Source organism: Oncorhynchus masou, chromosome 2 (assembly GCF_036934945.1).
Source record: "Oncorhynchus masou masou isolate Uvic2021 chromosome 2, UVic_Omas_1.1, whole genome shotgun sequence".
NCBI classification, from domain to species: Eukaryota; Metazoa; Chordata; class Actinopteri; order Salmoniformes; family Salmonidae; genus Oncorhynchus; species Oncorhynchus masou.
This window is the reverse complement of record NC_088213.1, coordinates 18,444,398-18,516,486: the sequence shown is the minus strand read 5'-3', so window position 1 is coordinate 18,516,486 and position 72,089 is coordinate 18,444,398. Positions and strand designations below refer to the sequence as shown.

Here is a 72,089-nt window from a genome sequence, read left to right as displayed (position 1 = left end):
CTGCTGTTGCTTCCGCTCACTGCTGCTGTTTCCCATCACTGCCGCTGTTTCCCCATCACTGCTGCTGTTTCTCCATAACCGCTGCTGTTTCCCATCGCTGCTGCTGTTTCCCATCGCTGCTGCTGTTTCCCATCTCTGCTACTGTTTCCCTGTCACTGCTACTGTTTCCCCGTCACTGCTACTGTTTCCCCATCACTGCTACTGTTTCCCTGTCACTGCTACGGTTTCCCATCACTGCTGCTGTTTCCCTGTCACTGCTACTGTTTCCCATTACTACTGCTGTTTCCCTGTTACTGCTCAAGACTACCCAGGTATTTAGTTAACCACACCAGTGGCTGTTTGGGAGCTAGGTCAAGTTGTTAACAGAGTGCAGTATTGATATTAATTATAGGCTATCTGTCTATCTCCCCCTATATTGAAAAGTATCTGATGGTTTAACCCTTTGTACAACAACACTAAATATATTGTTTCTGTGCAACAACACTCTAAATATATTGCTTCTGTACAACAACACTCTAAATATATTGTTTCTGTGCAACAACACTCTAAATATATTGTTTCTGTGCATCAACACTCTAAATATATTGTTTCTGTGCAACAACACTCTAAATATATTGCTTCTGTACAACAACACTCTAAATATATTGTTTCTGTAAAACAATAAGATATATATATATATATTGTTTCTGAACAAGAACACTCTAAATATATCATTTTTGTACATCAACACTAAATATACAGTTTCTGTACAACAATACTCCAAATATATTGTTTGGGGCACATGGATTGTTGCCTTTGATCATTTGATAGTATGACATTTAAGGGGGGGAAAGTATGCCGGTCCAGGGCCCAAGGGATAGTACTTGGTTTCCTAGGTGATCTAATGACCTGCCAAGCTGATAGAGAGATGGCTGTTCTGAGTTGTTTTTCATGTGGAACCAATATGAAGGTGTGGGGCAGTCAGACCAGGGTTCAAATACATGTATGTTAAATCAATACTTATTTTCTGTGTATTTTAGTATTTTCAAATAATGTGGCGGAATCAACTACTTCTATTTGAAGTATAAGCAATTGTTTTCTAACAATTTCCTATAAATACTATTTTCAAACTATTTTCAAATACTTGTTTCCAAATAAGTACATGTACGTGACTGTTGTCTCAGTTAACTAAGCGTAGAACTTGTAGGTTCAATCACTAAAGGGGTGCAGCGTAACTGAAAAGAACACTCTTTGACCAGACTTTGCATGCACTAAGCCCACTGTAACTAGCTTTTGATGAAAACCGATGTTGAATTGCTAAAGGCCTATTAGATGACACCTGAGAAGTTGATTCTCTGAGCAGAGTTAGATCTATCTATTTTTGCTATACACTAATATTGTGGAACAGTGTAGCCTGCATGTGAAAGTTGACACTTGTTTGTTTTGTGCATAATATCAAGTATTTTTTATTTCCTAAATAGGCAATGAGAATATCAGAGGATCATATTTATTTGCCTCTTTTCTCAAATATCATATCAGAAAACTATGATACAAATCATCACTGATCAAAAATTAGCAGTAGACTTCTGAGTATCAACAAATTACACCAAGTAGGCCGATGTTTGACAAATAGCATTGTATTTTGAACTGCCAACATTGATTTGATTTCAGTTGAATTGTTTCACCAAATAAAAAGAATGAGATGGGCGATTTGCTCGCATTTGAATGGTTGTTTCTTTAATTAAAATCAGACTGATAAATAATATGACTTTAAAATAATGAACATGGAAAAGTGATACCTCTTGTTGGTATTCGTTCTTGTGGTTCAGACATGACAGCTCTTTCCACGTTCATTCTCCAGGTCACCGTATAATCCATCAGTACTAATAGACCATCAGTATCACCACACCGGTCTGGGCAGACTAGATCTAGACCAATCAATAAGCAACCCTTTCTGGGCCAAATCAAGTACGGACCAGCCCCGAAAATATACCTATGATTGGCCCATATTTAGTCCATCCAGGCTGGCCTTGTTTGGGGGCGGGGCTCATTAGAATAATTCCCAGTGTTCAGTTTATGTAACCATTACTGAGAATATTGTTGTAGTTAATGTGTTCTGTTGGTTCATTTAACAGGATCACTACCTGTTCTAAAGCTTTTACCATAAGTGCAAGTGACGAATAGGAGCAATAATATATACTTCAACTTTGAACTTGACATGTAGTAATGCTTTCTTCATTGACATGTAGAAAGACATTCAATTATATGGGTTTGAAATCTGTCCATAGAAACATTGATCAAAAAGGTTTCACCAGTTACCTCAAATGGTGATATGGTAACTGGTGAAACCTTTTAGGTGGATGTTTCTACGGCCCTAGACTAATAAGGAGAACATCCCATGCTTATACTATATTATTCGATAGACATAGAAGTATGCTTTGTAAGCTTATTCTGTGTTCCTCCCAAACAGGACCCTATGCCCTATAGCAGAGATGCACAATTGGCGGACATTGGTCCGGGTCCAGACCGAGTGAAGGTCCTATCTGGACCTCGACACATTTCTCATAAATAATTGTTCAATTAAATAATGATGAAGCAACACTTTTTTTCAATGTACACATAATGCACTGGCTCAGCTCAGCTGGGAAGGTCCCAGAGAGCGCCCCATACTACTGTGTGTTGTCCAATCACGTGTGTTATTTAAATCACTTCACGAAACTCAGCCAATCAAAGCGAATGTTTACAATGCATGTTAGGAGACTGATGTTGTCAGAGAGAGAGACAGCGAGAGAAGCAAAAGCGGAACCGAGAGGAGAAATTATAGAATGATGTGCGCAAAAGTCAGGAAAGTCGATACAGAAAATCAAGCTTTCAAAGAGGAGTGGACAGACAAATTTGTGCATGTTTGGCTCCACGTACAGTCGTGAGTCTTCTTTCCCCACTATGAACATCATACAGAATAAGTATCATTCTCACCAATGAGCATCTACATACAGTGGGGCAAAAAATTATTTAGTCAGCCACCAATTGTGCAAGTTCTCCCACTTAAAATATGAGAGAGGCCTGTAATTTTCATCATCGGTACACTTCAACTATGACAGACAAAATGAGAAAAAAAAATCCTGAAAATCACATTGTAGGATTTTTAATTTATTTATTTGCAAATTATGGTGGAAAATAAGTATTTGGTCAATAACAAAAGTTTATCTCAATACTTTGTTATATACCCTTTGTTGGCAATGACAGAGGTCAAACGTTTTCTGTAAGTCTTCACAAGGTTTTCACACACTGTTGCTGGTATTTTGGCCCATTCCTCCATGCAGATCTCCTCCAGTGCAGTGATGTTTTGGGGCTGTTGCTGGGCAACACGGATTTTCAACTCCCTCCAAAGATTTTCCATGGGGTTGAGATCTGGAGACTGGCTAGGCCACTCCAGGACCTTGAAATGCTTCTTACGAAGTCACTCCTTCATTGCCCGGGTGGTGTGTTTGGGATCATTGTCATGCTGAAAGACCCAGCCACGTTTCATCTTCAATGCCCTTGCTGATGGAAGGAGGTTTTCACTCAAAATCTCACGATACATGGCCCCATTCATTCTTTCCTTTACACGTATCAGTCATCCTGGTCCCTTTGCAGAAAAACAGCCCCAAAGCCCCAACTCAGCATTCTTTGTCCTCCAAACACGATGAATTGAGTTTTTACCAAAAAGTTATATTTTGGTTTCATCTGACCATATGACATTCTCCCAATCTTCTTCTGGATCATCCAAATGCTCTCTAGCAAACTTCAGACGGGCCTGGACATGTACTGGCTTAAACAGGGGGACACGTCTGCCACAGGGTTCAATTCTCGGGCCGACTCTTTTCTCTGTATATATCAATGATGTTGCTCTTGCTGCAGGCGATTCCCTGATCCACCTCTATGCAGACGACACCATTCTATATACTTCCGGCCTGTCCTTGGACACTGTGCTATCTAACCTCCAAACAAGCTTCAATGCCATACAACACTCCTTCCGTGGCCTCCAACTGCTCTTAAACGCTAGTAAAACCAAATTCATGCTTTTCAACCGTTCGCTGCCTGCACCCGCACGCCTGACTAGTATCACCACCCTGGATGGTTCCGACCTTGAATATGTGGACATCTATAAGTACCTAGGTTTCTGGCTAGACTGTAAACTCTCCTTCCAGATTCATATCAAACATCTCCAATCGAAAATCAAATCTAGAGTCGGCTTTCTATTCCTCAACAAAGCCTCCTTCACTCACGCCGCCAAACTTACCCTAGTAAAACTGACTATCCTACCGATCCTCGACTTCGGCGACGTCATCTACAAAATAGCTTCCAATACTCTACTCAGAAAACTGGATGCAGTTTATCACAGTGCCATCCGTTTTGTCACTAAAGCACTTTATACCACCCACCACTGCGACTTGTATGCTCTAGTCGGCTGGCCCTCGCTACATATTCGTCACCAGACCCACTGGTTCCAGATCATCTTCAAGTCCATGCTAGGTAAAGCTCCGCCTTATCTCAGTTCACTGGTCACAATGGCAACACCCACCCATAGCACGCGCTCCAGCAGGTGTATCTCACTGATCATCCCTAAAGCCAACACCTCATTTGGCCGCCTTTCGTTCCAGTTCTCTGCTGCCTGTGACTGGAACGAATTGCAAAAATCGCTGAAGTTGGAGACTTTTATCTCCCTCACCAACTTCAAACATCTGCTATCTGAGCAGCTAACCAATCGCTGCAGCTGTAAATAGTCTTATCGGTAAATAGCCCACCCAATTTTACCTACCTCATCCCCATACTGTTTTTATTTATTTACTTTTCTGCTCTTTTGCACACCAATATCTCTACCTGGACATGACCATCTGATCATTTATCACTCCAGTGTTAATCTGCAAAATTGTAATTATTTGCCTACCTCCTCATGCCTTTTGCACACAATGTATATAGACTCTTTTTTTCTACTGTGTTATTGACCTGTTTATTGTTTACTCCATGTGTAACTCTGTGTTGTCTGTTCACACTGCTATGCTTTATCTTAGCCAGGTCGCAGTTGCAAATGAGAACTTGTTCTCAACTAGCCTACCTGGTTAAATAAAGGTGAAATAAAAAATAAAAAAATAAAACTGCAGGATTTGAGTCCCTGGCGGCGTAGTGTGTTACTGATGGTAGGCTTTGTTACTTTGGTCCCTGCTCTCTGCAGGTCATTCACTAGGTCCCCCCGTGTGGTTCTGGGATTTTTGCTCACTGTTCTTGTGATCATTTCGACCCCACGGGGTGAGATCTTGCGTGGAGCCCCAGATTGAGTGAGATTATCAGTGGTCTTGTATGTCTTCCATTTCCTAATAATTGCTCCCACAGTTGATTTCCTCAAACCAAGCTGCTTACCTATTGCAGATTCAGTCTTCCCAGCCTGGTGCAGATCTACAATTTTGTTTCTGGTGTCCTTTGACAACTCTTTGGTCTTGGCCATAGTGGAGTTTGGAGTGTGGCTGTTTTAGGTTGTGGACAGGTGTCTTTTATACTGATAACAAGTTCAAACAGGTGCCATTAATACAGGTAATGAGTGGAGGACAGAGGAGCCTCTTAAAGAAGAAGTTACAGGTCTGTGAGGGCCAGGAATCTTGCTTGTTTGTAGGTGACCAAATACTTATTCTCCACCATAATTTGCAAATAAATTAAGAAAAAATCCTACAATGTGATTTTCTGGATTTTTTTTCTCATTTTGTCTGTCATAGTCCTGGAGTGTCCTGGAGTGGCCTAGCCAGTCTCCAGATCTCAACCCCATAGAAAATATTTGGAGGGAGTTGAAAGTCCGTGTTGCCCAGCAACAGCCCCAAAACATCACTGCACTAGAGGAGATCTGCATGGAGGAATGGGCCAAAATACCAGCAACAGTGTGTGAAAACCTTGTGAAGACTTACAGAAAACGTTTGACCTCTGTCATTGCCAACAAAGGGTATATAACAAAGTATTGAGATAAACTTTTGTTATTGACCAAATACTTATTTTCCAACATAATTTGCAAATAAATTCATTAAAAATCCTACAATGTGATTTTCTGGATTTTTTTTCCCTCATTTTGTCTGTCATAGTTGAAGTGTACCTATGATGAAAATTACAGGCCTCTCGTCTTTTTAAGTGGGAGAACTTGCACAATTGGTGGCTAACTAAAAACTTTTTTGCCCCACTGTATGTGCATGAGAATGGCACTGACTCCATTCCAGCCAAGGTTCAAATGACTGGCAGGGCAAGCAATAGCCCATTTCTCTCACTAAAGAACAGAGATGGAGAAGTGAAGTGTGAGAGAGTAGGAAAGATACAAATTAAACCTGTGGTTTCTTATTTGTTCAAAAATCAAAGCATTTTTTTCAGAAACAGGCACTTGTTATTTTGTGTGAAGATGCAGTCTTGTTTTGATTGAAAGGAGAACATTTGTGATAGGCCTACTTTTATTTATGTTTAGGCTGCATATTTATTTTACCTCATGTTTAATGTGTCTGCATTGAAAATGTGCAATAAATATTGTTGAAATGTTATTGAAATGTAGTACTTTATTTATTAGCTATAAAGCTATAAGAACTACATATGCCCCCAAATCATAGCGCACGGTAGACATTTTAATGGTTTGGACCTTTGGGGGGAGAAAATGTTAGTCACAGGACCTCTTTGAATTCTAATGGTGTTCCCCTGCCCTATAGGGTTCTGGTCAATAGTTGGCTTAGTGCACTATATAGGGAATAGGTTGTCATTTCGTGATGGAAATAAAGGCCATGGGTTAAGCTATGTAGGGAACCCCTCAGTCCCCGTCTGGAGCTCCAAACATGAAAGGCTACTTTCATCTTTCAGAGCACAAATTCATTGTCTGACCCCTTTTGGCTTCTCTGACACTCCATCCTTACCCATCGTCCTTACAAGCCTATTTAGCCAGCGCTAACATCCAAGCATAGCACATGAATCATCACTCAGTGTGACTTTTATGTCTGTTTCCAGCTACCCGTGCTCCTCAGCTCATTGTTTTCTCTGCACAGGAGACAGGTTACTCATGACTTCAATTGCCCAGAACCTTGTTCTTGATGTGGCTGTGTCGCAGTGTGGAGGTGATTACTGCTTTACAGCAACGGCAGTATGGCTCCGCGGTGACCCATTTCTCAGGCCGATAAGCGTGTATGATTAGGAAACTTTCCGAGGTGCAGCATCATTCTGGGTGCGAGTCGCAAATCCACTTCTACTGAGACGTCTCAGCCCATATAGGGAGGGAAGAAGGGGAAAGACGTTTCCTTTTGATGGACCTCCCTGTCTTTCCGGAATAATAACAAAAGTGTAGAACAGTGTGATATCAGAGAAGATTGGTTTCTGTTGCAAAAGTGAAAACCACTATATAGTTCAGAATCTGACTGATCGCATCAGTTCTTTCTGTGTACTGACACCTTATGTACCAATCTGTTGCAGACTACCTGACAGCTAGTATGATGAATAGCTTAATTTGACCTCACACACTCTTAAAACAGTAAAACACTAAAAAACACTCTATTTGGATTTGATAAAGGTGTGATAGCCTTGTGCAGGGCTTTCTCCTATAGAGCTAAATAAAAAAATATGGAATGGTCTGCCGATCTATGTGACAGATTCAGATTCGGTCTCAACCTTTAAAGGGATACTTCAGGATTTTGGCAATTAATCCCTTTATGTATACTTAACAAAAATATAGATGCAACATGTAAAGTGTTGGCACCATGTTTCATGAGCTGAAATAAAAGACCCCAGATATTTTCCATACTCACCGAAAGCTTATTTCTCTCAAATGTTGTGCCACATTTGTTTACATATCTGTTAGTGAGCATTTCTCCTTTGCCAAGATAATCAATTCACCTGACAACTGTGGCATATCAAAGGCTGATTAAACAGCATGCTCATTACACAGGTGCACCTTGTGCTGGGGACAATAAAAGGCCACTCTAAAATGTATAATTGTGTCACACAACACATTGCCACAAATGTTCCAAGTTTTGAGGGAGTGTGCAATTGGTATGCTGACTGCAGAAATGTCCACCAGAGCTGTTGCCAGAGAATTGAATGTTAATTTCTCTACCATAAGCTGTTTCCAATGTCGTTTTAGAGAATTTGGCAGTACGTCCAACCGGCCTCACAACCACAGACACATGTAGCCACACCAGCCCAGGACATCCACATCCCTCTTCTTCACCTTCAAGATCGCCTGAGACGAGTCACCCAGACAACTAATGAAACGGTTTGTTTGTACAACTGAGGTATTTCGGCACAAATTGTCAGAAACCATCTCAGGGAAGGTCATCTGCATGCTCGCTGTCCTCACCAGGGTCTTGACCTGACTGCATAACTGACTTCAGTGGGCAAATGCTCACCTTCGGTGGCCACTGGCGCGCTGGAGAAGTGTGCTCTTCATGGATGAATCCCGGTTTCAGCTGTACCAGTCAGATGGCAGACAGTGTGTATGATGTCGTGTGTGTGAGCGGTTTGCTGATGTCAACGTTGTGAACAGAATGCCCCATGGTTGCAGTAGGGTTATGGTATGGTATGGGCAGGCATAAGCTACGACAAAGAAATCAATTGCATTTTATCAATGGCAATTTGAATGCACAGAGATGCCATGACGAGATCCTGAGGCACATTGTTGTGCCATTCATCCACAACCATAACCTTATGCTTCAGCATGATAATGCATGGCCCCATGTCAGGAAGATCTGTACACAATTCCTGGAAGCTGAAAATGTCTCAGTTCTTTCATGTCCTGCATACTCAGCAGACATGTCACCTATAGAGCATGTTTGGGATGCTCTGGATCGATGTGTAGGACAGCGCATTCCAGTTCCTGCCAAGATCCAGCAATTTTGCACAGCCATTGAAGAGAAGAGGGACAACATTCCACAGGCCACAATCAACAGCCTGATCAACTCTATGTGAAGGTGATGTGTTGGGCTGCACAAGGTAAATGGTGTCACACCAGATACTGACTGCTTTTCTGATCCACGTCCCTACCTTATTGTTAAGGTATCTGTGCCCAACAGATGCATATCTCTATTCCCAGTCATGTGAAATCCATAGATTAGGGCCTAATTTATTTATTTAAATTGACTGATTTTCTTATATGAACTCTTAGAAAATGTTTCATGTTGCGTTTATATTTTCTTTCAGTAGACTTCCCCAGAGTCAGATGAACTCATGGATACCATTTATGTCTCTGCATCCAGTATGAAGAAAGATAGAAATAGTTTTGTGACCCAATGCTAACCAGTGTTAGCGCAATGACTGGAAGTCTATGGGAAACACTAGTTAGTAACTTCCTTCAACCTGCTTGCAGAGATATAAAAATGAGTTCATATGACTATGAGGAAGTAGATGAAGGGCTTCATTGCCAAAATCCTGAAGTATCCCTTTAATTCTTTACTGAAGACTAATCTCTTCAGTAGGTCCTATGATTGAGTGTAGTCTGGCCCAGGGGTCTGAAGCATGAACCACCCTTGCTGTCTCTGCCTGGTAGGCTCACCTCTCTCCACTGGGATTCTCTGCCTCTGACCCTATTACGGGGGCTGAATCACTGGCTTGCTCACGTTCTCCCATGCCATCCTTAGGAGGGGTGCATCATGTCTAGCCAGGCTTTTTTCGCTATACTTGACCTAAGTGAGTCAGTGACTTGATCTCTCTTCCTGTCCTCAGGCTTGTGCAGTGGGGGAGATCTTTGTAGGCTATACTCGGCCTTGTCTCAGGGTAGTAAGTTAGTGGTCTGTTGATATCCGTTTGGTGGTGTGGGGGCTGTGCTTTGGCATCGTGGGTGGGGTTATATCCTGCCTGGTTGGCCCTGTCCATGGGTAACTTTGGATGGGGCCACAGCGTTCCCCGACCCACCCTGTCTCAGTCCCCAGTATCTTTGCTTCAGTAGTCTATGTGCCGAGGGGCTAGGGCCAGTCTGTTCTATCTGGTGTAATTCTGCTGTTTTATCTGGTGTCCTGTGTGATCTTAGGTATGCTAAATCTAATCCCCCTCCCTCCCTCTCTCTCTCTCTCCCTCTCTCTTTCTCTCTCTGTCCCTCCCTCCCTCTCGGAGGTCCTGAGCCCAAACACCATGCCTCAGGACTACCTGGCCTGATGACTCCTGGCTGTCTCCAGTCCAGCTGGTCATGCTGCTGATCCAGTTTGTGCTGTTCTGCCTGCAGCTATGGAATCCTAACCTGTTCACTGGTCGTGCTACCTTGTCCCGGACCTGCTGTTTCGACTTTCTCTCGTCTCTCTCTCTCTCTACCGCATATGCTGTCTCGGCCTTTGAATGCTTGGCTATGAAAAGCTAACTGACATTTACTACTGAGGTGTTGACCTGTTGAACCCTCTATAACCACTGTGATTATTATTTGACCCTGCTGGTCATCTATATGGACGTTTGAATATCTTAAAGAATGATCCAGCCTTAATGGCCAAGGACTCTTATAATCTTCACCCAGCACAGCCAAAACAGGACTGGCCACCCCACAGCCTGGTTCCGCTCTAGGTTTCTTCCTAGGTTCCAGCCTTTCTAGGGAGTTCTTCCTAGCCACCGTGCTTCAATATCTGCATTGCTTGCTCTCTGGGGTTTTAGGGTGGGTTTCTGTACAAGCACTGTGTGAAAACTGCTGATACATATAAATACATTTGATTGATTGATTGATTGATTGGTTGGTTCAGGTGTATCATTCAAGTCCCCCACATACGCAAGGTAAGTAGTTTTGTAAGTTATGAGACTCTGCTATCTCTCTCTGAGATGTCCTCCTTTTCTTCACAGTCTGACTTTCCATTCCAGCGTCCTCTTCTCTCGCTCACGTATGAATCAACTGGAGCTTTCAAATCCCCCTCAGTGAATCCTTGGAGGCAGATAAGCATTTGAAGGAAGAAAAAGGCCAGGGATGTGGAGAGCTGTGCTGAATTCTACAGAGCTATAGCGAATATGCTGGAGACACACACTCACTCACTCATGCATGCATGCACATGCTCACACAGACACACAGGTGGAATTAGATCCCCCCCCCCCCCCAAGCCAGACTGAGATCTGAGTCTGTGGGTACCTCAGGTTATCACCTACCAGCAGCACAGGGGTAGTTGGAGCTATCGCTCATGCTCCCAGAGAGGGGAAGTACTCAAGACAAGTCGAACAAGGCAAACTTGGGCTGAGCATGAAAACAATAACTAAGGCGGATAAGTTTTGAAGAATTAAACTTTGGAGAAAGTAACGTTATGTGACGTTATCTGGAGGGATGGATTACAAAGTTGCTAAACAAGATAGGAGTAGTGTAATATGGTAATTTAGCAGATGATGCTATTCAAAGTGATTTACAGTTGACACATGGTATTCAGTACAGTATTTGTATGGCAGCTGCCTGTTGGCATTGCTTGGAGATACGTAGGAATGGGGAAATCTAATCCTCAGGGTCTGAAGTACTGCTGTTTTTCTGACTTATTCATGTCACTGATTGGCCAGAGAGTTTTCTCACCTGGGACATGTTCAGAAGGAAAACATGGTTGAACGTTTCAGATAGAAATTTCATGAATAAGAGACAAAATGATTCATTATTCTACATGTCAGAGTCAGGCATGTTTGTTCTACAGTATATATTTCTACCCGAACGTTATGCCCCTGATGTCCCAGGTCTCTGATGCAATGGAAAGGGTGAACACCAGCAATGCTGGTGACTGCGACATCTAAATTAGTGTACCCCTGGCTTATGTGATAACCTACCATACCTTTAGGCTCAACTCTATTTCCCTCCTACCGGCAAGTTGTAAAGATCCCATCCTCTTTTGTTCTGTCCAGTCTCACAGTCCCAAAGGAGGCGCGAAGACACTGTGCCTTCTGAAGCAATTCACAGCAAAACCGCAGTGCAGAAAAACCATTTACCTTTGGAAAATAAGACGCCGCTGGTCCACAGAGCAGAAACTGCTTGAGCAATCCCCCCTGATCTCAGCCCCAGAAAAATAAGTCAAGACGATTCTGCTCGACAAGAAGATCCATAGCAGGTAAATAATAATGTGAGAAAAGGGCGAGGAGAATGCCAGCCAGGAAGTCCCCATGTGTCCATGTACAGAGAGGGGCTTTAGACCTTACACACTCCAACAGGTCGGGATTTAACTCATCCTGTCTGTGAGTGGCACAGTATTACAGGCTTTTGGGCCTGGAGAGAGAAACATGATTGAGCCTCACTCACAGCGAGAGACATCAAGTCTTTAAATATTTCAATAGCTGTTTAGTGAAAACGGACCTTGGCTTTGGATTCCATGTGTATCTCAGTCAGAATACACTGTCTCCCTGGGATCTAATAGTCTTACCGCAAGATGCCACCAAATATGAAAACCAATATCCACCTGGGTCTTTACTGGCCTCTGTAAGCAATGTCAGCTTATGGAAATATCAATGGGGGGGGGGGGGAGACGACATGCAGAGATCAATGCATTTAATTTACAAATGTCCTGGATATATTCTGTATCTGGATATGGCTCAGTTATGGATAGCCAATATTCTCTACTAATATTCTAATTTGGATGGCTGAGAATTTGGTAATAAAAGGAATACGAAGAATAATTACCTCATGCATAATCATCTTTCAAACCATAGGTGGTTTTTATGGTCTGTGCAAACAAAAGGTCAGAAATACCCATACATAACTTCTTACATTTGGTTATTGCTTTTAATAGTCTTTGAAGACTCATCCCAAACCCCTAATGTGCACACATCTGTTTCAAAACAGCTAATCAGGGAATCACTGTTCAACCAAAGTGCTAACTTATTCAGAGATAGCACACTGAATATTCATTAAGAAGAACACAAGTTGGTTGGCTTTTGATAGTTTCATCATTTTGATCAAAAAAGCAATAGTGTCTATGGATATTTGTCTTCAATAGGTATACTGCTACTTACCTCTCTGCTACTGTCCATGTAGTGTGACTATTTGTTTGTAAAATATTGATATTGATATTTCATAGGTCTGCTATTCAACAATAGCTGTCTGGAATAAGTCTACTATAACTGTTACTTATCTGCCTTATTCAAGAGCTATGTTGTATTTAGATGTTTGTAAGAGACAGTAAGATGTTCTGAGAATTCAGATTAATTATTCGCCTACCTCCTCATGCCTTTTGCACACAATGTATATAGACTCTTTTTTTTCTACTGTGTTATTGACCTGTTTATTGTTTACTCCATGTGTAACTCTGTGTTGTCTGTTCACACTGCTATGCTTTATCTTGGACAGGTCGCAGTTGTAAATGAGAACTTGTTCTCAACTAGCCTACCTGGTTAAATAAAGGTGAAATAAAAATTCAGCATGGTGGAATGGGAACATTTCATCACCAACCTTTCAAACCCAGCCCCAAGTATGATTCTGGAAAATATTGCCAATTTTTACACCATTTGGCAAATTGTTTTTCACAAAATGTATTTTGCACAAAATATATCTATTTCAACAAGATTATTTCCTGAGCTTGACAATTGAACACATATTTCTTCCCAGTAAAGTATGCCTAATGTGGGAGTGATGTAACTTTTCTTCTCACAGGCCAATGTCCTTGCCGGAGCGGCATTCCGCATTTAACAACAACCAAAAACAGCCACTGCATATCTTTGACAGTCTAGCAAGCAGCCAAAGCAATTCAGCATATGAAACTAAAAAACAAGCATATCCCTTTCTCTCTCCTCCATTACCTACAAGGCAGGCCAACTTGATGTATATTACCTTTGATATTGTAGAAAATCAAATAAGTGGACATTTGAAAAACCATATTTCCATAGCATGGACAAGAGAGACCAGGGGTGGTTGGTTTTAGATCTGGAACTCATGCAGATACAAAGCTATTTAAAAGTATGCCTAGAAGCACAACACTTGATTCAGCTAATCAACTATTAATCAAAGCCTTGGTTGGTTGAATCAAGTATTAATGCTGGGATGGAACAAAAGCCTGCAGCACAGCGAGTGTGTTCAGGGTCCCTATGAACTGGTTTGAAGATAGGTTGGAGCAGGTGTTGTTGGAGAGCCATTGATTTAACTTGGAGCTCCACCTACAGGAACTATTATAGTATTACAACTACTTGTTACGTTGCCATTCCCCCCCATCTTTCTGTATAGTCCTACATTATGTATGAGAGCATTTAATCTGTGATGTATTGTTGAACTGTTTCCCAGATTATGGGTGTGTTTGAGAGCATTAAATCTGTGATGTATTGTTGAACTGTTTCCCAGATTATGGGTGTGTTTGAGAGCATTAAATCTGTGATGTATTGTTGAACTGTTTCCCAGATTATGGGTGTGTTTGAGAGCATTAAATCTGTGATGTATTGTTGAACTGTTTCCCAGATTATGGGTGTGTTTGAGAGCATTGAAAATCATTAAATCTGTGATGTATTGTTGAACTGTTTCCCAGATTATGGGTGTGTTTGAGAGCATTAAATCTGTGATGTATTGTTGAACTGTTTCCCAGATTATGGGTGTGTTTGAGAGCATTAAATCTGTGATGCATTGTTGAACAACTTCACAGATCCCAGACAGTAGCTTTAATGACACACTACACTGAATCATTTCAGAAGGTATCAGACAAATACATCATTGGTGTCAACATACTTTATTGCAGAGAGATAAAAATATACATTTCCACTTGTTTCAGCAATTAACAGTCACAATTTTATCCTGTCTTACTCTTAGGTGACATGCTAAGGAAACAAATTAAAGCATGTAACATACATTGGCAAACTTTAACATACGCACAAATACTCAGACGTCACTAGTTAAGATTTTATTTGCCCATGAAAAACCCCACCTGGAAATATAATCAATGAAGGTTAAGCACGAAAACAGTGGAACTTTTACCATTCAAACTACGAAATGACATTGATCGAACAGTGAAGGGCACTCTGCGATTTTACACTACATGGGGTGTATTCATAAGTGCACACCATAGCTAAACGTTTTGCAATGAAAACGAGTTTCTTCAGGTAGTCCCTTCCCGTTTCAGTGTCTAGTGAATACACTCCAGACAACAGCACTGTAGTGGGTGATTCCCTGATGAAGGTACGGACCACAGAAAGCCAGTAGTAGAATATAGAACATTTCCAACTGTGTCATTGTCTACCATCACCCAGATTCCAGCCAGTCCACAGTCCTATTATACATCTCTACATGTAACAATCCTTTTTGAGTTACAGTTCTATTATGTCAAATGTCTCACACAGTGGAGGCTGGTGGGAGGAGCTATAGGAGGACAGGCTCATTGTAATGGCTGGAATGGAATAAATTTAACGGTATCAAAAATATGGAAACCACATTGACTCCTTACCATTTATTCCATTCCAGCCATTACAATGAGCCTGTCCTCCTATAGTTCCTCCCACCAGCATCCACTGGTCTCGCACACATCCAAGTTCACAAACCAGCAGACTAGACTGACACTACTCCACTCATTTTGGCTTCCAAAAGTCTTTGTATCCATTCCTGAACAGCAGAAGGCACAATCCCTCTCGCCTGGGTGTCGGTCTGTTTCTGCCCTTTTGCCAACTCCTTCTGGAATCGTCTTGGACAACGACAGAAATGGACTCAGCCAGAGCACAAACAGATCTGGGACCAGGCTACAATCCTTCCTGAAGTGCGCCATTCCATTCCACTCTCAGGCTTACCCAACCTCATAGGTAGTTCTCATTAGAGCACACCATAGCAAAACATTTTGTAACAGAAAACAAGTGCTTCTTATTGGACAAGCTCAGGTAGTACCTCCCAGTCGCACGCCGTTTCCTCCATTCTATGCCTACAGAACATGGCCCCCTGGTTTAGGTGTGGTAGATGGTGTCTACCTGATCCAGGGCATTGTTCAGCAGGGAACGACATTGCGGAACGTTCAGAAAGAAATACATTACCTAGAAAAAACATGCCGCAATGAGTCATCACGTCATCTCTATTCATGACGTTTCTAGCTGCAACAAGTTTGCCTACTGAACACAACCCAGTCGTGTTTACTAGGGATCCATGTTTAATAGTACAAGCAACAGAATTTTTTTTTTAGTGCTGCATTGGAAACCAAAATGCAAAAATGTTTCATGGACGAGTCCGGGTCCATGGTTCTACAGGACCCAGGTGTGGTGAGGAGTTGTCTAGGTGTAGTAGATGATCTCTGGGATCTGTCCGTCCTCCACTGACGTGCCGTTGTTGTTCCCAGGAGAGCTGAAAAAGAAAAAGGTGGTCTTGGTCCCCGTGGCGGACTCCTGGCTCACTTTCTTTAACCCTTTAGTGCCGTAGTGAGAGTCCGGGCCCTACAGGAGACCAGTGGATTGTTAGCATAGAGAAATGATGCACAAAACGCAGTTTTCGCTACGTACTGAAATGATCCACCTTGAAAGCTTGACATAAAACATTCCTAAAAAATTGTAACAGTGAACTAATGGACACAATACAAAAATAACTGTTTGTAGTTTTGTTTTGTGTGAACAATCCCTTTAAGATGCGCTGACGATTAAAATGTTGATACAAAGTCTCAACTGTGGTCACACAGGGTTGATGATCTAGTAGAATACAGACCAAAACTAGTTTGCATCAACATTTGATTCAAGTCTATAATAACCATGCTGCTGTTAGCAGCAGAGGCAAAGTTCAAACTCAGAAAAATAAAAGACAATAGCCTATTTGTTTGTAAACATGCACTTGAGTTCTGTCGTTACGGGGTGAGCGTACCTTTAAGGTTGCACAAGCGGTGAGTTCTGTCGTTACGGGGTGAGCGTACCTTTAAGGTTGCACAAGCGGTGAGTTCTGTCGTTACGGGGTGAGCGTACCTTTAAGGTTGCACAAGCGGTGAGTTCTGTCGTTACGGGGTGAGCGTACCTTTAAGGTTGCACAAGCGGTGAGTTCTGTCGTTCGTGAGCGTACCTTTAAGGTTGCACAAGCGGTGAGTTCTGTCGTTACGGCGTGAGCGTACCTTTAAGGTTGCACAAGCGGTGAGTTCTGTCGTTACGGCGTGAGCGTACCTTTAAGGTTGCACAAGCGGTGAGTTCTGTCGTTACGGGGTGAGCGTACCTTTAAGGTTGCACAAGCGGTGAGTTCTGTCGTTACAGGGTGAGCGTACCTTTAAGGTTGCACAAGCGGTGTAGCTAACGTTGGGTAAAATCTCCACCGGCTCCTTGAACATGACTCTGAACGTGTTGGCTGTTCCGTCACAGCTGAAGCCCGTGTCGTTTGTTGCTAGCGTTAGGCTTTTGTCACTCTCAATAATCTGAAAAAAATGGATACAATTATTGTCTATTACTGTTTGCACTATAGTTTTAAAAAATTAAAAAGGTTTTCTGAACAAATTCACTATAATGGCCTGGATCATGTTCAGTTGGCACCAAACAGGGGACAAAAACATTTTGAAACAGAAGGTACTACCTGGCCTTGTCTAATAACCCAGGTTTTTGGTTTTCCATTGCAAAACGTTTTGTTACTATGTGCCCTACTCGACACTACCCTGGTAACCAGATCTCTTCGTGCTTCATACGCAGTAAGAAACATTGGAGAAGTTATCGTGTGACTGAAGCACTAACAGGACACATTTGATCTGGCTACCAGGCTGATAACATTATTAGCTCATCATTATTAAATGCTTACCTGTATATTAACCTGATAGTCCGTAGGTCCGTGGATCGAGCCATACAGTCCGAAACCCACCACTGATATTCTTCTATTTACATTAAATCTACAGGAGATGGAAATTACAAGATACCTTTAGAAACCTCAAACGAATGAACACAGGCTTTATTAAAACACATGCAATAGAAACTCCACCAATGGGAGACGAACACTGCCTTTATTAATACACATGCAATCGTCTCTGCCGATGGGGGTGTGGTGAAGAGGTATGAGGCTGGAGAAAGACCATCGCTCAAATTCACCTGGCTGACTCCTTTAACAACACACATTGCAATAGAAGAACAACCATCTCAAACTTTTCTGGGGGTGTTGATTTGCATTGAAATGTTCCACCACTGTAAGACAGTGATGTGGCTGGTTTTTTATGGCTCTGCCAGAAGCAACCCCCCTCCAAAAATATGTTGAACCGGCTTATTATTTTGACATTTAATAGACACTCTTATCCAGAGTAATCAGGGTTAAGTGCCTTGCTCAAGGGCACATTGACAGAACCTTGTCGGCTTTGGGTTTCAAAACAGCAACCTTTCTTACTGGCCCAACGCTCTAACCACTAGGGCACCTGCTGGTTACTGGCCCAACACTAACCACTAGGCTACCTGCTGGTTACTGGCCCAACGCTCTAACCACTAGGCTACCTGCTGGTTACTGGTCCAATGCTCTAACCACTAGGCTACCTGCTGGTTACTGGCCCAACGCTCTAACCACTAGGGCACCTGCTGGTTACTGGCCCAACACTCTAACCACTAGGCTACCTGCTGGTTGCTCTAACCACTGGCTACCTGCTGGTTACTGGCCCAACACTCTAACCACTAGGCTACCTGCTGGTTACTGGCCCAACGCTCTAACCACTAAGCTACCTGCTGGTTACTGGCCCAACGCTCTAACCACTAGACTACCTGCTGGTTACTGGCCCAACGCTCTAACCACTAGGGCACCTGCTGGTTACTGGCCCAACACTCTAACCACTAGGCTACCTGCTGGTTACTGGCCCAACACTCTAACCACTAGGCTACCTGCTGGTTACTGGCCCAACGCTCTAACCACTACCTGGGCTACCTGTTACTGGTTAACCACTGGCCCAACGCTCTAACCACTAGACTACCTGCTGGTTACTGGCCCAACGCTCTAACCACTAGGCTACCTGCTGGTTACTGGCCCAACACTCTAACCACTAGGCTACCTGCTGGTTACTGGCCCTGCTCTAACCACTAGGCTACCTGCTGGTTACTGGCCCAACGCTCTAACCACTAGGCTACCTGCTGGTTACTGGCCCAACGCTCTAACCACTAGGCTACCTGCTGGTTACTGGCCCAATGCTCTAACCACTAGGCTACCTGCTGGTTACTGGCCCAACGCTCTAACCACTAGGCTACCTGCTGGTTACTGGCCCAACACTCTAACCACTAGGCTACCTGCCGCTCATAAGTGTTTCTCTCCACCGAGGTCTGTAGAAAAAGGCTTATAGGTTATGGAAGGACAAACCAGTGTTGTAATGAGGCTGCATTTGACACACCATCATCTGAATTAGAATTAAAAGTTTATATTTTTCCGTCTGAATAATTTGCATGTCCAAAAAACAAATACGAGCAAAATAAAAGTAATTTCTTTCTAGTCATTGTAATTGTATAGTGTGGGGCCGGTAGGACATTGTCACGGTGTAGACAAGCAGGTACACAGTCTCACCTGATCCTGTCACTGGTGCCACTGTATCCCCAGCGACTTTCAACCTGCTGGAACCTACTAATGCTGCCCTCCTTTCCTCGGAGGCAGCAACGGGGCCTGTCAATGTAGTCTACCCGCGGCTTGGGGTTTACTGTAAAGTGTAAAAACAGATTTACCACCTCCCGATCGAACAATATTCCAGACTGGGCAGGCCCTGTTGCACAAGAAAGAATATCAAACTGGTTTCAGACTGGGCAGGCCCTGTTGCACAATAATTAATATCAAACTGGTTTCTAGGGCTGGGTTCATTGGACAGCAGAAACACAAACACATTTATAAAATGATTATACACCGTTATGTTCAAAATTAATTCTAGGTTACAAGTATGTTCAAGTATTTACATTTTACAAAACTGAGCTTGATGAAAAGCAGTGCTTACTCGTATTAAAAAGTAATAACATTTAGGATATGTGAAATCTGACAAAGCAGAGTCCTAACTTATTTAGCATTTTAAACTACAACTTTAGATAATGTGTGTGTTTGTCTTTCTGTTTATGTGCATCTGTCTCTGTGTGTATGTCTCAGACAGAGAGATGCCCACCCGCAGCAAACTCCTCCACAGTCATGAGTGGGAAGCGGATGAGGGTTAGGGCCTTGCCCAGAACCTTCTGTTTGTTCTCAGAGGTGAGGGGAAGCTGTTGCCTGTAACACTCGGCATCCGCCCAGCGCACCACCGCACCAAATAGACGGTTTTCGCGAATCCCCAGGGTGTCTCTCTCCAACACTGCACACAGCGTATCTAAAAACACAGGCTCAGTGTTAGGTCTAGTCTACACAGTATGACAAAAAGGGAAGGGGTTAGGGTCAAAGGTTCAACTCAATTGCCTCCAGAATGCACCCAGAAACCAACATACACTTAAAGCAGTCCATTTCTTCCACTACCCCTATGATGGGGATCCTAATAAAATACTGATGGAGTCTATTAAAATGTAACATGTTTCAAGTTAAACTGTAGTTAGTTTGTATCCTGTTTGCTGAAAGATTACTGTGAGGACTAATGGAGTTTAGGCCATGAAACTGTGTGTACGCTCATTTAGAAACCATGACCTAATGAGCAGGGTCAGGCCAAGAACAGAAGATAGATGGGGTGTGATTCTGACATCTGGCTAAACAAAGAGGAGCATGGACATTCCACAGGGGAAAGGAGGGATACTCATTGGGGTCACAAAATGTATAGCTGGGGAGGTGACACCTACAAGGGAAGAAGATAAAATGTGTTGTGAGCTTTCTAATTGTAAGCACTCAGCTGACTGTATCCTTGTTATTAAACACATGACACTTCTATTGAGCTTTTGGTCTCAATTCCTTATTGCAAAGAGGTTGCAATGGCATTTTCCTTTTTAACAACACCATAAGTCTATTGGCGGTTCCACTGCATATCATTGGGATATGTTCCTGTATATCATTGGGATATGTCCCTGTATATCATCCCCTGTATATCATTGGGATATGTCCCTGTATATCATTGGGATATGTTCCTGTATATCATTGGGATATGTTCCTGTATATCATTGGGATATGTTCCTGTATATCATCCACTGTATATCATTGGGATATGTCCCTGTATATCATTGGGATATGTCCCTGTATATCATCCCCTGTATATCATTGGGATATGTTCCTGTATATCATTGGGATATGTTCCTGTATATCATTGGGATATGTCCCTGTATATCATTGGGATATGTTCCTGTATATCATTGGGATATGTTCCTGTATATCATTGGGATATGTTCCTGTATATCATCCACTGTATATCATTGGGATATGTTCCTGTATATCATTCCACTGTATATCATTGGGATATGTTCCTGTATATCATTGGGATATGTCCCTGTATATCATCCCCTGTATATCATTGGGATATGTTCCCTGTATATCATTGGGATATGTTCCTGTATATCATGGAATATGTATATCATTGGGATATGTCCCTGTATATCATTGGGATATGTCCCTGTATATCATCCCCTGTATATCATTGGGATATGTTCCTGTATATCATTGGGATATATCTGTATATCACTGTATATCATTGGGATATGTTCCTGTATATCATTGGGATATGTCCCTGTATCATCATTGGGATATGGATATCATTGGGATCCTGTATATCATTGGGATATGTCCCTGTATATCATCCCCTGTATATCATTGGGATATGTTCCTGTATATCATTGGGATATGTCCCTGTATATCACCCCCTGTATATCATTGGGATATGTTCCTGTATATCATTGGGATATGTCCCTGTATATCATCCCCTGTATATCATTGGGATATGTCCCTGTATATCATTGGGATATGTCCCTGTATATCATTGGGATATGTTCCTGTATATCATTGATATGACCCTGTATATCATCCCCTGTATATCATTGGGATATGTCCCTGTATATATCATCCCCTGTATATCATTGGGATATGTCCCTGTATATCATTGGGATATGTTCCTGTATATCATTGGGATATGTTCCTGTATATCATCCACTGTATATCATTGGGATATGTTCCTGTATATCATTGGGATATGTCCCTGTATATCATTGGGATATGTTCCTGTACATCATCCACTGTATATCATTGGGATATGTCCCTGTATATCATCCCCTGTATATCATTGGGATATGTTCCTGTATATCATTGGGATATGTCCCTGTATATCATCCCCTGTATATCATTGGGATATGTTCCTGTATATCATTGGGATATGTCCCTGTATATCATTGGGATATGTCCCTGTATATCATTGGGATATGTCCCTGTATATCATTGGGATATGTCCCTGGATATGTTCCTGTATATCATTGGGATATGTCCCTGTATATCATTGGGATATGTCCCTGTATATCATTGGGATATGTCCCTGTATATCATTGGGATATGTTCCTGTATATCATTGGGATATGTCCCTGTATATCATCCCCTGTATATCATTGGGATATGTTCCTGTATATCATTGGGATATGTCCCTGTATATCATTGGGATATATTCCTGTATATCATTGGGATATGTTCCTGTATATCATTGGGATATGTCCCTGTATATCACCCCCTGTATATCATTGGGATATGTCCCTGTATATCATTGGGATATGTCCCTGTATATCATCCCCTGTATATCATTGGGATATGTCCCTGTATATCATCCCCTGTATATCATTGGGATATGTTCATGTATATCATTGGGATATGTTCCTGTATATCATTGGGATATGTCCCTGTATATCATCCCCTGTATATCATTGGGATATGTCCCTGTATATCATCCCCTGTATATCATTGGGATATGTCCCTGTATATCATTGGGATATGTTCCTGTATATCATTGGGATATGTTCCTGTATATCATTGGGATATGTCCCTGTATATCATCCCCTGTATATCATTGGGATATGTCCCTGTATATCATTGGGATATGTCCCTGTATATCATCCCCTGTATATCATTGGGATATGTTCATGTATATCATTGGGATATGTCCCTGTATATCATTGGGATATGTTCATGTATATCATTGGGATATGTCCCTGTATATCATCCCCTGTATATCATTGGGATATGTTCATGTATATCATTGGGATATGTCCCTGTGTATCATCCCCTGTATATCATTGGGATATGTCCCTGTGTATCATCCCCTGTATATCATTGGGATATGTCCCTGTATATCATTGGGATATGTTCCTGTATATCATCCCCTGTATATCATTGGGATATGTCCCTGTATATCATCCCCTGTATATCATTGGGATATGTCCCTGTGTATCATCCCCTGTATATCATTGGGATATGTCCCTGTGTATCATCCCCTGTATATCATTGGGATATGTCCCTGTATATCATTGGGATATGTCCCTGTATATCATCCCCTGTATATCATTGGGATATGTCCCTGTATATCATCCCCTGTATATCATTGGGATATGTCCCTGTGTGAATAAGAGGCCATACTGATGCATACCCAGGTCAATGTCAGTGAATCCTTCTGCGTTTATGGCATCACCGGTGCTTTTGTCTATTGTTTCCAAACAGAGGCTGGCAAGCTGAGGCTCATCGAATAGTCTGGCCTGCAGAAAGAATGAGCACGGTCCAAGATGACACATCAGCATGAGACACATGGGGAAGTTGTCTGTTCAAGTACCGCCCCACCAATTTGCACTTGATTTGATAAAGGCATAACGTAATATACAACATTCTAGGATCAAACTTGCTCGCTCAACAGAACAAAAACAGGAAACGAGAACACTTGAATATACGTTACATTTTTTAAGATGTTTTGTTTTGGAAGCACATTGGCCTACGCAAATACTTTGGACAGTGGACATGGACAGTGTGGGATGTGACCTGTGTTTAAGTTTATTCTGTAGTACTACCCAAGTCATCTAGGCCTGTGTATTATCTTCAGTCATGGCTTAGTTTTTGGAGTTTTGATTACCCTGTTCTGAACTGTTACCCAAGAGGAATTGGCAGAGATGCCATCTTGACTATTCTTTCTAAGTGATGAACTACAGTAGTCTATTCTATTTAGTGAAGAGCTGGCATATTCTTTAGTACCCACATGAGGGTTTTATGTATTATAGTTAATGCTACTAGTTCTGTATACTACCTGAGTGAGAAGCAGTATTATGTAGAATAGTTTATGCAATAGGAGTAATATTAGCAGCCCTATATGCCTGAGTGAGTAGCAGTATTATGTAGAATAGTTTATGCAATAGGAGTTATATTAGCAACCCTATATACCTGAGTGAGTAGCAGTATTATGTAGAATAGTTTATGCAATAGGAGTAATATTAGCAGCCCTATATACCTGAGTGAGTAGCATGAATGCATTGTCTGCCCTGAGGTGTTTGGTAAGGAACTCCACACACTGAGTCTCTAGAGCAGGAACGGCATATTTCTTCGCGGTGTACAGAGTGGTCATCACCGTCTCTGGTCCTATGTGGACCTCGTCAGAGTACAGGAACCTACACACACACACACACAAAATAGGTGGTCAAATAAGGTGGGATGTACAGGCTTCCAGAACACCAGAATGTCTGTCTTCTAAAACAAAAGCTTGACATTGCATATAGAAGAGAAAAACGTTTCATTTTTTAAAAGAGGTAATTAGGCATAGTAATTAGGAATAGCTCAAGCAGGAGCCTCGTTTGATATCAGTTTCATCAACTCACATCAAATCAAATTGTATTGGTAACATACACGTAATTAGCAGATGTTATTGCAGGTGTCACAAAATGCTTGAGCTTCCAGCTCCAACAGTGCAGAAATATCTAACAAATTACACAACATATACATAAAACACACACCATTCTAAGTAGGAATCAATTAAGACTATATACATATGGACGAGCGATGACAGAGCAGAACGGACTAAGATACAGTAGAATAGTATAGAATACAGTATATACATATCAGATGAGTAATGCAAGATATGTGAACATTATTAAAGTGACTAAGATACAGTAGAATAGTATAGAATACAGTATATACATATGAGATGAGTAATGAAAGATATGTAAACATTATTAAAGTGACTAGTGTTCCATTCTGTAAAGTGGCCAGTGATTTCCAGTCTATGCCTATAGGCAGCAGTCTCTAATGTGTTAATAATACATGAATATTATCATACAGACAATTCAATGTCAGCACTCATAACATAAGGGGAACAATTTAACTAACGTACTGGGGTAACAACACCTCTCTATAAATATATTATATCGCAATGCAGTGCATGGTCGGTCAATAGACGTTACCTTAGCAAGGCTAGGAAGGCTGCAGGTTCCACATCAGGTAACTCTATCTCGGCCGAGGTGGTGGCCATTCCCCCGTTGAACATGGCGTCAAATACTGCACTACCAGCAGCGAGGACGAATTTATGCGCTGGTATCCTCTGCGCCTGTCTACCTTTACCGACAATAAACCTAACGTCACTGAGCAGTTCGTTATTGAAGAGAAACGCGAAGCGCTCTTTTACTGAGCTCTTCGTGGCCTGCCAGTTGTACATAGGCTCCCGGTGAAGGCCACCCGACGGGGGTGAGATTGGTGCTGCAACCACCGGGACTGGCATATTCGAGGCCACTCCAGCATTTCTTCCCGCTCCAGAATGGGCGAAATTTGATGCTCGTCCTTCAAGATTGGACGGTGGACCAATGCCACCACCCCCAGTCGCCATTTCGTACCGTTGTCCTTATTGGCTTTTACGATTGATAACCGTGGAAAATATCAATGACGCATTTTTGCGTTTTATTGCGAATTTTTCACAGACTAATGGGCCAGTGTTTGTTGCTGCTTTCTTTCTCGCTCTCCAGGAATGACGCACACTTCCGCGGTTTACGTCTCTTCCTGTGAATCCTTCTTGTTGTTTTCTTTTAACCCATTAGGTGGCGCTGTTTTCTGGTGTCAAATCAAGCAGACAGCATCGTTGAATAACTTTATTTTGGAATTACCACAAATCTGTCTGGACCATGCATATTAGACACCCGACACGAAACACGACAACACACAGTTGATCATTTCTACACAATCCGAATGTGGCAGAGCAAAACTGCTTTGCAACAAGCCAAGTATTCTTGAATAGTTTATATACTCGTTTTTTTTAGTTAATACTTTCCAGCTAAATTCTGGAAAATTGTCAAATCTTTGAAACAAAGCTCCAACCCCTCATTTAAGTCCAACCCCTCCTTGCCCCCGCGGGTTTTTGACAGCCTCTGGTCCCATACTAGTCAACATGTACATTTGTAGTGCTTTTAATAAGTGCTAGGCTTCAGCTGGCCACCTGCTTGAAAGGATAGTCTCTGAAAGAGGTAGTCCTTTAGTCGCCTCAACAGATTGTAAAGAATAATGCTCTAACAGATTCACATAGTTTATTTTCATTTCAACCATTTGATGTCTGTGATGTACTGAGTGCCTTGCTAAAGATCGATGTAAAATGATTCACTCGACCCCTTCTTATTACAGCTCTCTGTCCATAATCATAATCGCAGGAAGTAGGGATGCTGAGGGTGTTGCAGCTCCCCCTGAAAAATCTGAATATTAAAAACTTGAACTTAATGCAGGCAAAAGTAAATATATGTTGTTCTTTAATTCACTGAAAAAATGTCTCAGATCGGCTACATATTCACTCATTGGATGGCTCTCTCTTCAAGCAGGTTCCCGCCTATAACTATCTGGGCTTTGGATTGATAAAGATGTAACTTTTAAAAACATACTGAGGTTAGTTATAAAGCTAAGATTTAACGTGGGCTTATTTTTTAGAAATAGATCTTGCCTCTCCATGAACAGCAGTATGGTGACACCATTTACCTGATTGCAGCAGCCACTACTCTTAAACCTTTGGATGCCGTCTACCATATCTCCCTTCACTTTATTACAGGTGACAGTTTTAATACTCATCACTCCATCCTTTATCAGAAGGTCATCTAGACCTCACTAGAATCCCGTAGATCACTTCATTACTCCCTTCTTGTTTACCATGCTCTGCTTCACAAGCTTCCAACCTACCTCACTTTCCTGTTGAAATGTACAAATATGAGATACCAAACCCATTTGCAACTCGAGGTCCCACTTGTCTCCACAAAGTTTGGTAAATCTGCCTTTAATTTGAATGCACCACAGTTATGGAATAACTTACAAAACAAATTCCACCTGGATTCCCTGGTACCAATAGAGCAGTTTAAAAGTTTGTTGTTAAATGAGTTTACTGAAGTGTGCAATTGTCTCAATTGACTATTATAACTTGTTGTAATAACCTGATGTCATGTATTTAACTGTCTTGTAGTTTATTTTAAAAAATCTTTTGTTGCTGTGTTGGTGGATTTTTCTTTACCTCGGGGCACCATTGCAAATGAGTCACTGGTCTGAATTGGGCTCCTGATTAAATAAAGGTGTTTTATTTGTTTATGGTAGAGGCCATGGAAATATGTGGTCTGATGGATTTATATTGCACTACATAGAGTCGGCCTATGGCTTTTAAATAGCCTACATTCAAGATGGCCATATAGCTCATCATCACTTTGCTCAGTGGTTTCCAACCTTTTTCAGTTACTCCACCACCAACTGAATTTTGCTCTGCCAGGACCAGGGTACCTAGTACCTACAAGCATTGCTAAGAAATCACTAGCCTGCTATTTAGTGGAGTGGCTGTGTGGTCCCAAATCTGGGATTAAGAGGCTCTTTTCCAAGTTTAAAATGATAAACATTCAACATTGGCCATGCTGTCAATGAATCATGATTTGTGCCACGTGCAAAACAAGAGTTAACTTGGAACTGCGAAAACTTGACTTCAATGAATAAAAAAAACCTGGGAAATCGTGAATAAATGAGCTCCGACTGGGAAAATACATTTTGAACAGTCATCCAACTCGGAATTGTGAATCTGGCCTCTTTCTAGAGCTAAGACCTTAAGATCATTAAAGTCATCACGATTCAACCGTTTTTTTCAGTTCCCAGTTGTTTTGAAAGCATCATAAATTCAGAGAATGCCAGACTTTGATGACAAAATTTGCCCCAGAAGGACCATCGCGCCACCTTCCTGTTCAGGTGAGCACAGCACAACAAGGTGAGTCCAAAAATGTCATGTATGCTGCTGCATTCATGATGTAATATGCCAAGGAGATATGTATACTGTAGCTAAGAAAGTAATACTAAGTGTATGTTGTGTAGAAGGTGTTAGTAGCCCATGTGCCTCACCCTAATTATTTGGTCTATTTACCCCTCTTAATTTCACCTACTGTTCTGACTTGGTGGTGCACATGTGGCCTATAACCTGTTTTAGAGAAATGTAATCAGAATATTGTAAGAGCTTTCATTGTCTGCTTATATGCCCCCCTTATTTATCCTACGGTTCTGCCTTGGTGTACAGGGAGAACACTGCATAACACTTTTTTTTATTTTGTTTGCCCCAACCAAGATTTACATGATAAAATGTCATTGATCACGTGTCATGTTCAGGGACGTGAACTCCACTTGTGGGATCATGAGTCGACGACAGCAGTCAGAATAGAATTTAGCGCCATAGGAAAGGGGATCTCAATGCTTTGCAGTCGCTTCCTCTCCTTGCTCCCTTCTCTTCATCCATACTGACCTGTGACACATGGATAGGTAAAAGCAGATAACCTAAGCCTAGGTTTCCCGACTTCTGCATTGTTAATTAGGCAGGGAGAGAAGGAAGCCTTATTATACGATTGAGATGCGCACAGGGTGCTGGCAGAATAGTAGTACGGCGCAGCATGCGCCCAATAAAAATTGTATTTGCTCGTTCTCTAAACATTTTCCTATATCACATGGTCTGAATGGAGCAACATGTTCGAATGTTTTTTAACAGATATAATTTTGTGTTTTATTTTCAGTAACAAATAATTATTTATGCGCGTTGACAGTGTAAATAGAGCAATGCACGCGTCTGCTGGGACGGGAGTTTTTATCTTGTCCTTGACATCAATACCCATTTCCTTTTTCTTCAACTCTCTGATCTACACTAACAGGTGAGTAGGGATATTGTCGATAATATAGTTGTCATGTGTTTTACTGTAGCCGTATAATGCTAGATAGTGAATGACGCTACAGCCTAGTAGTTTTGTATGCAGTCTTGTATGCAATCTAGTTTAAAAGCATTAGTAATATGTATCCTAGTTGATTTGATTGTTTGTAGGTTATTTCTGGTTAGGCCTAATTAATAGAGTCTTTTTTATGTCTAGCATTGAGACAGTCTTTTTCGCTGGATCTACGACTGTTCTTATCTTGGCGATATCTGCATGCTTTCTATTCAAGAAGAAGGCACCCAAAGACCCTCTATTCTATGGTGAGAGTTTACATTGTTTTATATTCTCTATTTTAACTAAGACTTGTAGGTTTAGGCTAGTTTTCCTATACATTCCCCAGTGTTTTCCCATGCAGGTATTCTCTATTTTAACTAAGACTTGTAGGTTTAGGCTCGTTTTCCTATACATTCCCCAGTGTTTTCCCATGCAGGTATTCTCTATTTTAACTAAGACTTGTAGGTTTAGGCTCGTTTTCCTATACATTCCCCAGTGTTTTCCCATGCAGGTATTCTCTATTTTAACTAAGACTTGTAGGTTTCGGCTAGTTTTTATATACATACAGTACATCCAAAGTGACTTACATGCATGTATACATTTTGATATGGGAGGCCCCAGTGGTAATGGAAAACCTGAATGGAATGGATCCTGGACCTGGTGTTACAAGCGCTCTGCTCTACCAACTGAGCCACAATGGGCTCTAACTTCGCCGTTGTACCTGTCTTTGCTACGCACACTAGACCACTCATTTTGCTGATTTTTGAAGGTTTACTTTGCTATGCTTTTGTTATGTGTTTGTTAATTGAAGGAACTGATTGTAAGAGCATCTGCTAAATGACTAGAATAACTGAAATAAGTAAAGTCAAATGGAACTGTATTATTCAGTGTTCTCTTGTTCTGCCAGTGTTTGCAGTGTATGCATTCCTGAGTGTGGTAAACCTGATCATTGGTCTGGAGCAGGACAGTATCATCGATGGTTTCATCACCTTTTATCTAAAAAATGCAAGTAAACATCCCTGTGGCACACACACACACGGGCGCATGCACACACACGGACAGACGGACATACATGGACCTAATGGACGCATGTATAGACACACACACACACGGGCGCATGCACACACGCGGACAGACGGACATACATGGACCTAATGGACGCATGTATAGACACACACACGGGCGCATGCACACACACGGACGGACGGACATACATGGACCTAATGGACGCATGTATAGACACACACACACACACGGGCGCATGCACACGGACGGACGGACATACATGGACCTAATGGATGCTTGTATAGACACACACACACACACACACACACACACACACACACACACACACACACACACACACACACACACACACACACACACACACACACACACACACACACACACACACACACACACACACACACACACACACACACACACACACTACCTACAGTCCATGCCACTGAATACAGAAATGAAAACTGAAAACTGTCCCATGCAATGAAGAACCCAATGAAAGCAGACTTTAACAGTGTTATAGTAATATATCTTTATACCTTTATCATGTTCATTACAGGCAGACGCCTACATTAACACGGCCCATGGACACATGATCTCCTATTGGGATGGATGTGTCCACTATCTCATGTACCTGCACATGGTTGCAGCTATAACCTGGGGGTATGTGCTTTACAATGACTTCATAGCCTTTTAGGAGACACATCCAAAGAGGTTTAGAAAAATAACATTTAAGTGAGTCTGTTAAGACTGTATAAGTAAGTTTAATGGAGTCTGTTAAGACTGTATAAGTAAGTTTAATGGAGTCTGTTAAGACTGTATAAGTAAGTTTAATGGAGTCTGTTAAGACTGTATAAGTAAGTTTAATGGATAAGTCTGTTAAGACTGTATAAGTAAGTTTAATGGAGTCTGTTAAGACTGTATAAGTAAGTTTAATGGAGTCTGTTAAGACTGTATAAGTAAGTTTAATGGAGTCTGTTAAGACTGTATAAGTAAGTTTAATGGAGTCTGTTAAGACTGTATAAGTAAGTTTAATGGAGTCTGTTAAGACTGTATAAGTAAGTTTAATGGAGTCTATTAAGACTGTATAAGTAAGTTTAATGGAGTCTGTTAAGACTGTATAAGTAAGTTTAATGGAGTCTGTTAAGACTGTATAAGTAAGTTTAATGGAGTCTGTTAAGACTGTATAAGTAAGTTTAATGGAGTCTGTTAAGACTGTATAAGTAAGTTCAATGGAATCTGTTAAGACTATATAAGTAAGTTCAATGGAGTCTATAAAGGCCATATAGGTAAGGAAGCTAAAACAACCCGTTTTTTATTCATTTAACCAGGCAAGTCAGTTAAGAACAAATTCTTATTTACAATGACGGCCTAGGAACAGTGGGTTAACTGCCTTGTTCAGGGGCAGAACAACAGATTTTTACCTTGTCAGCCCGGGGATAGCAACCTTTCAGTTACTGGCCTAATGCTCTAACCACTAGGCTACCTGTTGCACTACATATATTTACATTGATAGTAACTACCACTCAACTGTATTTATCTGGGGGTAATAACTCCTAAATAAGTCCTTAATAGGTTGTCTCAGCCTTTGGCTCATGCTCACACAAAGTTAAGACCATATAACTAAGTGCAATGGAATCGTTAAGACTATACAAGTACGTTTAATGGAGTTTATTTAAGCAATAAGGCTTGAGGAGGTGTGGTATATGACCAATATACCACGACTAAGGGCTGTTCTTACGCACAACGCAACGCATAGTGCCTGGGTACAGCCCTTAACCGTGGTATATTGGCCATATACCACAAACCCCAGAGGTGCCTTATTGCTGTTATAAACTGGTTACCAACGTCATTAGAGCAGTAAAAATAAATGTTTTGTCATACCTGTGGTATTCGGTCTGATATACCACGGCTGTCAGCCAATCAGCATTCAGGGCTCAACCCAACCCAGTTGATAAAAAGTCTTTAAAGGTAAGGAAGCTGAAATAATCATACATTTACATTGATAGTAAGTACCACTGAACTGTACATATCTGGATGTAATAACTCCTCAATAAGTCCTTATTATGAGGTTGTCTCAGCCTTTAGCTCCTGCTCACATTAACAGACATAACCCCTGTCAGTATCAGACATGATGACTTGGGGGGCCATATTATACACAGTGAGCTCCAAAAGTTGTGGGACATTTTACTAATTTGCTGTTGTTTTGGCTCTGTACTCCAGCAATTTGGATTTGAAATGATAGGTTAAAGTGCATACTGCCAGCTTTCATTTTAGGGTATTTTCATCCATATTGGGTGAATTGTTTAGAAATTAAATTACATTTTGTACATAGTCCCCTGACATTAGGGGACCAAATGTATTGGGACAAGTTAACTTTTGGTCCCATATTCATAGCATGTAATGACTACATAAAGCTTGTGACTCTACAAATTTGTTGGATGCATTTGCTCTTTGTTTTTTGTGGTGTTTCAGATTATTTTGTGCCCAATATAAATGAATGGTAAATAATGTATTATTTTGGAGTCACTTTTATTGTAAATAAGAATAGAAGTATATTTTTACATGAATGTGGATGCTACCCTGATTACGGATAATCCTGAATGAATGGCAAAAAATGATGAGTGAGAAAGTGATATAGTGTAGTGCACTAATTCTGACCAGAGCTCATAGAGGTCCTAGTTATGGGCTACAACAAGGAGCCACAGTAATGATGTGTGATGTCTGTGTTGTGTGTGTTGGGATGTGTGTGTTGCCTGTCTTTGCAGGGCAAGCTACAGAGACATCGGCCTGTACTGGGTGGGGTCCATTCTCATGCGCGCCATCGTCTACATTCCTGGAAATGTTGTGGGTGGGAACACTCAAACGAATGGATAAAATTAGACCGTTACTTTATTCAACATGCATGGCTGATATGCTTTATCCCTGAACACAATGCAAATCAGTCTCAGCACGGATCTAGTGAGATTTACCCCTGTACAGACAGACAGAACATGTATTGTCTATCCTCAGAGAGGAACATTATTTTCACACATGCTTTTTGATCTCTCCCCACCAGGGTATGGTATCCAGCTGAGCCCCCTGTTCCTGGTCCACATGCTCTACGTGGTGGTGTCGGTGTGGGCCTGCTTCCGCGTCTTCAGCCAGTCCACCACCAGACAGGCTCAGACAATGGTAAGAGCCCAATCCTTCAGGGTCAAAGGTCATTCAATATTGCATTGTAACCAGATGCTATAATGCAACACTGCAAGGGACATAGTCACTCTCCATTTATCAGTAACAAGCCTACTTGTTTACATCCACCATGATTGACCACCAGGGAATTTGGTTAAAGATGCCAAAGTAAAAATAGATGTTCCCAGATATTATTAAACAATTCAATGGGAATTGGCTCCTCTTACAGAGGCCAAGTATTTTTTTACAAAATATTTTCTTGTCAATCTGAAGCATTTCAATCTGAAGCAATTTTTTATTTTATTTTGTTCACTCAATCCTGCAAAGCTTTTTTGGTGTGCACACATCGAGCTACAAATCCTGACTTGAGCAATATCACTATCCATTAAAACAGAGAGACATTGCTGATGTTGGTGTATTTTTCTCTCTATTTTTTCTGTCAGAGTATCAATGAGGCCCAGAGGACTATGCTAGTGGAGAGGCCCCTAGACTTTCTGTTTGTCATCTACCTCGTCCCTGCTACATTTTTCTGTGTCTTCAGAGGCCTGGTAAGAACCACAGAGACATTGCCAAACTACAGATGCCAGCCAGTTGTACTTCTAATGGATCTATGGGTTACCGTGGCGGCTGCCATGTCCCTCTCGCAAAAGAGGGTTAAATAAAGGTTAAATGGTTAAATAAAGGTAAAAACTACCTGAGAAGGGAATGGATGAAAATGTTAGAGCATGCTCCTGAATGTCACTCTGAGCTGAATAAGAGCTTCTGTTACAAAAGGACCTCATCATTATAGTTATACTCATTGCTGAAGAAAGGTTTGAGGCCCATTTAACTGTTTACAACTGGGTCTGATGTAACACTCATTGAACAGTGTCTGGCCTAGGTGGCCCTGGACTGCCCGACAGAGTGGTGTCAGGAGTACACACAGCTATATGAACCTTACCTGAAGGACCCCTCGTCTTATCCTAGAATACAGGTAAGTAATGGAACGGCCAAGCCATGGAGCACACTGTTATATGGATGATGGACTCATACGTTTGTCATGTATAAAATAGAGGTGATATTTTCCTCTCACTAAAACAGCTGTAAACCAAACACAGCACCACATTCTAAATAACGGAAGCTTTGATACTTTAACTCTTGATTGCATTTGCATGTGGTGCGTGTCGCTTGCTGTTTAATACTAAATGTCTTGTTAAAGTTACGTTTTTCCTCACGGAAATTGTTAAAGAAAAGTTTAAATGTATTTTCACTTATGGGAGTTAGCTAACAAAGCAGGTGTCTTAGCAAGAGAAATATAGCACCGTCTAATCATTAGATCGGATGAGACGGTGTCAACCTTTACATTCATATGGGATGGAGGCCTGCTGATTTCTCCTAATGCTTTAGTAGGATCTACACAGCAGATAGACTAGCACATAGAATATATAAACAGCGATGGCTTTAGGAGGGCTCAATTCAATAGCACGGCTGCTGTCGTTCTTTGGAAGATAAATTAAATGCGAGAACATTTTGTCTGGATTAACAGCGATGGGTTTAACATCAGTAGGTGGATTAACAGCGATGGGTTTAACATCAGTAGGTGGATTAACAGCGATGGGTTTAACATCAGTAGGTGGAGTAACAGCGATGGGTTTAACATCAGTAGGTGGATTAACAGCGATGGGTTTAACATCAGTAGGTGGATTAACAGCGATGGGTTTAACATCAGTAGGTGGATTAACAGCGGTGGGTTTAACATCAGTAGGTGGATTAACAGCGGTGGGTTTAACATCAGTAGGTGGATTAACAGCGGTGGGTTTAACATCAGTAGGTGGATTAACAGCGATGGGTTTAACATCAGTAGGTGGATTAACAGCGGTGGGTTTAACATCAGTAGGTGGATTAACAGCGATGGGTTTAACATCAGTAGGAGGATTAACAGCGATGGGTTTAACATCAGTAGGTGGATTAACAGCGATGGGTTTAACATCAGTAGGTGGATTAACAGCGGTGGGTTTAACATCAGTAGGTGGATTAACAGCGATGGGTTTAACATCAGTAGGTGGATTAACAGCGATGGGTTTAACATCAGTAGGTGGATTAACAGCGATGGGTTTAACATCAGTAGGTGGATTAACAGCGATGGGTTTAACATCAGTAGGTGGATTAACAGCGATGGGTTTAACATCAGTAGGTGGATTAACAGCGATGGGTTTAACATCAGTAGGTGGATTAACAGCGATGGGTTTAACATCAGTAGGTGGATTAACAGCGATGGGTTTAACATCAGTAGGTGGATTAACAGCAATGGGTTTAACATCAGTAGGTGGATTAACAGGATGGGTTTAACATCAGTAGGTGGATTAACAGCGATGGGTTTAACATCAGTAGGTGGATTAACAGCGATGGGTTTAACATCAGTAGGTGGATTAACAGCGATGGGTTTAACATCAGTAGGTGGATTAACAGCGATGGGTTTAACATCAGTAAGTGGATTAACAGCGGTGGGTTTAACATCAGTAGGTGGATTAACAGCGATGGGTTTAACATCAGTAGGAGGATTAACAGCGATGGGTTTAACATCAGTAGGTGGATTAACAGTGATGGGTTTAACATCAGTAGGAGGATTAACAGCGATGGGTTTAACATCAGTAGGTGGATTAACAGCGATGGGTTTAACATCAGTAGGAGGATTAACAGCGATGGGTTTAACATCAGTAGGTGGATTAACAGCGATGGGTTTAACATGGGTTTAACATCAGTAGGATTGGGTTTAACATCAGTAGGTGGATTAACAGGATGGGTTTAACATCAGTAGGTGGATTAACAGCGATGGGTTTAACATCAGTAGGTGGATTAACAGGATGGGTTTAACATCAGTAGGTGGATTAACAGGATGGGTTTAACATCAGTAGGTGGATTAACAGGATGGGTTTAAATCAGTAGGTGGATTAACAGCGATGGGTTTAACATCAGTAGGTGGATTAACAGCGATGGGTTTAACATCAGTAGGTGGATTAACAGGATGGGTTTAACATCAGTAGGTGGATTAACAGCGATGGGTTTAACATCAGTAGGTGGATTAACAGCGGTGGGTTTAACATCAGTAGGTGGATTAACAGGTTGGGTTTAACATCAGTAGGTGGATTAACAGCGGTGGGTTTAACATCAGTAGGTGGATTAACAGCGATGGGTTTAACATCAGTAGGTGGATTAACAGCGTTGGGTTTAACATCAGTAGGTGGATTAACATCAGTAGGAGGAGCGATGGGTTTAACATCAGTAGGAGGATTAACAGCGATGGGTTTAACATCAGTAGGTGGATTAACAGCATGGGTTTAACATCAGTAGGTGGATTAACAGCGGTGGGTTTAACATCAGTAGGTGGATTAACAGCGATGGGTTTAACATCAGTAGGTGGATTAACAGCGATGGGTTTAACATCAGTAGGTGGATTAACAGGATGGGTTTAACATCAGTAGGTGGATTAACAGCGATGGGTTTAACATCAGTAGGTGGATTAACAGCGATGGGTTTAACATCAGTAGGTGGATTAACAGCGATGGGTTTAACATCAGTAGGTGGATTAACAGCGATGGGTTTAACATCAGTAGGTGGATTAACAGCGATGGGTTTAACATCAGTAGGTGGATTAACAGCAATGGGTTTAACATCAGTAGGTGGATTAACAGCGATGGGTTTAACATCAGTAGGTGGATTAACAGCGATGGGTTTAACATCAGTAGGTGGATTAACAGCGATGGGTTTAACATCAGTAGGTGGATTAACAGCGATGGGTTTAACATCAGTAGGTGGATTAACAGCGATGGGTTTAACATCAGTAAGTGGATTAACAGCGGTGGGTTTAACATCAGTAGGTGGATTAACAGCGATGGGTTTAACATCAGTAGGAGGATTAACAGCGATGGGTTTAACATCAGTAGGTGGATTAACAGCGATGGGTTTAACATCAGTAGGAGGATTAACAGCGATGGGTTTAACATCAGTAGGTGGATTAACAGCGATGGGTTTAACATCAGTAGGAGGATTAACAGCGATGGGTTTAACATCAGTAGGTGGATTAACAGCGATGGGTTTAACATCAGTAGGTGGATTAGGATGGGTTTAACATCAGTAGGTGGATTAACAGCGATGGGTTTAACATCAGTAGGTGGATTAACAGCGATGGGTTTAACATCAGTAGGTGGATTAACAGCAGGTTTAAATCAGCAGGTTAGGTGGGTTTAACATCAGTAGGTGGATTAACAGCGATGGGTTTAACATCAGTAGGAGGATTAACAGCGATGGGTTTAACATCAGTAGGTGGATTAACAGCGATGGGTTTAACATCAGTAGGTGGATTAACAGCGATGGGTTTAACATCAGTAGGTGGATTAACAGCGATGGGTTTAACATCAGTAGGTGGATTAACAGCGATGGGTTTAACATCAGTAGGTGGATTAACAGCGATGGGTTTAACATCAGTAGGTGGATTAACAGCGATGGGTTTAACATCAGCGCTCCATTAACGGTTAGACCGGTCATGGCCAGGTGCACCGCGGGTTAGAATAATTAACAGGTTAGGATAAATAACGTGGCAGGTTAGGATAAACAACGTGGCAGGTTAGGATAAACAATGTGGCAGGTTAGGATAAACAACGTGGCAGGTTAGGATAAACAACGTGGCAGGTTAGGATAAATAACGTGGCAGGTTAGGATAAATAACGTGGCAGGTTAGGATAAATAACGTGGCAGGCTAGGATAAATAACGTGGCAGGTTAGGATAAATAACGTGGCAGGCTAGGATAAATAACGTGGCAGGTTAGGATAAATAACGTGGCAGGTTAGGATAAATAACGTGGCAGGCTAGGATAAATAACGTGGCAGGTTAGGATAAATAACGTGGCAGGTTCAGATAAATAACGTGGCCGGTTAGGATGAATAACGTGGCAGGTTAGGAGAATTAACGTAGCAGGTTAGCAGAATTAATGTGGCAGGTTAGCAGAATTAGCGTAGCAGGTTAGGATAAATAACGTGGCAGGTTAGGATAAATAACGTGGCAGGTTAGGAGAATTAACGTAGCAGGTTAGCAGAATTAACGTGGCAGGTTAGGATAAATAACAGGGCAGGTTAGGAGAATTAACGTGGCAGGTTAGGATAAATAACGTGGCAGGTTAGGATAAATAACGTGGCAGGTTAGGATAAATAACGTGGCAGGTTAGGATAAATAACGTGGCAGGTTAGGATAAATAACGTGGCAGGTTAGGATAAATAACGTGGCAGGTTAGGATAAATAACGTGGCAGGTTAGGATAAATAACGTGGCAGGTTAGGAGAATTAACGTAGAAGGTTAGGATAAATAACGTGGCAGGTTAGGAGAATTAATGTGTCAGGTTAGCAGAATTAATGTGGCAGGTTAGGATAAATAACGTGGCAGGTTAGGAGAATTAACGTAGCAGGTTAGCAGAATTAATGTGGCAGGTTAGGATAAATAACGTGGCAGGTTAGGAGAATTAACGTAGCAGGTTAGCATAATTAATGTGGCAGGTTAGGATAAATAATGTGGCAGGTTAGGATAATTAACGTGGCAGGTTAGGATAAATAACATGGCAGGTTAGGAGAATTAACGTAGCAGGTTAGCAGAATTAATGTGGCAGGTTAGCAGAATTAACGTAGCAGGTTAGGATAAATAACGTGGCAGGCTAAAATAAATAACGTGGCAGGTTTCGGATAAATAACGTGGCAGGTTTCGGATAAATAACGTGGCAGGTTAGGATAAATAACGTGGCAGGTGAGGATAATTAACGTGGCAGATGAGGATAATTAACGTGGCAGGTTAGGATAATTAACGTGGCAGGTTAGGATAATTAATGTGGCAGGTTAGGAGAATTAACGTAGCAGGTTAGGAGAATTAACGTAGCAGGTTAGGATAAATAACTTGGCAGGTTAGGAGAATTAACGTGGCAGGTTAGCAGAATTAACGTGGCAGGATAGCAGAATTAACGTAGCAGGTTAGGATAAATAACGTGGCAGGTTAGGATAAATAACGTGGCAGGTTAGGATAAATAACGTAGCAGGTTAGGATAAATAACGTGGCAGGTTAGGATATATAACGTATCAGGTTAGGATAAATAACGTGGCAGGTTAGGATAAATAACGTGGCAGGTTAGGATAATTAACGTGGCAGGTTAGGATAATTAACGTGGCTGGTTAGGAGAATTAACGTGGCAGGTTAGGATAAATAACGTGGCAGGTTAGCAGAATTAACGTAGCAGGTTCGGATAAATAACGTGGCAGGCTAGGATAAATAACGTGGCAGGTTAGGATAAATAACGTGGCAGGTTAGGATAAATAACGTGGCAGGTTAGGATAAATAACATGGCAGGTTAGGAGAATTAACGTAGCAGGTTAGCAGAATTAATATGGCAGGTTAGCAGAATTAGCGTAGCAGGTTAGGATAAATAACGTGGCAGATTAGGATAAATAACGTGGCAGGTTAGGAGAATTAACGTAGCAGGTTAGCAGAATTAACGTGGCAGGTTAGGATAATAACGTGGCAGGTTAGGATAATTAACGTGGCAGGTTAGGATAAATAACGTGGCAGGTTAGGATAAACAACGTGGCAGGTTAGGATAATAACGTGGCAGGTTAGGATAATTAACGTGGCAGGTTAGGATAAATAACGTGGCAGGTTAGGATAAATAACGTGGCAGGTTAGGATAAATAACGTGGCAGGTTAGGAGAATTAACATAGCAGGTTAGCAGAATTAACGTGGCAGGTTAGGATAAATAACGTGGCAGGTTAGGATAATTAACTTGGCAGGTTAGGAGAATTAATGTGACAGGTTAGGAGAATTAACGTAGCAGGTCAGGAGAATTAACGTAGCAGGTTAGGATAAATAACGTGGCAGGTTAGGATAAATAACGTGGCAGGTTAGGATAAATAACGTGGCAGGTTAGGATAAATAACGTGGCAGGTTAGGATAAATAACGTGGCAGGTTAGGATAATAACGTGGCAGGTTAGGATAAATAACGTGGCAGGTTAGGATAAATAACGTGGCAGGTTAGGATAAATAACGTGGCAGGTTAGGAGAATTAACATAGCAGGTTAGCAGAATTAACGTGGCAGGTTAGGATAAATAACGTGGCAGGTTAGGATAATTAACTTGGCAGGTTAGCAGAATTAATGTGACAGGTTAGGAGAATTAACGTAGCAGGTCAGGAGAATTAACGTAGCAGGTTAGGATAATTAACGTGGCAGGTTAGGATAAATAACGTATCAGGTTAGGATAAATAACGTGGCAGGTTAGGATAAATAACGTATCAGGTTAGGAGAATTAACGTAGCAGGTTAGGATAATAACGTGGCAGGTTAGGATAAATAACGTGGCAGGTTAGGATAAATAACGTGGCAGGTTAGGATAAATAACGTGGCAGGTTAGGATAAATAACGTGGCAGGTTAGGATAAATAACGTGGCAGGTTAGGATAAATAACGTGGCAGGTTAGGATAAATAACGTGGCAGGTTAGGGTAAACTTAAATTAGACACAAATATCCAAATATTGCTTCCACAAAACTAGTCCTTAAATCCTCTCCAAACACCTTTAAACATAACACAATCTATTTTGATTCACCATATAGCATTTTATGACAACAAACCTATTGTTTTATTTCAAAGTAAACGTTGTAATGCTTGACAAAACCAATTTAGGTAATTTAGCTGAAAACACATTTAGAACAGTGCTATATTCATAACATATCCCAGGGTAGGAGTGCTGCTGATCTAGGGTCAGGTCCCCCCGTCCATTTATTGTTATTCATTGCAATCTAAAAGGCTAAACTGATCCTAAATCAGTTCCATTATAGGCTAAGACTAGTCACTGACAAACAGAAATGAAGAGTAAAGGTAAAGGAATGTACCACTGAGCAAGATATGCTTGGATGCTGTTTTTATATTAAGTCTCTGTTGTGTTGCTGTCAGCCAATGGTGGAACAAACTCCCTCACGACGCCAGGACAGCGGAGTCAATCACCACCTTCCGGAGACACCTGAAACCCCACCTCTTTAAGGAATACCTAGGATAGGATAAAGTAATCCTTCTCACCCCCCCCCTTAAATGATTTAGATGCACTATTGTAAAGTGGCTGTTCCACTGGATGTCATAAGGTGAACTCACCAATTTGTAAGTCGCTCTGGATAAGAGCGTCTGCCAAATGACTTAAATGTAAATGTAAATGTAATTAACGTAGCAGGTTAGCAGAATTAACGTGGCAGGTTAGGATAATAACGTGGCAGGTTAGGATAATTAACGTGGCAGGTTAGGATAAATAACGTGGCAGGTTAGGATAAATAACGTGGCAGGTTAGGATAAATAACGTGGCAGGTTAGGAGAATTAACATAGCAGGTTAGCAGAAGGTTAGGTTAGGATAAATAACGTGGCAGGTTAGGAGAGGTTAACGTAGCAGGTCAGAGAATTAACAGCAGGTTAGGCAGGTTAGCAGGTTTAACGTGGCAGGTTAGGATAATTAACGTGGCAGGGTTAAGGCAGGTTAGGATAATTAACAGGTTAGGATAAGCAGCAGGTTAGGATAATTAACGTGGCAGGTTAGGATAATTAACGTGGCAGGTTAGGATAATTAACGTAGCAGGTTAGGATAATTAATGTGGCAGGTTAGGATAATTAACGTGGCAGGTTAGGATAATTTACCTGTCAGGTTAGGAGAATGAGATTAAGGTTAGGAAAAGGGTTAGTCTTAGCCAAAATGCTACAGTTAACAACAATCGACTCATCGTGCTGCCCAATCAGCCACACAAAACGGTCTTGAGTGGCAACAAATCTGCCCTATTTGCTGATTTGCTTTCCACACACCCACTTATTTAATCCTCCCACTTCTGTTGACACACCCACTTTCAGACACACGCCATGTTTGCAGTTACCCATGACTCACTACTTACCTCAAACTATATAGTAGGACCCCTTTTAACCTCTATAGCTGTGTTTACACAGGCAGCCCAATTCTGATCTATTTTCCACCAATTGTTTTTTTTTTTGAACAATCACATCAAATCTTTTCACATATTTTTCAGAGCTGATCTGATTGGTCAAAAGGCCAATTACTGGAAAACAGATCAGAATTGTGCTGCCTGTGTAAACGCAGCCTATTATGTCTCTGCTGTGTCCTAGATGATAGTGAACATGCTTTACTCCGGTCCGTACTACATCATTGCGCTCTACGGGCTGCTCGTGCCTGGGTGTGAGTGGATGCCTGACCTCACTCTGGTCCACTCTGGGGCAATAGCACAGGTGAGTGGGGAGCATAGAAATATAACTGGAATGAAATTACTATTTCAAAAGACGTAGGGTGAAGTTCCCCTACCTACATGCTGATCTTGGGTCAGTTGTGCATTTTCCCCACTATAGGGGGAGAGGATCCTAGATCTATACCTAGGGGATATTTCAGCTATACAAATTCCAGTGTTGTCCTAGATAAATTATGTGAATGACTGTGGCTCTGCACATGGTCAACTCATCTGTATTCCTGTGGACAAGCTGTCGTACTGCAGAGGCCAGTGCGTGCACACACACACACACACACACACACACACACACACACACACACACACACACACACACACACACACACACACACACACACAGTCTGATTAGTGCTATAAATTCCCGGGTTTCTAAGGTACTCTCCCTAACAAGGGCTCAGGGAGCGCTCTGTGTATGGCCAGTATTGATGCATCCCCAAGGACCGTGATATTTGCTAAAGCAACTGACCCACTGTGTGCAGGCTTTTGTTCCATTATTGTGCTAAAAAACACACCTGATTCAACTGATCACACCGTGTCTTGATGAATTGAATCAGCTTTTAGTCACACACAGATAGACATTGGACTGACACATTCTTTCTCAGGTGGATTTACCTTGCTTGCAGACCTATTTCCCTTTGGGTACAATACATTCAAAATGTGTGTATGTGTACCACTTAAAGCGTATTTAAAGATCACATGTGCAGTTGGAAGCAGCAAACGAAACAGTGAGTGGCTGCCATTGCTTTGTTGTGAAGCCAGTAGGCTGTCCTGTGCCATCAGTCCCAAGAGAGACAAAAGCTGGGCCCATCTTTAGACACAGCAGGCACGTTGCCTAGCCAGGCTAAATATAGAGGTAGAGAGAGCCTGAGTGTGTGTGTGTGTGTGTGTGTGTGTGTGTGTGTGTGTGTGTGTGTGTGTGTGTGTGTGTGTGTGTGTGTGTGTGTGTGTGTGTGTGTGTGTGTGTGTGTGTGTGTGTGTGTGTGTGTACACAGACAGATAGGCAGATAGGCAGACAGGCAGACAGACAGACAAGCAGGAAAACAGGAAAACAGGCAGACAGACACAGACAAGCAGACAGACAGACACAGACAAGCAGGAAAACAGGCAGACAGACACAGACAAGCAGACAGACAGACAGGCTCATACATCTTGTTTCAATGCCTCTCCATGCTAGGAATGACAGCAGTAGGCTACAGGGAAATAGGCCCAGTTCAAAGATTAGTGGATAGATATTCCACTCATGATACTGACAGAATATGACAGTGAACAGCTCAGGAGAGTGTAGGTCTATGCTATGGTACAGGGTTCATAGAAGACGTATGGTATGCTTGTACAGTATATAGAAGAAAAGTTTCTGAATACCAGATGCTTACCAAGAAATCCAGCTTGTCTAGTGTATCTTCCAGCTTTCATGTTGAGATTGTCAAAGCGGATCCTTCATTTATCTTTCATTCTTTCTCCTCATCTTCTCCCTCTTTCTTTCTACCCCTCCACTTCTTGTTTTTATACTCTCTCTGTCTTATCTTGTCTTCTCTCCTCCTCAGGCCCAGTTCTCCCACATCGGTGCATCTCTCCACACGCGGACGCCGTTCTCCTACAGAGTACCAGCTGACAGCCAGATTGTCTTTCTATTAGTCAACGCCCTGTATGCCATCGTACCCCAAGCCCTCTGCTACCGCTGTGTCACTAGCCCTGCCTTCTTCCACAGAGACCAACACAATGACAAGAGGACTGACTGAAGGAACTGACGGACCAACTGACTGGCTGGCTGGCTGACCGACTCAGGCCTTGACTATGCAGAAACCAGTCCAAAAGTATCTCTCTGCCTAGCATAACTGCAGAAACCAGTCCAAAAGTATCTCTCTGCCTAGCATAACTGCAGAAACAAGTCCAAAAGTATCTCTCTGCCTAGCATAACTGCAGAAACCAGTCCAAAAGTATATCTCTGCCTAGCATAACCGCAGAAACCAGTCCAAAAGTATCTCTCTGCCTAGCATAACTGCAGAAACCAGTCCAAAAGTATCTCTCTGCCTAGCATAACTGCAGAAACCAGTCCAAAAGTATCTCTGCCTAGCATAACTGCAGAAACCAGTCCAAAAGTATATCTCTGCCTAGCATAACCGCAGAAACCAGTCCAAAAGTATATCTCTGCCTAGCATAACCGCAGAAACCAGTCCAAAAGTAAAGTACTGCAGAAACAAGTCTCTGCCTAGCATAACCGCAGAAACCAGTCCAAAAGTATCTCTCTGCCTAGCATAACCGCAGAAACCAGTCCAAAAGTATCTCTCTGCCTAGCATAACCGCAGAAACCAGTCCAAAAGTATCTCTCTGCCTAGCATAACCGCAGAAACCAGTCCAAAAGTATCTCTCTAGCCTGCAGAAACCAGCATAAGCATAACGCAGAAACCAGTCCAAAAGTATCTCTCTGCCTAGCATAACCGCAGAAACCAGTCCAAAAGTATATCTCTGCCTAGCATAACCGCAGAAACCAGTCCAAAAGTATATCTCTGCCTAGCATAACCGCAGAAACCAGTCCAAAAGTATCTCTCTGCCTAGCATAACCGCAGAAACCAGTCCAAAAGTATCTCTAGCATAACCGCAGAAACCAGCCTATCTCTGCCTAGCATAACCGCACAGCAGAAACCAGTCCAAAAGTATATCTCTGCCTAGCATAACCGCAGAAACCAGTCCAAAAGTATATCTCTGCCTAGCATAACTGCAGAAACCAGTCCAAAAGTATCTCTCTGCCTAGCATAACTGCAGAAACCAGTCCAAAAGTATCTCTCTGCCTAGCATAACCGCAGAAACCAGTCCAAAAGTATCTCTCTGCCTAGCATAACCGCAGAAACCAGTCCAAAAGTATCTCTCTGCCTAGCATAACCTGGTGGCCAGTCTGTTTCATATATTCTGCACTGGCCAACTCTAAGTGTAGTATATTCAATACTCACAACTGTAGTCTTTAGTGTACACTACTGTAGTCTCACTGATGTACTCTACTGACAGCAACACAACAGAGACTTAATATAAAAACAGCATCCAAGCATATCTTGCTCAGTGGTACATTCCTTTACCTTTACTCCTTTACTCATTTCTGTTTGTCAGTGACTAGTCTTAGCCTATTATGGAACTGATTTAGGATCAGTTTAGCCTTTTAGATTGCAATGAATAACAATAAATGGACGGGGGGACCTGACCCTAGATCAGCAGCACTCCTACCCTGGGATATGTTATGAATATAGCACTGTTCTAAATGTGTTTTCAGCTAAATTACCTAAATTGGTTCTGTCAAGCATTACAACGTTTACTTTGAAATAAAACAATAGGTTTGTTGTCATAAAATGCTATATGGTGAATCAAAATAGATTGTGTTATGTTTAAAGGTATTTGGAGAGGATTTAAGGACTAGTTTTGTGGACGCAATATTTGGATATTTGTGTCTAATTTAAGTGTTAAAAACCTGAAATAAATCTTGATTTGTAAAATCTGATTTGTGTTTTCTGGCTCTGTTGGTGCTCTTGCATTTGAGATGTCCGTGTTATCCAAATAATACGTGTTTGCAAACACTGAGTGCATTCCAATGAGTTTATTCTGTAAAAGTCTTGTCCATAAACAGCAACAGTTTACTTTAAACTACAAACCTTTAAAATGTAAAACATGTTCTAATTCGAGCATTAACAAAGATTGAAAGGTTTAAATAAAAAAAAATTAAAATGTATGAGTTTACATTTCACACAGTATTATAATCAACTATCATCAAAAAAATAAATAGAATATATTTTTCATAAAGACATAGGAAGGAGAGCAGGCTACTGGCATACCATTGATGTGAGTGTGTAAGAGTAAGTTTGAAAGCTGAACCAAGGCAGAAAACACAATTTTCCAGTATGCCAGGTGCCAACTTTATACCAAACACTAAAGCTGCATTCATGACAAGTCGGAAACTCTGAAAATATGACTTGAAAACTCTGAGAAACGAGTTGTGTGCATTCACATGCCTTGAACTCGTTGAGAACGCTGATTTCGTTATCGAGGTAATTTCCTTAGTAGGTGATGTCACTTGTAAATAGTTGGAGGGCAGTTCAAATGTTGTTGTTTTAACTCGGAAGCTTGTATTTCTGAGTTTCCAACATGTCTTAAATGCCTCAGGATGAAAACCAATATATCGTCTGAGAAAGGTGCTTGCAAAAATGGTTGTGTTATGTCTTTTTTTCTCATTCACCGCACTGTGGAAGAAGTGTGAATGGAAAAACAGCAGGTATACTGAACAAATATATAAACGCAACATGCAACAATTTCAAAGATTTTACTGAGTTTATATAAACGCAACATGCAACAATTTCAACATTTTTACTGAGTTACAGTTCATATAACAAAATCAGTCAATTTAAATGAATTAATTAGTCCCTAATCTATTGATTTCACATGAGTGGGCAGGGGCGCAGCCATGGGTGGGCCTGGGAGGGCATAGACCCACCCACTTGGGAGCCAGGCCCAGCCAATCAGAATGAGTTTTCCCCCACAAAAGCATTTTTACACAGACAGAAATACGCCTTAGTTTCATCAGCTGTCCAGGTGGGTGGTCTCACACGATCCCGAAGGTGAAGAAGCTGGATGTGGAGGTCCTGGGCTGGTGTGGTTACACGTGGTCTGCGGTTGTGAGGCTGGTTGGATGTACTGTCAAATTCTCTAAAATGACGTTGGAGGCGGCTTATGGTAGAGACATGAACATTCAATTCTCTGGTAACAGCTCTGGTGGACATTCCTGCAGTCACCATGCCAATTGCATGCTCACTCAAAACTTGCGACATCTGTGGCATTGTGTTGTGTGACAAACTTTTATTGTCCCTAGCACAAGGAGCACCTGTGTAATGCTAATTTAATCATATGCCACACCTGTCAGTAATCTTGGCAATGGAGAAATACTCACTGACAGTGATGTAAACAAATTTGTGCACCAAATTTGAGAGAAAGAATGTTTTTGTGCGTATGAAACATTTCTGGGATCTTTTATTTCAGCTCATCATGAAACATTTTACATGTTGCGTTTACCTTTTTGTTCAGTATAATTGAAAACGTTAAGAAAATAACTAGGTAGTTGTGTACAACAGTTGAGCATGCCACTATAGAAAGCTTTTAAAATATACTACTGTCTACTGACACAGGTTAAAACCGATTCATCACTTCCCATAGAAAGATGAAGGCAGCGTAGTGCACAAAAGTATGTAGGTGATAGGATTCCATTTGGAATGCGGACGAGTAGTTAGCTAGATCAGTCAGGTAGAATACTGGCCCTATACTCTACAACCAAAGTCAAATATATAGATAGAGAGTTAGAGAGTCGGTTTGTGCACAACACTTCGTACATTTATCTATGTCTGTTCCCATTCATCTTTTGCGGTTACATAAAAGAGCAACATACAGTGCTGAGTGATATGGATATGTTATACAGTCAGTTAAACACACATTTCAAATTTCCAGTAACTTTCCCCAAATTCTCAGGTTTCCCATGAATTCCAGTCGTATGATCACCGTATTTCCTGCTTATTCCCCCCTGATTGCAGGATTATTCCAACCGGGATTTCTGGAAAACTGGAAAGTTTTGAAAATGTACTGGAATTTTGCAACCCTAAGCTAGTCCCTCCCCTTAATCCATTGTTTTATAAAAGCAAATCCAAGATACAACTAGTATGATCATAACACTGCAATACCCAACATATATCAATCATCATAGACCACAAGGGAGTATATTATACTGTATATTTATAGAAGTTTTATCAAACATAGCTAACATGTTTACCTATATGACATCATTGATGGATTAATCAGATAGTGGAGGCTAAGGGTCAATATAAATATCGATTGATGCTTATTTTACACTGTTTAGATATGAAATGTGGTGTTCTGATTTTGAAAGAGACGGGGACACAAGTGTGTGTGTATGTTGTTTTGGAGCTAGTTACCTTGGCTCTAGTCAAGCTTGGGCGTTTATTGGCTGAAGCAGAGTTGTACAGATTTAGTGATATACTGTAGTAGATATGTGCTATTTTCTACATAGAGATAGACGTGAATGGCCCATTACAGGTAGTGCTAGAGGTGGTGATTATGGGAGTTTGATCATTCCAATATCACGTGACAGCAACAATGAATACCTTCCTTTCCCTCTGCAGGTGTCCACAGCACCTAATGTTCTTCTCTCAGCAGCTGGTTCTGGAACAGAAGGCATACAAATATTCTAATTGAAAAGTATCCTATTAAACAATTAGAATACACATCAGAAACATAAGTATCTGATAGTGACACAGGACACAATGAAGTGATATAATAATGCTGTTTGAAGGATACAAGAGAATCAGAACAGTTATTTTGCTACCATGCCCCCTGGTGTCAGTATTCCTGCATTGAATGAACAATATCTGCCAACATTTTCAGCTCCATTTTAATCTTTGCTAAATCAAATCAATGAGTAATCAAGTGTTGATCTTGCAACACTATCACTTTGCGGTACCAAGGAAGGAATAAACATACCTGTGACTGAAATGTGTCAGCAATGTCTTGTCAACTAGGATCAATGTCACGCCAAGCATACAAACAGATCTGGGATCAGGCTACATCCACCATGGTTGGGGTCAATTCAAATTGAAGACAGTCAATTCAAGAAGTAGACTGAAATTCTGACTTAATTGTTGTAAAAATGTTATATTTTCAATAAACTGAAAAGGAGAACCTATTTATTTTAAATAAAATAAAAAATATTTTAAATTCAAATCCTTTCCTGATTTAACTGACTTTAATTAGAATTGTCCCCAACCCTGACATCCCCCTGGGCGGCCCACCTTGCTGTCGGCAGTGTTCTGAATGATGCCGTTATCGGGGTCTCCCCCCTCCGATCCGCTCTTCTGATCCTCCTCTTTCCCGTCCTCCAGATCCTCATCTCCAGACGAGATCCTGGACAGCTTGGATGACTTCTGGGGACAACACACACAGATCAGCACTATTTATTTATTCAGTGAATGCAAAAAAATGTGGTGCATGGTTTTCTCCACCCCACAGGCCATAGGGGGCTTGCTTTTATGCCCCATCGCTGGAGGTTGGCGAGGCATGGGCCGTGGCCTGTTCTGAACCTATTGAGGACCACTCCTTCCTGAGGACGTTGAAACCAAGAAGTTGTTGTGTGCAGGTAGTGATGAGGTGCTTATTTGTCAGAACAGCACTCATGCAACACTAAATGGACATGCTTTGCTAGTGGATAGCTAGAGTCCATGATACAGTAGTATCAATAAGTATTTCATACAAAGTAAGTACTTAATGAAGCGTAATGAATGTATCCATTGTCAACAGTGTGCGCAACTGGTGAACTGAAGTCAGGTGCAGGATAACAGAGATGAGTGAACAGGCACACTTTATTTGGCAGAAGGAAAACAGTCGGACGCAACTGCGCAACGACACTCCCGCCAAAGGAAAAAGCGAATAGAGCACTCATCACACAAATAATGTACAGCATACAATACCATGGGTTCCAAACAAGACCCGGCGAAAAACCAGCATGAAGCGTCACACATGACACGTAACGAACAATTACACACACAGACATGGGGGGAACAGAGGAAAATATACACGTAGAGTGATGAGGTGTAAAACAGGTGTGCGGAAAAACAAGACAAAACAAATGGAAAATGAAAAGTGGAGGGGTGATGGCTAGAAGACCGGTGACGTCGATCGCCGTGCGCTGCCCGAACAAGGAGAGGAGCCGACTTCGGCGGGAGTCGTGACATCCATTATTCTTTGAACTGTACGATTTTTAAAATAATTTCTGGACCCCAAATGTTCTGTAGGTATCTGAAAAAGTGAGCATGGCTAATGATGTTTCAACCAATCCCCAGTTAGGCTTCATCAGATCTGCTCCCTGTTAGAATGGCATAATGTATTAACATCCCTGTCAGAGAATCGTAATGTATTAACATCACTGTCAGAGTATCATAATGTATTAACATCCCTGTCAGAGTATCATAATGTATTAACATCCCTGTCAGAGTATCATAATGTATTAACATCCCTGTTAGAGTATCATAATGTATTAACATAACATCCCTGTTAGAGTATCATAATGTATTAACATCCCTGTCAGAGAATCATAATGTATTAACATCCCTGTTAGTGTATCATAATGTATTAACATCCCTGTTAGAGTATCATAATGTATTAACATCCCTGTTAGAGTATCATAATGTATTAACATCCCTGTTAGAGTATCATAATGTATTAACATCCCTGTTAGAGTATCATAATGTATTAACATCCCTGTTAGTGTATCATAATGTATTAACATCCCTGTTAGTGTATCATAATGTATTAACATCCCTGTTAGTGTATCATAATGTATTAACATCCCTGTTAGTGTATCATAATGTATTAATCATAATGTATTAACATCCCTGTTAGAGTATCATAATGTATTAACATCCCTGTTAGAGTATCATAATGTATTATTAAATCATAATGTATTAACATCCCTGTTAGAGTATCATAATGTATTAACATCCCTGTCAGAGTATCATAATGTATTAACATCCCTGTCAGAGTATCATAATGTATTAACATCCCTGTTAACATAATGTATTAACATAACATCCCTGTTAGAGTATCATAATGTATTAACATCCCTGTTAGAGTATCATAATGTATTAACATCCCTGTTAGAGTATCATAATGTATTAACATCCCTGTTAGAGTATCATTATGTATTAACATCCCTGTCAGAGTATCATAATGTATTAAATGACTTAAATGTAAATGTATGTAAATGATTAACATCCCTGTCAGAGTATCATAATGTATTAACATCCCTGTCAGAGTATCATAATGTATTAACATCCATGTTAGAGTATCATAATGTATTAACATAACATCCCTGTTAGAGTATCATAATGTATTAACATCCCTGTCAGAGTATCATAATGTATTAACATCCCTGTTAGAGTATCATAATGTATTTAGAGTATCATAATGTATTAACATCCCTGTTAGAGTATCATAATGTATTAACATCCCTGTTAGAGTATCATAATGTATTAACATCCCTGTTAGAGTATCATAATGTATTAACATCCCTGTTAGAGTATCATAATGTATTAACATCCCTGTTAGAGTATCATAATGTATTAACATCCCTGTTAGAGTATCATAATGTATTAACATCCCTGTTAGAGTATCATAATGTATTAACATCCCTGTTAGAGTATCATAATGTATTAACATCCCTGTTAGAGTATCATAATGTATTAACATCCCTGTTAGAGTATCATAATGTATTAACATCCCTGTTAGAGTATCATAATGTATTAACATCCCTGTCAGAGTATCATAATGTATTAACATCCCTGTTAGAGTATCATAATGTATTAACATCCCTGTTAGAGTATCATAATGTATTAACATCCCTGTTAGAGTATCATAATGTATTAACATCCCTGTAATGTATTAACATCCCTGTATCATAATGTATTAACATCCCTGTTAGAGTATCATAATGTATTAACATCCCTGTTAGAGTATCATAATGTATTAACATCCCTGTTAGAGTATCATAATGTATTAACATCCCTGTTAGAGTATCATAATGTATTAACATAACATCTGCTCTGCATAGCTCAGTTCAACTCTGTGTGTGATGCTGATCTGTTCAACTTTCACTACACCACACTACACGTATAAAGAACACAGGTCAAATGCTATTTGCGCTTTAACAAAACAGCTGTATTTGCACTGAGAAACAAAACAGCTGTATTTGCACTGAGAAACAAAACAGCTGTATTTGCACTGAGAAACAAAACAGCTGTATTTGCACTGAGAAACAAAACAGCTGAATTTGCACTGAGAAACAAAACAGCTGAAATTGCACTGAGAAACAAAACAACAAAAGCATAGCCAGCACTTTGAAGGACAAAAGCAAGAAAATGTTCATCTGTGTAATGCAAGCACGAGTTAGACTTCCAATTTGAGAGGCTGAGGTCGGTCTTCTGGAATGCTACATTTCATCGAATAGATGTGCGTAATAGAGCCCAGTTGCTAGGCAACAGTGGTTGCTAAGCGAGGGCGGGGTGGAGGGGGCTGTGGGTGACTTTTTTCAACCCAGGCCTCAATGGACACCACAGTAACATTACCTACAACCACCCTGCCTCTGTATGGGCCCATAGGCTTTGTGTTGTCCTGATGAAGGAAATACCATTCAAATGGAACTATCAGCGTTTCTCAACCCTCCGAGTTCACTTCATAATCATTATTTTTCAAGATATGCTGACGACTTGCAATGTAATGTATCAGTAGGCTTATGATAGCCCCCCCTCCCATTGCTCCCCTGAACATATGCACCTGCACTCTGACCTTTTACCTTTAACCTATAGGTTAGCTGTAGCTCCGGAGAGACTAGAAATAGATCTCAATAGTCTCACGTGGCTTCCTCTCATCTTATCGTTTGTTTCATTGAGCTGACATTGCTAAACAAGTGAAGACAGATACCTGGTTGGAAGGCATCCGTCATATTGCTTTCACCTTGTCAAGTCAAATCAAATCAAATTTTATTTGTCACATACACATGGTTAGCAGATGTTAATGCGATTGTAGCGAAATGCTTGTGCTTCTAGTTCCGACAATGCAGTAATAACCAACAAGTAATCTAACTAACAATTCCAAAACTACTGTCTTATACACACAAGTGTAAGGGGATAAAGAATATGTACATAAAGATATATGAATGAGTGATGGTACAGAGCAGCATAGGCAAGATACAGTAGATGGTATCGAGTACAGTATATACATATGAGATGAGTATGTAAACAAAGTGGCTAGTGATACATGTATTACATAAAGATGCGGTAGATGATATAGAGTACAGTATATACGTATACATATGAGATGAACAATGTAGGGTATGCAAACATTATATTAGGTAGCATTGTTTAAAGTGGCTAGTGATATATTTTACATAATTTCCCATCAATTCTCATTATTAAAGTGGCTGGAGTTGAGTCAGTGTGTTGGCAGCAGCCACTCAATGTTAGTGGTGGCTGTTTAACAGTCTGATGGCCTTGAGATAGAAGCTGTTTTTCAGTCTCTCGGTTCCAGCTTTGATGCACCTGTACTGACCTCGCCTTCTGGATGATAGCGGGGTGAACAGGCAGTGGCTCGGGTGGTTGTTGTCCTTGATCTTTATGGCCTTCCTGTAACATCGGGTGGTGTAGGTGTCCTGGAGGGCAGGTAGTTTGCCCCCGGTGATGCGTTGTGCAGACCTCACTACCCTCTGGAGAGCCTTACGGTTGTGGGAGGAGCAGTTGCCGTACCAGGAGGTGATACAGCCCGCCAGGATGCTCTCGATTGAGCATCTGTAGAAGTTTGTGAGTGCTTTTGGTGACAAGCCAAATTTCTTCAGCCTCCTGAGGTTGAAGAGGCGCTGCTGCGCCTTCTTCACGATGCTGTCTGTGTGGGTGGACCAATTCAGTTTGTCTGCCGAAGAACTTAAAACTTACTACCCTCTCCACTACTGTTCCATCGATGTGGATAGGGGGGTGTTCCCTCTGCTGTTTCCTGAAGTCCACAATCATCTCCTTAGTTTTGTTGACGTTGAGTGTGAGGTTATTTTCCTGACACCACACTCCGAGGGCCCTCACCTCCTCCCTGTAGGCCGTCTCGTCGTTGTTGGTAATCAAGCCTACCACTGTTGTGTCGTCCGCAAACTTGATGATTGAGTTGGAGGCGTGTGTGGCCACGCTGTCGTGGGTGAACAGGGAGTACAGGAGAGGGCTCATAACGCACCCTTGTGGGGCCCCAGTGTTGAGGATCAGCGGGGTGGAGATGTTGTTGCCTACCCTCACCACCTGGGGGCGGCCCGTCAGGAAGTCCAGTACCCAGTTGCACAGGGCGGGGTTGAGACCCAGGGTCTCAAGCTTGATGACGAGCTTGGAGGGTACTATGGTGTTAAATGCCGAGCTGTAGTCGATGAACAGCATTCTCACATAGGTATTCCTCTTGTCCAGGGATAGGGATAGGGATTGATTGAATATGTCCGTAAACACACCAGCCAGCTGGTCTGCGCATGCTCTGAGGGCGCGGCTGGTGATGCCTTCTGGGCCTGCAGCCTTGCGAGGGTTAACACATTTAAATGTTTTACTCACCTCGGCTGCAGTGAAGGAGAGTCAGCATGTTTTTGTTGCAGGCCGTGTCAGTGGCACTGTATTGTCCTCAAAGCGGGCAAAAAAGTTATTTAGTCTGCCTGGGAGCAAGACATCCTGGTCCGTGACGGGGCTGGTTTTCTTTTTGTAATCCGTGATTGACTGTAGACCCTGCCACATACCTCTTGTGTCTGAGCCGTTGAATTGAGATTCTACTTTGTCTCTATACTGACGCTTAGCTTGAGGGCATAGCTGCGCTGTTTGTATTCGGTCATGTTTCCGGTCACCTTGCCCTGATTAAAAGCAGTGGTTCGCGCTTTCAGTTTCACGCGAATGCTGCCATCAATCCACGGTTTCTGGTTTGGGAATGTTTTAATCGTTGCTATGGGAACGACATATTCAACGCACGTTCTAATGAACTCGCACACCGAATCAGCATATTCGTCAATGTTGTTGTCTGACGCAATACGAAACATATCCCAGTCCGCTCAGTGCAGATGAAGGAGAGGAGGCAAGGAGAGGAGGCACGGAGAGGAGGCAAGGAGAGGAAGCCCCTTGAAAGTGTTTAGATGCACTTTAGAGATGCCCCTGAAATGACCCTGTTGTCAACCATCTCACACAAAAAAAATCAAAAAACACGCCCAAGACCATTGTGACATGTATGTTAAGCCAGTGTTCTTCAACCCTGTTCCTGGGTTCCCACAGGCTGGGCAGACTTTTATATAGCCCAGCACTAACACAACTGACCAAACTAATCATTGATCTTTGAACCAGGTGTGTTAATGCTGGGTTGGAATAAAAATCTGCACACCCTGTGGGTCTCCAGGACTATGGATGAGTACTACAGGTTTACAGTGTGATAGAGTGTAATAACAGGTCTGATAACTAGTTTGTGATGACCTGGTACCTTAGAGGAGGCCGTCCTTTTCCGTTTGAACCCGGCCCTGTCTTCCTTCAGTTTGCCTTGGTCATCCTCCACCTCCTCTATGGAATCTCTCTCCTCCCCTTCACTGCTCCCGTCTGCCACGTCTCCTCCTTCTCCCGCCGTCTTGGAAAAGCTCTGCTGCTGGATGGCCTGACAGCATAGGACAGAGTAGCGTAGAATAGAGTACAACTTTATTGTCCACACAGAGTAGGAAATATACCTTTGGCTTCATAGTGACATGAGAAAAATCTACAAAACAGTACAGTGAGCAGACACTATTCACTGATGTCCTATTGAGATCAACTGAGAAAATATTGGGAGCAAAACAAATAAAATAGAAGTCTCTTCTATAAGGAACTCTCCAGGAGAGGACTGCACCAAGGTGAAGCAGCAGCCCATAATATCAGAATGCACTGTCCACATATCTGGATTACTTTTGTATACTTCTGTATGTGCCGATCAATCCACAAAAATGGACTGAGAAGCACGACGGACCTGATAGCCGGTGAATTTGACCCCTGCGTTGTTCTCGATCTCCCACAGACCCTCGTTGAAACCTTTCCTCTTGTTGGACTTGCCAAACTTGTCCTTGTACTCCTTGTATGGTAGGAGATCCCTGGGGCCCAGGAAGGCACTGTGGTGGGACAGAGATGGTGAGCAGTAATACCAACCTGACCAGAACCAAACCACTAACATTCATCTGTCATCACAAAAATGTAACTTACACTGAGTGTACAAAACATTAAGAACACCTTCCTAATATTGAGTTGCACCCCCCCCTTTCACCTCAGGGCAGCCTATATTCGTCGGGGCATGGACTCTACAAGGTGTTGAAAGCGTTCCACAGGGATGCTGGCCCATGTTGACTCCAATGTTTCCCACAGTTGTGTAAAGTTGGCTGGATGTCCTTTGGGCGGTGGACCATTGTTGATACACACGGAAAACTGTTGAGCATGAAAAACCCTGAAGCATCACAGTTCTTGACACAAAGCGGTGCACCTGGCACCTACTACCATACCCTGTTCAAAGGCACTTCAATCTTTTGTCTTGTCCAATCACCCTTTGAATGGTACACATACATAATCCATGTCTCAATTGTCTCAAGACTTAAAAATCATTCTTTATCCTGTCTCCTCCCCTTCATCTACACTGATTTGAAGTGGATTTAACAAGTTACATCAATAAGGAATCATAGCTTCAACCTGGATTCACCTGGTCAGTCTATATCATGGAAAGAGCAGGTGTTCTCAATGTTTTGTACACTCAGTATATGTACTACAAAGACTCTGTCATGTAACTGATATACTCAAGTTGTGCTACTGCTTTGTGAAGTGAGCGTTCATGTTTATAACTAGAGTGTGTGTGCAAACAATAAATATATTCGCTATAAAGTACCCAAGTTAAGATAGTGTTATATTTAAGCAATGAGGCACAATGGAGTGTAATATATGGCCAATTTACCACGGCGAAGGGCTGTTCTTATGTACGACACAATGCATAGTGCCTGGATACCTCAAACCCCATTGGCCATATACCTCAAACCCCTGAGATGCCTTATTGCTACTATAAACTGGTTACCCATGGAATTAGAGCAGTAAAAATAAATATGTTGCCATACCCGTGGTATACGGTCTGATATACCACGGCTGTCAATCATCATTCAGGGCTCAAACCTTCCAGTTTATAATAGGCCTATATTATCTGCTGATCACTATAATACAGTGTTATAACAGGCTCCCGGGTGGATTAGTGGTCTAAGGCACTGAATCGCAGTGCTAGCTGTGCCACTAGGGATTCTGGGTTCGATTCCAGGCTCTGTCGCAGCTGGCCGCCACCAGGAGACCCATGGGGCGGCGCACAATTGGCCCAGCATTGTCTGGGTTAGGGGAGGGTTTGGCCGGCAGAGATGTCCTTGTCCCATCGCGCACTAGCGACTCCTGTGGCGGGCCGAGCACAGTGCACGATGACAAGGTCGCCAGGTGCACGGTGTTTTCTCCAGTGACACATTCAGTGTAACGGCTGGCTTAACATAGGCCTCAGTGTTAACATAGGCCTCAGGGCATTGTGTAATAACATAGCCTCAGTGTTAACATGCCTCGGAGGACAGTGTATTAACATAGCCTCAGTGTATTAACATAGGCCTCTCCCGAGTCTGCCTCAGTGTATTAACATAGGCCTCAGTGTAATAACATGCAGTGTAATAGACATAGGCCTCAGTGTTGGATAGGCCTCAGTGCGATCAGTGACACATAGGCCTCATAACATTGTGATAACATAGGCCTCAGTGTAATAACATAGGCCTCAGTGTATTAACATAGGCCATGTAACATAGGCCTCAGTGAGATTAACATAGGCCTCAGTGTAATAACATAGGCCTCAGTGTATTAACATAGGCCTCAGTGTATTAACATAGGCCTCAGTGTATTAACATAGGCCTCAGTGTACTAAGTGTATTAACATAAACATAGGCCTCAATAACATAGCCTCAGCTATAACTGTGTAACACCATAGGCATCAGTGTAATAAGATAGGCCTCAGTGTAATAACATAGGCCTCAGTGTAATTACATAGGCCTCAGTGTATTAACATGTGCCTCAGTGTATTAACATAGGCCTCAGTGTAATAACATAACATAGGCCTCAGTGTAATAACATAGGCCTCAGTGTATAACATAAGGCCTCAGTGTAATAACATAGGCCTCAGTGTATTAACATAGGCCTCAGTGTGTAATAACATAGGCCTAACAGGCCTCAGTGTAATAACATAGGCCTCAGTGTAATAACATGTAATAACATAGGCCTCAGTGTAATAACATAGGCCTCAGTGTATTAACATAGGCCTCAGTGTAATAACATAGGCCTCAGTGTAATAACATAGGCCTCAGTGTAATAACATAGGCCTCAGTGTAATAACATAGGCCTCAGTGTATTAACATAGGCCTCAGTGTATTAACATAGGCCTCAGTGTATTAACATAGGCCTCAGTGTATTAACATAGGCCTCAGTGTAATAACATAGGCCTCAGTGTAATAACATAGGCCTCAGTGTAATAACATAGGCCTCAGTGTAATAACATAGGCCTCAGTGTAATAACATAGGCCTCAGTGTAATAACATAGGCCTCAGTGTATTAACATAGGCCTCAGTGTAATAACATAGGCCTCAGTGTAACACCATCAGTGTAACACCATAGGCCTCAGTGTAATAACATAGGCCTCAGTGTAATAACATAGGCCTCAGTGTAACACCATCAGTGTAACACCATAGGCCTCAGTGTAATAACATAGGCCTCAGTGTGTCAGTGTATAACATAGGCCTCAGTGTAATAACATAGGCCCTCAGTGTAAGGCCTCACCATAGGCCTCAGTGTAATAACATAGGCCTCAGTGTAATAACATAGGCCTCAGTGTAATAACATAGGCCTCAGTGTAACAACATAGGCCTCAGTGTAATAACATAGGCCTCAGTGTAATAACATAGGCCTCAGTGTAAGGCCTCAGTGTAACATATCAGTGTAAACATAGGCCTCAGTGTAATAACATAGGCCTCAGTGTAATTAACATAGGCCTCAGTGTATTAACATAGGCCTCAGTGTAATAACATAGGCCTCAGTGTAATAACATAGGCCTCAGTGTAATAACATAGGCCTCAGTAACATAGGCCTCAGTGCTATAACATAGGCCTCAGTGTAATAACATAGGCCTCAGTGTAATAACATAGGCCTCAGTGTAATAACATAGGCCTCTAACATAGGCCTCAGTGTAATAACATAGGCCTCAGTGTAATAACATAGGCCTCAGTGTAATAACATAGGCCTCAGTGTAATAACATAGGCCTCAGTGTAACACCATCAGTGTAACACCATAGGCCTCAGTGTAATAACATAGGCCTCAGTGTAATAACATAGGCCTCAGTGTAATAACATAGGCCTCAGTGTAATAACATAGGCCTCAGTGTAACACCATCAGTGTAACACCATAGGCCTCAGTGTAATAACATAGGCCTCAGTGTAATAACATAGGCCTCAGTGTAATAACATAGGCCTCAGTGTATTAACATAGGCCTCAGTGTAACACCATCAGTGTAACCCCATAGGCCTCAGTGTAATAACATAGGCCTCAGTGTAATAACATAGGCCTCAGTGTAATAACATAGGCCTCAGTGTAATAACATAGGCCTCAGTGTAATAACATAGGCCTCAGTGTAATAACATAGGCCTCAGTGTAATAACATAGGCCTCAGTGTAATAACATAGGCCTCAGTGTAATAACATAGGCCTCAGTGTAATAACATAGGCCTCAGTGTAATAACATAGGCCTCAGTGTAACATAGGCCATCAGTGTAATAACATAGGCCTCAGTGTAATAACATAGGCCTCAGTGTAATAACATAGGCCTCAGTGTAATAACATAGGCCTCAGTGTAATAACATAGGCCTCAGTGTAATAACATAGGCCTCAGTGTAATAACATAGGCCTCAGTGCCTCAGTGCATAATAACATAGGCCTCAGTGTAATAACATAGGCCTCAGTGTAAACATAGGCCTCAGTGTAATAACATAGGCCTCAGTGTAATAACATAGGCCTCAGTGTAATAACATAGGCCTCAGTGTATTAACATAGGCCTCAGTGTAATAACATAGGCCTCAGTGTAATAACATAGGCCTCAGTGTAATAACATAGGCCTCAGTGTAATAACATAGGCCTCAGTGTAATAACATAGGCCTCAGTGTAATAACATAGGCCTCAGTGTAATAACATAGGCCTCAGTGTAATAACATAGGCCTCAGTGTAACAACATAGGCCTCAGTGTATTAACATAGGCCTCAGTGTAATAACATAGGCCTCAGTGTAATAACATAGGCCTCAGTGTAATAACATAGGCCTCAGTGTAATAACATAGGCCTCAGTAATAAATAGGCCATAGTGTAATAACATAGGCCTCAGTGTAATAACATAGGCCTCAGTGTAATAACATAGGCCTCAGTGTATTAACATAGGCCTCAGTGTAATAACATCACATAGGCCTCAGTGTAATAACATAGGCCTTAGTGTAATAACATAGGCCTCAGTGTAATAACATAGGCCTCAGTGTAACACCATCAGTGTAACCCCATAGGCCTCAGTGTAATAACATAGGCCTCAGTGTAATAACATAGGCCTCATAGGCCTCAGTGTAATAACAGGCCTCAGTGTAATAACATAGGCCTCAGTGTAGTGTAACATAGGCCTCAGTGTAATAACATAGGCCTCAGTGTAATAACATAGGCCTCAGTGTAATAACATAGGCCTCAGTGTAATAACATAGGCCTCAGTGTCATCAGTCAGTAATAACATAGGCCTCAGTGTAATAACATAGGCCTCAGTGTAATAACATGTAGTGTAACATAGGCCTCAGTGTAATAACATAGGCCTCAGTGTAATTAGTGGCCTCAGTGTAATAACATAGGCCTCAGTAATAACATAGGCCAAAAAGGCCTCAGTGTAATAACATAAGTGTAATAACATAGGCCTCAGTGCATCAGTGTAACCCAAGTGTATTCCCATAGGCCTCAGTGTAATAACACTTAGTGTAGGCCCCAGGCTCTGGTAACATAGGCCTCAGTGCACTATAATAGGTGAATAGGCCTCAGTGCCATTTGGCCTCAGTGTAATAACATAGGCCTCAGTGTGTAATTAACATAGGCCTCAGTGTTAACATATTAACATAGGCCTCAGTGTGCCATAAGTGTAAAACATATCAGTGGATATTTATTAGCCTCAGTGTGGCCTCAGTGTAATAACATAGGCCTCCCATAGGCCTGTGAAGTTCATCAATAACATAGGCCTCAGTGGGGGTAGGCCTCAGTGTAATAACATAGGCCTCAGTGTAATAACATAGCCTCAGTGTAATAACATAGGCCTCAGTGTAATAACATAGGCCTCAGTGTATTAACATAGGCCTCAGTGTAATATCATGTCAGTAATAACATAGGCCTCAGTGTAATAACATAGGCCTCAGTGATAACATGTAGTGTAATAACATAGCCTCAGTGTAATATCATAGGAGTGATAACATAGCCTCAGTGTATTAACATAGGCCTCAGTGTATTAACATAGGCCTCAGTGTAATATCATAGGCCTCAGTGTATTAACATAGGCCTCAGTGTAACACCATAGGCCTCAGTGTAATAACATAGGCCTCCGTGTAACACCATAGGCCTCAGTGTAACACCATAGGCCTCAGTGTAACACCATAGGCCTCAGTGTAACACCATAGGCCTCAGTGTAACACCATAGGCCTCAGTGTAATATCATAGGCCTCAGTGTAACACCATAGGCCTCAGTGTAACACCATAGGCCTCAGTGTAATAACATAGGCCTCAGTGTAATAACATAGGCCTCAGTGTATTAACATAGGCCTCAGTAATATCATAGGCCTCAGTGTAATAACATAGGCCTCAGTGTAATAACATAGGCCTCAGTGTAATAACATAGGCCTCAGTGTATTAACATAGGCCACAGTGTAATAACATAGGTCTCAGTGTAATAACATAGGCCTCAGTGTAATAACATAGGCCTCAGTGTAATAACATAGGCCTCAGTGTATTAACATAGGCCTCAGTGTATTAACATAGGCCTCAGTGTATTAACATAGGCCACAGTGTAATAACATAGGTCTCAGTGTAATAACATAGGTCTCAGTGTAATAACATAGGTCTCAGTGTAATAACATAGGCCACAGGAGATGCTTTTGGTAATATGCTTATCAACAAAAAAGTTGTAAAGAAAAGGTGTGCATGTGTCCCAAATATTCCCTATGTCGTGCACTACTTACCCCATTGGGCTCTGGTCAAAGGTAGTGCACTATATAGGGAATAGGGTGCCATTTGGGACATAATAGTGTGTTGGCTTACGTTTCATGTGTGCCAAAGAAAAATATGGGATATTTATTAGCAGGTGGCTTGACAGCTCCCTCTGGAAGTTCATCAATCTAATGGGGGTAGAGAGAGAGAGAGAGTGATGTAGAGAGTGTGAGAGAGATATGTAGAGAGTGAGAGATAGAGAGTGAGAGAGAGATATGTAGAGAGTGAGAGAGAGAGATGTAGAGAGAGAGAGATGTAGAGAGAGAGAGAGATGTAGAGAATGATGTAGAGAGAGAGATGTAGAGAGTGAGAGAGCGATGTAGAGAGTGAGAGATGTAGAGAGTGAGAGAGCGATGTAGAGAGAGAGAGAGAGAGAGAGAGAGAGAGAGAGAGAGATGTAGAGAGAGAGAGAGAGAGAGATGTAGAGAGGGAGATGTAGAGAGAGAGAGAGAGATGTAGAGAGAGAGATGTAGAGAGAGAGATGTAGAGAGAGAGATGTATAGAGAGAGATGTAGAGAGAGAGAGATGTAGAGAGAGAGAGAGAGACACTCAAGTCAGAAATGAACCCATAATACAAACTGCAACAGTGTATGTGAACTGCATTAACACACTTTAATATGTCAGTAAGCAGTAGTGTCCTAACTTCAATGCTGTGTGTTGTCTATTCCAAACAACAGAAATAAGAGTGTAAAGTGTCAGTATTATGAAACAATGTTGCAGATGCTAGAACACTTGAGGCCAACAGTGTAATCAGAACGCTTACAATGTAACATTGTTGTTGGAAAGGGCTCACGTCACCCGGTTACCTCAGGTCAAGTCTGACTGACTATAAAGGCTAGCTCTAGTAGGCTATACCAAATCACTCTATAGGTCGATACAATTACAACCGCTTTGCATTCAAGTGAATTTGTGGAATGTGGGAAATGAAAAGTAAAAACAGTACGTAAGGAAGAGACTGATTCAAAAACAGACGTAGTAGCACACCATTCAATAGCGCCCTCGTTTCCTGACTGGGAAACACAGGGAAAATGTAAAGAATGGTAAACATAAGAATGACTGGTTATTGTGGTTTGCAGCGTATCAAAATAGCGATCCGCAATAGCTGAATATGTGGTGAAGGTAGGTTGGTAGGTACACTGTGAACTAAGCTGCGAAAGACAAACACGCATGGTGAAGAAGGTGGCGGCAAGAGCCCATCGCATATATCCCAAAGCATCGGCGGTATTGTCTCAGGCAACCCCGCCTCCCTGCTTTTCAGCTCGGCTGCATCACCTACTCACCCTCGCTGGCCAGTGTGGGTATCCCTTCATCTTCGCAAAAACCAAATCTCCTGCCTTGTACTCCCGCGGCCGTGGACGAGCCATAATGACTGTGTGCCAGTCTACTCCAATTTGAGATGAAAATAAATAAAGGTGTTTTAGTTCGGCCCTCAACAGAGATGGGGATCATCGACAATCAATGTTTTGATAGCAAGACCGCAGTTTACACGCAAATAAATAATTAAAGCAAAGGATAAGGCCTGGAAACGGTGCCTCATGCACGAAAATGTGTAGATCAGCGCAAGAATACAGGTACAAAACCTAAATCCCAACGTCGAGAAGCTGTCACTGTAGTCCTTAGAGAATGTTAATAATAATAATAATTTTAAAAACGTCCTCAATAGTGGATGTATTAATTTAAAAAGGACAGCGGCATGGAGAACATGGACTCTCACCAAAATTCGGCTACTCCTCAAATAGAGACAGAAAATATGGGTAATTCCTAGACTACATAACCAATTTCTTGCCTGTCCTTGCAGAGGCACAATTTAAAATGCAGTATTGTTTTCAATTACAGCCTACATTTTGAGTAGCCTGCAGGCTACTTAAATATGCTAAATAAATTATGTCAGAAAATAGGTCTGCCAGTGCCATAGGTGTCAAACTAACCCGAGTACTGCCAAAGTATATGCAGCAATATACTACCTTGTGCAAAGAACACCGCGATTAAAGAGTCTGTAAGGAACTTTAGCTTCTGGGGGAGCCCAGATTATCTCATTGGATAGAAAGAGGCACACCTTCCCATGTCCATGAGCATAAACTACAGTATATAGAGTGCCACAGTATGAGTCATAATACCCATAAAACCTAGCGGTCAAACAGGGAAAGGGCTCCAAAAAATTTCCCACCATTTCTTTTTCCCTTGGGGGTATTTAGAAACACTTAAAATAAGGGCTGTGTAAATCTCTAGAACAAGGTGACTTTTATCAATATATTTGCTTGTGTTTACCTACCCAAAATGAAATGCTATTTAGCTGCTAATGTGGCCATCATAAAGAATTACAAATGCCGTGATAATCTGGACAAGACTTCCGAATCAAAGTAAAGGTACGAATCTCTGGATTAACTATCTAATGTTAGCTAAGTGTAGTAATGAATAATTTAGCTACATTTCTTTAAATGGACAATTCTTTGAACTGTCTTGTGCAAGTTTTAAATTGACACAATACCTGTTAGCAAAGGTGTCAGCTGGAGATGAAGTGCAGGAGTTTACAGGGATTTGTAATCTTGCATGATGTCTACTTTGATGCTAATTAGCATGTTCAAATCTGAGAGGAAATAGAGCCGAATAAATATATTGATAAAAGTCACCTTGTCCGAGAGAGTTTTACATGGATATCAAAATGTCACGCCTGGGTAAGCCTACACAAAACACAACCCTTATTTTAAGTGTTTCTAACATCCCCTATGGAAAAAATGAATGGTGGAAAAACGATTGGATCCATTTCCCTGTTTGACCGCTATGCTTTATGGGTATTAGGACATCTCCACTGTGGGGCTCTACTGTTAGCATAAATATTCAGATTTTATGAGTTAATGAACCATGCAGACAATACTAAAGCCAAAATTGAAGGTTCACATTTAGCCAGCAACTTCTGTATAGCCTCTTTTAACAGATATTGATTGCATTTATCTGATTCAGGGGCCTGTTTTTATTTATTTTATTACAGATTAATATGATCCTGTGTTTAGGTTGGGTTTTTGGTTAAAGCATATGTTGTGCTTCGGATTTAGGCCTATTCTGAATGGTTTAAGTGTTATAAAGAAAAGGGTTCATATGTAGAGTTTACAATGAACTATAACATATGTCCACATATGTTGTGTTTAATGGGGAAGGAACATGTACATCTAGCCATATAAATATTGAGAGAGGAAGTCACACTCATCGAAAGATGTTCACTCCAATCCAAGGTCACATAAATTCAATGTTCAAACTCAAGAGGAAAATCTGAATCATGTGCATATATGTTTCAACCAGCAGATGGTAGTAAAACCTAAGCAATGCCAGAGAAACAAACCCTCATGGACAGCCAGGGCAGTTTCCAGGAGTGTTTCAGTTCGATTCAACATTTACTACGTTGCGTGACGGTTTGTACCGAACGACACGTTTCCCCAAAACGTTGGTCAACTTTCTTGAACAGACGTTGAGGTATATTTAATCAGTTTGGTGGGTGTATCGGAGTGTGGCTGGACACAATGAGTGACGTATGCCTATTTAAAGGGAAGCGGGGCATTTTGAACCCACAACCCAACCACTCCAGTTTTTTAACTGGCCATACAGAACAGTAACGTTTCCGTTTAATTGAACGTTGGAATCCGTTTTTTTTGTACTGAACGCCGCCCAAATGATAACGGCGCGGTTCCCGGACAGACTAAGCACAGTCAAAGATTGTCTATTATATTGACAAGATAGTTGATTGACCATTCTAACAATGGAAATACATATCCTCAAATATGGAAGGCAGGAGGCGAGATCTGGTGGGACCATTCTAGACAATGAGAGGGCAGATACGTGATACAGTCAATAGAGATAGAGGAAACTGAGCTGCACTTCCTATCCTCCTGCCCAATGAATGGCCATATTAGACACATATTTCTCTCAGATTACACAGATCCACAAAGAATTCAAAAACAACCCCGATTTTGATAAACTCCCATATCTACTGTGTGAAATACCACAGTGTGCCATCACAGCAGCAATATTTGTGACCTGTTGCCTCAAGAAAAGGTCAACCAGTGAAGAACAAACACCTTTGTAAGTACAACCCATATTTATGCTTATTTATTTTCCCTTTTGTACTTTAACCATTTGTACATCGTTACAACACTGTATATATATATTTTTATTTATTTAATATGACATTTGTAATGTCTTTATTCTTTTGGAACTTCTGTGAGTGTAATGTTTACTGTTAATTTTTATTGTTTATTTCACTTGTGTATATTATCTACTTCACTTGCTATGGCAATGTTAACATATGTTTCCCATGCCAATAAAGCCCCTTGAATTGAATTGAGAGATGGAGGACTCATCTTTGTATCTGTGCCATTATAGCATCTGTGAAAGAATGGTCTGTCTTCATTTTATAGTACTCAGTTTTCTTCTTCTTCATTTGCTGATTGCGCCCAACTCATAGGAATCCCCATCCATTTGACTAATTCAAAGTGGTCAAAGCCCTCAATGGCAATGGCCATGTTAAAACAAGTTATATCCATGACGAGTCCTCTATCTATCTCTATGACAACAGGCACAATTCTGATATAAAGTTGTTTTTCTTAAAGTTGCCGAAATGCCACGTGCGTCAACTTATATCAGTGCTTTCCTCGTAACAACCTAACCATAACAAAACGTATATTTGATCAAATAAGCCATACATAGCTAAATATTATATTTTATTTTAACCAAATTTGGCACTCTCTCATTGACCCCACATACAAAAATGTCTCATTTTGTGGGTTTATTTTTCGTGGACAGATTTTGGGAAGAGTAAAACCTCTCATGTCTCCTCTTCCTCTCTGGCATAATCCTGGACCAACACTGGAAGTGTTGTTTAGTCCATAAACTAGGTGTAAACTATGACTGTGAAAACAGCTCCAAATATTTACGCAACATACAACAATTTCCACAATTTTACAGAGTAACCGTTCATAAATCAATTCCTTAGGCCCTAATCTATGAATTTCACATGACTGGGTAGGGGCCCAGCCAGTCAGAATGAGATCTTCCCCACAAAAGGGCTTTATTACAGACAGAAATACTCCTCTGATTCATCAGCTGTCTCAGACGATCATGCTGTTTAATCAGCTTTCTTGATACGCCACACCTGTCAGGTGGATGGATTATCTTGGTGAAGGAGAAATGCTCACTAACAGGGATGTAAACACATTTGTGCACAAAAATATAGATAAATAATATTTTTGTGCGTATGGAACATTTCTGGAGTCTTTTATTTCAGCTCATGATACATGGGACCAACTCTTTACATGTTACGTTTATATTTTTGTTCAGTATATTTATCACATTAAGCCTCCCACATGTACGGTATACCACATTCAATATTTTTTTTCATGGCTTATACTTGATGATTTAATTGAATATTTTGTTCCATGTTGTGTATGGTACATATATGAAGACTTAAATTAGTAAAGTATTTTGGGAAGCTCTTGGTAGGCTATAAACTGGTTAAGGTTATCATACTGGAAAGTGGAAATAATAAAAGATCAAAATAAAAAAATAACTTCAAAGGTGTTTTAATCTATTTGGGTTCAAAATGACTTTCCTCAAAATAGGTGTTAACATTTGGATCCTTTGGATCAGGTGTTGTTACATAATAATACATAGAATTATAGTACCTCTATAGTGACAGTCTGATAAGGTTTGTCATTATAAAATAATAGAACATTATGTCATTATCATTGTAAAGCCATTTTCACAAAGAAGACAGTATTTTACCTTAAAAAAAAGGTTATTACTATATGACCTCTATTCAAACAGATTGTTATTTGTTTTGTTTTTCGCAGCTATACCCCCTTTTATACATATTAGTGCATAACTGGCAAACTGGGAAGGGTGGGAAGTGGGGTTGCTGTTCATCCACAATTTGCAATTCAAACTAGGTTGGTGCTAAACCTTATGGAGTTGTTAAAGGTCAATATCAAATCATTTCTGGGTAACAACTAAGTACCTTACTGTGATTGTCTTCAATTAAAATGATTTTAAAAATAAACAAAAATAGCTTCTTAGGAAAGAGCAATTTCCCAAGCAAGAATTTAGCGAGGACTGTCTGGGAGTGGTCTGAGTGGGGAGGGGAAAACTGAAAACAATCTGTTATTGGCAGAGATGTTTGGAACTCTCTTCATTGCTGGTCTATTAACTAATTGACCACCTGGTGATGTCACCAGGCAGGTCAAAGCTCCATCCCACCAAAACATGCTGACATTTCAGGTGGTCTTTTCAAACAGCTCTTACACTACCAGGGAATTTTCATAATTTTCTAAATTTCACAGTATTATTCCAATCTCATAGTGTGGAAATATCTCAAACAGTGTTTTTAGTGGTCAAAATGTGCCATGTTTTTTACCCCCAACCCCTTTCAAATATACATTCATTTTTTTGGGGCATTACATGTTTTTATTTCCTACATAGAAAATTGTCCGACTTACTCCTAATACACAAGTTTTAGAATCCCTTATCTAAAAACACTATCAATGTCTGACATTGAATTGCTGTCTTTTTACTCTCACTGTTCTGCTGTAGGCCTTGACTAGAGGACAGAGAATATGGTGCTATCCCTGAGACAGAGTGGGTGATGTAAGTTGTCCAGCACTCCAAAATGTTCCTTCTTCCTGTCTCCCCACGCCTCCCCAGACTAGAGTATTAGTCGGAACAAAAGTCATCTGCTGTCCATCTGGCTGCAGTGCCGGGGCGGTAATACCCCTCATATTCAACAGCTTCCCAAGCCCCTGTGGACAATCAATTTTACCCTCTGCCTCACCCTCCTCCTTTCTCCCCCTCTCCCTGCCCTCCTCCCCCTCTCCCTGCCCTCCTCCCCCTCTCCCTGCCCTCCTCCCACTCTCCCTTCCCTCCTCCCACTCTCCCTTCCCTCCTCGACCTCCCGTCTCCCCTTCTCCCTGCACTCCTCCATAGCCCAAGACTGTGAGGTGGGATCTAATGTCAGTGCCCCCAGAAAATCCCCCCCCTCTCTGGAACATGTGAGGCTCAAAAGCAGCAGCAGTGCTCATGAGGGTCTGTTGTTACAGTGGTTGGACTCAGAGTGGTGTAGTAGGCTATAGAGCTGAAGAGAGAAGGGAGAAGACTAGAATCTAATCACAGGAGGCTGCTGAACGGCTCATAATACTGTCCGGAACATAGAAACCACGTGATGTATTTGATACCTTTCCACCTATTCCTTTCCAGCCATTACCACGAGCCTGTCCTCCCCAATTAAAAGATGCCACCAACCTCCTATGAATCTAATGTAGAAAAAAATATGTTGATTTGGTAAACAACAGTTATCTGTAGTTGTCAGTCATGCATACTATTAACCTTTTTTCTTCTAATAAATCATTATTTGGGAACATACTTCTCTTTGTGGATATGGTTTCTGCTGCAGTTGTTCCTAAACTTATTTTGTGCCATGATTCATCACCTGAAGCTGATGCACAATTTTCATTCCAACCTCAAGATAAACAGAACAATGTTTCTAGCTATACCGCCTAACCTTCGGTTGCGACTCAGTAGGAATTGGCTGCGATCCACCAGTGGGTTACATCCCACCAGTTGGGAACACAGGATACCAGAAACAAAGATTCCTCCTCAGGCTATGTAGCCAACAAATATTACTCCATCACCACTTAACAAGTTGGATACAAATGTTTAAATTCTGCTGTGAACAGTGTGTAGAGTGAAATGAACAAGTGATCCACCTCCTACAAGGTTTTCTATGGTTAGTGTCGCCTACATACAGTGCACTGAGGGGACGGAAATAACCGTCGCACCCCCTTTGAGTGGTACTACATACCCACACCAGCAATAAAGGATCGAGGCACTTGTCGGAACTGGGCTTTTCAGCAGCAGCCAAGTGGTAATGGCCAGCTCTGTGTAAAACATGTAAATGGAAGCTGTGGGTTGACTGAAAATGAAAAGTTACACAATCAGCGCTTTCATCCTCTGTTTTGCAGCATTAGTTTTAACATACACTTTGTTTCGTTGCGCAACAGATTCATCCTCCTCACCTGGGGGTGTGGACGTACCGGAACTACTCCTACCACCATAACTACTACTACCACCAGAACTACTCCTACAATCGGAACTACTCCTACCACCATAACTACTACTACCACCAGAACTACTCCTACAATCAGAACTACTCCTACCACCATAACTACTCCTACCACCAGAACTACTCCTACAATCAGAACTACTCCTACCACCAGAACTACTACTACTCCTACCTACCACCAGAACTACTCCTACAATCAGAACTACTCCTACCACCATACCATAACTACTAACTACCACCAGAACTACTCCTACCACCAGAACTACTCCTACCACCATAACTACTCCTACCACCATAACTACTCCTACAATCAGAACTACTCCTACCACCATAACTACTACTACCACCAGAACTACTCCTACAATCAGAACTACTCCTACCACCATAACTACTACTACCACCAGAACTACTCCTACAATCAGAACTACTCCTACCACCATAACTACTACTACCACCATAACTACTCCTACAATCAGAACTACTACTACCACCAGAACTACTCCTACCACCAGAACTACTCCTACAATCAGAACTACTCACCAGAACTACTCCTACCACCTAAACTACACCTACCACCAGAACTACTCACCAGAACTAACTACTCCTACCACCATAACTACTCCTACCACCAGAACTACTCACCAGAACTAACTACTCCTACCACCAGAACTACTCCTACCACCATAACTACTCCTACCACCATAACTACTCCTACAATCAGAACTACTCCTACCACCAGAACTACTCCTACAACCAGAACTACTCACCAGAACTACTCCTACCACCTAAACTACACCTACCACCAGAACTACCTACAACAGAACTACTCACCAGAACTACTCCTACCACCTAAACTACACCTACCACCAGAACGACTCACCAGAACTAACTACTCCTACCACCGGAACTACTCCTACAATCAGCACTATTCCTAACATCAGAACTACTCCTACCATCAGAAATACTCCTACCGTAAGAACTACTCCTACCATCAGAACTACTCCTACCATCAGAACCATTCCTACCACCTGAACTACTCCTACCATCAGAACCATTCCTACCACCAGAACTACTCCTACCATCGCTAGTCCATTTCTGTCTACAGCCTCTGACAATGGCTACCTGCTACCCCGAGTTAAGGTTAGGTTAAAAATCCCATTTTAAGAAGATCAATAGAAATAGGCGTGGTTTATGACTTTGTGGCTGTGGTAACGAGTGAAGACCCCTGAATCAATAACAACACACTGCACGGTGACCTCACAACAGTGATTATTTTTTTTATTTGACCTTTTATTTAACTAGGCAAGTCAGTTAAGAACAAAAAAAGGTGCCATTATGTCCCAAATGTCACCCTATTCCCTATATAGTGCACTACTTTTGACAAAGTAGTGCACTATGTAGGGAAAAGAAAGCTATTTGGGGCACATTCAGTGTTCTACCTGGTATGGAACACTAGTAGGCCTTAGGAGATAGACGGGGCACAAAACGGGAGAAAACGCTTTGAAACAGAGGTCCAACAAGAACACTCATTTCATTTGTACTGTTTCAAAGTGTTTTCTGTTTCTTGCCTACTGAACATGATTCTACTATGCAGTCATTTCTATTAGGTACTTATGTATAAAACAAATACTCCTGTAAATGTAGCTTTTAT

General features: G+C 41.5%; 3 protein-coding genes across 6 annotated transcripts; 1 reads left to right on the top strand and 2 right to left on the bottom strand.

Moving 5' to 3' along the window:
• Nucleotides 1–14,590: 14,590 nt before the first annotated feature.
• Nucleotides 14,591–25,699, bottom strand: LOC135556202 (BTB/POZ domain-containing protein 1-like). 2 transcript variants are annotated; one of them, XM_064989205.1, is made up of 8 exons: nucleotides 25,132–25,699; nucleotides 24,186–24,342; nucleotides 23,340–23,445; nucleotides 19,917–20,114; nucleotides 19,337–19,529; nucleotides 17,612–17,699; nucleotides 17,091–17,237; nucleotides 14,591–16,284 (listed from the first exon to the last, which is right to left on the bottom strand). In XM_064989205.1, the coding sequence occupies exons 1-8, from the start codon at nucleotides 25,548–25,550 to the stop codon at nucleotides 16,126–16,128; spliced, it is 1,467 nt and encodes a 488-aa protein (XP_064845277.1). In that variant the 5' UTR covers nucleotides 25,551–25,699; the 3' UTR covers nucleotides 14,591–16,125. The 2 variants fall into 2 exon arrangements, with proteins under 2 accessions (XP_064845277.1, XP_064845286.1); XM_064989214.1 differs by having other exon boundaries at nucleotides 19,337–19,466.
• Nucleotides 25,700–28,385: 2,686 nt separating this feature from the next.
• LOC135556189 (transmembrane 6 superfamily member 1-like) lies at nucleotides 28,386–44,594 on the top strand. 2 transcript variants are annotated; one of them, XM_064989187.1, is made up of 10 exons: nucleotides 28,386–28,860; nucleotides 29,074–29,177; nucleotides 29,819–29,920; nucleotides 30,498–30,597; nucleotides 32,703–32,785; nucleotides 32,993–33,108; nucleotides 33,552–33,656; nucleotides 33,989–34,081; nucleotides 42,274–42,393; nucleotides 43,952–44,594. In XM_064989187.1, the coding sequence occupies exons 1-10, from the start codon at nucleotides 28,742–28,744 to the stop codon at nucleotides 44,144–44,146; spliced, it is 1,137 nt and encodes a 378-aa protein (XP_064845259.1). In that variant the 5' UTR covers nucleotides 28,386–28,741; the 3' UTR covers nucleotides 44,147–44,594. The 2 variants fall into 2 exon arrangements, with proteins under 2 accessions (XP_064845259.1, XP_064845268.1); XM_064989196.1 differs by lacking the exons at nucleotides 29,819–29,920; nucleotides 30,498–30,597.
• A 1,381-nt stretch (nucleotides 44,595–45,975) lies between these two features.
• On the bottom strand, nucleotides 45,976–64,415 carry hdgfl3 (HDGF like 3). Of its 2 annotated transcripts, XM_064989167.1 has the most exons (7): nucleotides 64,302–64,415; nucleotides 63,618–63,718; nucleotides 62,389–62,465; nucleotides 55,992–56,130; nucleotides 55,479–55,646; nucleotides 49,241–49,372; nucleotides 45,976–48,614 (listed from the first exon to the last, which is right to left on the bottom strand). In XM_064989167.1, exons 2-7 carry the CDS (start codon nucleotides 63,699–63,701, stop codon nucleotides 48,588–48,590), a joined length of 627 nt encoding a protein of 208 aa, XP_064845239.1. In that variant the 5' UTR covers nucleotides 63,702–63,718; nucleotides 64,302–64,415; the 3' UTR covers nucleotides 45,976–48,587. The 2 variants fall into 2 exon arrangements, with proteins under 2 accessions (XP_064845239.1, XP_064845247.1); XM_064989175.1 differs by lacking the exon at nucleotides 64,302–64,415 and having other exon boundaries at nucleotides 49,241–49,369; nucleotides 63,618–64,295.
• Nucleotides 64,416–72,089: the final 7,674 nt, after the last annotated feature.

Excerpts from the sequence above, each read along its gene's own strand:
- LOC135556202 (XM_064989205.1), bottom strand. The coding sequence starts at position 25,550 with ATGGCGACTGGGGGTGGTGGCATTGGTCCACCGTCCAATCTTGAAGGA. Across the intron at positions 24,343-25,131 it reads GCCTTCCTAGCCTTGCTAAG|GTTCCTGTACTCTGACGAGG; the intron begins GTAACGTCTATT and ends GTGTGTGTGTAG. Across the intron at positions 17,238-17,611 it reads ACTATCAGGTTAATATACAG|ATTATTGAGAGTGACAAAAG; the intron begins GTAAGCATTTAA and ends CATTTTTTTCAG.
- LOC135556189 (XM_064989187.1), top strand. The coding sequence starts at position 28,742 with ATGCGCGTTGACAGTGTAAATAGAGCAATGCACGCGTCTGCTGGGACG. Across the intron at positions 29,921-30,497 it reads CTTTTATCTAAAAAATGCAA|ACGCCTACATTAACACGGCC; the intron begins GTAAACATCCCT and ends CATTACAGGCAG. Across the intron at positions 42,394-43,951 it reads ACTCTGGGGCAATAGCACAG|GCCCAGTTCTCCCACATCGG; the intron begins GTGAGTGGGGAG and ends TCTCCTCCTCAG.
- hdgfl3 (XM_064989167.1), bottom strand. The coding sequence starts at position 63,701 with ATGGCTCGTCCACGGCCGCGGGAGTACAAGGCAGGAGATTTGGTTTTT. Across the intron at positions 56,131-62,388 it reads TTCTTTGGCACACATGAAAC|TGCCTTCCTGGGCCCCAGGG; the intron begins GTAAGCCAACAC and ends GTCCCACCACAG. Across the intron at positions 48,615-49,240 it reads AGAACACTGCCGACAGCAAG|AACCAGCTGCTGAGAGAAGA; the intron begins GTGGGCCGCCCA and ends CTTCTGTTCCAG.